This window comes from Myiozetetes cayanensis, unplaced genomic scaffold (genome assembly GCF_022539395.1).
Source record: "Myiozetetes cayanensis isolate MyiCay16 unplaced genomic scaffold, myiCay2020 scf6-25, whole genome shotgun sequence".
In the NCBI taxonomy this organism is placed as follows: Eukaryota; Metazoa; Chordata; class Aves; order Passeriformes; family Tyrannidae; genus Myiozetetes; species Myiozetetes cayanensis.
The window spans coordinates 8377352-8444469 of NW_026087853.1; the positions used below are offsets into that span (position 1 = coordinate 8377352).

The window sequence follows — 67118 nt, forward strand, 5'->3', positions numbered from 1 at the left end:
CAGCTTTCCAGGCCATCATTGCCTGAGCAGCATGTCCAGCAGCAGCCTCTTCCCAGCTGCTGGTGCACTGTGTGTCCACCTGTGAGCATTGCTGGATACAGCTCAGCTGGTGGCTGGTCCCCATGTGCTGCTAAGGCACCACGGGTCAGGGAGTGAGAAAACAAGGTGTGCAGGGAGGAAGCCCTCCCTGCCTGCAGGTGTGTCTGAAGACTTTGTTTTGTGTGTCCTTTATACTTCATGGAGCAACTTGGAGGTCCTATTGTGGTAGCTGAGCTCCTCAGTGCTCCTTTGGGCAAATCCACACCACTCCTACGCAGGCTGGGAGAAAGGAAGGAGCCCTTCAGAACATAATGGCAGAAATTAAGAAGCTACTCAAAGATACACTTGATTAGCGACCCCCTTCATGCCCTATCCTCTGCATTTGATGTGGGCAATCAGGAGGTGGTGTTGCCAAGGCTACAGGATCTTGTCAGTCTGCCTTCCAGGTCCTCTGTGGCTTCTCTCTTCCCCCTCTAATTGTGCCCAGACGTTCTGTTTAAATACCATCTGCTTCAGATGTAATTTGCACAAGTGCCCCAAGGGGCTTTGCTCTTGGTTCTCTGATAATCTGCCCTTTGTATGCCAACCCTCTACAAGATGGGCTTGTTAGAGGGAAAATACACTTGTCTTTGAAGAATGATAAAATAAGGATGTGAAGCAACAAAAGACAAGCAAGTCAAATCTGAGATCAATGTTGCCTGATCCAGATTCTGCTGCAGATAATTCCTGAAAACAACTTGTGATCAAGCAGTCAGGCAAGAATTTGTCACAAGCTCTGAAAGGGTGAATAGAAGATCCAGTCTGTATTGAAGTACCTATCTGCTGCCCACTCCTGCTCATATTCTGCAAGTGAAATCCCTACTGGTGTCAGCAGAATTGTCAGATGGGGAGTAAAAACTTTGCCACCGATGTGAATCAAATGAGGTTTGAAACTGGCTGAGTTTCAAAAGTTAGATCCTGATCTGTTTCTGCTTTCAGCCTCTCTTTGCACAAGTTTTATCTCTTTTACATAAAAACAAATTAGAGGTAGGCTAGTGGGGTTGGTGCTTGCACAGAACATCTCTTACACAACCAGTCTGATCCCAAAACCATTAGAAAATTACTTAAAAGTATTATTAGTCCCTTCCCAGCAAGTTCACAGTAAGATATTTTTCACTATGTCTAACAAGTACCTAAGCATTTCTTGGAGTATACAGGAAGAATATATAATATCCAAATCATTAGAATGTATTAATATTTTCAGGTTCCTCCTTTTTGCTCCTACAGCATGTTTAGGAATCCTTTTCAGACAGCATCTTCTTTGGAAAGGTCCATCCACATTCTGCTATGGGCTGTACTGCTAACACTACCTGTAATTCAAGCTGCTTGCCTGAAGCTTCCAATTATAATACCCATTTTTCCTCTTTGTTTAATTTGCAACCTTTTCCTGTTTGGGCTAAAACGTAACATTAAGAGAGACAGGTCATAATATATTTACTATATACCTAAAAATGTTAACCTAAAGTAGCAGTTTCTGAGAATAAAGCATAAGAAAGGGTAGTGTTTTGCCCATTTTATAAAAGAGTTGCAGGAGTGATTTGAAATTTGATGTGTGTGTTGTATCAAGACTGTCTTACTCTGTGAAAATTCCCCTCAATGGAGCTAAATATTCACAAATATTCACAGTTTGCACAGGAAAACCTTTCAGGAATTTCACAGGTGATTTCTTCAAGCCTCTCCTTTCCACAAGCTCTGTGCACTGCAGGGAAAGTCAAAGCAGCACTGCACTCTCAGCTCCCCACAGTCACTTCTGTAAATCACCAGAGCTCTGGGTCCAGACTGGAGCACCCCTCAAGATCCAGCATGAGCAGATGTTTTCTTCAAACATAACCTACAAAGACATTTTCTCTTGGTGCTCTGCCTTATATCACTTTATATCCTGCAAACCAAGTGTTGTGCCTTTTGGTAAGTCAAGGAAGGGTGGTTAGGGAAAAGTTGGAGCTGCTTCTCACAAAGCTTCCCCTCTGAATGTGACTCAGGCAGCCTGGCAGGGTCTTTCCTGCTCCTTGGACTTCACCACTGGTACCCCATGAGTCAAGGCAGGACCAGACCCCTGGACAAGAAGCACATCTACCTTTTTCTCTGGCCAATGCATGAACTTGCTCCTGATGTCTTCACATTCAGTTAGCTCTCTGCTTTATGAGGTGGCCTCATTCCTGTGTGCCCCGGGATTTTTCTCTTGGCTAAGCAGCTGGGAGAATGGTGAGCAGAAGTAATAATGGATAGAAGACCTGTGAGAAAGAGTAGAGTTGAGCAGGAGGCAACTCTCTCACAGCCATTTGCATGGCTGAGGAGAAGAGGACATGAGACCTGTAGAAATTTCTGAAGTCTTTGCCTTTTGGTGTGGGACTGTAGGTTCAGAGTGAGACAGGTGATAAAATGGTCCTTGATCAAGGGAGGTTCTTAAACCACAGGGGAAACAGAAGAGTAGAGGGTTGGTTATACAGGAATAAAATTGTTGCAGGGTTCGAGGCCTCATCAGGCCTTTGATGAACACCTTTGACAAACATAGTTTGTCTCTTCAGGGATGTTAGATGTTTATTGGTGTGTTGGCCAATAAAGTCCTGAGCAGGATGGAGAACTGCAAACCAGGGGGTGAAAGGGGGAGCACAGGGCAGAAAGCTGGACACCCTGCCTGAGCAGAACCAGAAATGGTCTCCTGACTTCCATCTGACATCCAGGTCCAGGTCCAGGTCCAGGTCCAGGTCTGTCTCTGTGCTTGGAGGATGAAACAGGTCAATAGACATTTAGAATTGTGACTGGCTCTGGGTCACCTAAAGCTGTCACAGAAGTGGGCAGGTGGTGGCATAATCTTACAAACATCTCCCTTCCTAGAGGACTGAACGGTCTTCCCAGATGGAGCTGACACCTCTCTCCCCTTCAGCACACGACACCAGGGGACTGGACCCGAGTGACCCAAGTTTAGTAGGAGTCAAACACTGAAGAAATGAGTGGGGGGTAGTTTGCTTGCACACCCAGAGCAAAGGGATTTCTGGCGCCGGTGGATTCTGCTGGGTGTGCTGAAAGGTCAGCAGTGGTTCAAGTCAACCAGCCAATAGCTATTTTTGGCTCCCATTTTGCAAACACCGCATCAGAAACAAAGAGTTATTTTGGTCTGTCAGGATTGCTCTGATAACTTTGCTCAGCACAATGTTAAATAACCAAACCCCACAGGAATAACAGCACTGTTTTATAATCCCATATTATCAGATACAAAGAGCCACACAGGGCTGGGTGGGTGGGTGGAGGGGAGAGTTTAACTCTTTTAATGAGTACAAAGGAATATTTATATTATTCATATCATCGTAGTCCACATATTGCAAAGATTTGGAGTATTGTGTAGGTGTGCACAGAAGTGTGGATTTTTAAACAAGGGGGTACTTGTCCCAACAGGAGAAAATAGCAATAGCTATTGTCATCCACCGCTTTTTAGCAATGCCAGTGCTCAATGAGGCTGGTATGACAAGGAGCAGCTGAGGCGCCTGAAGAGCCCCACTCCCACACACAGTGTCACCATGGCTTCCTCCACATCTGTGTGGTGGAAACACCTCCTTTACCCATGAAAAGCCCAGTGGCAGTGGAGCATATTGATTTGTGAGTTGCTACAGCAACAATCATGGAGAGAAAATCCCACCTTTTTCCTTTCTATGGTTTATGTCACACAAGACCCAAATAGAAGCAGTGTTGCCATTTGCTGAACACTGTATGGACTCAGGAAAGACAGCCCTTTCCCAAAGACCTTGAAAATGTCCCTGGAGAAGACAGATAAAGGGAAGATAAAGAGACTCTTACAATGTCCAGTTTGTGGCTGGAGAGGTTAAGCACAGAGACCTCACGGACCATCTGCTCCACACTATCAGATCCAGTGTGAGTTTTTTTAAGTTGCTATTTAGGTGACAAGGAAACACCTGTATTTTCAAGCATAATCTTTATGGCAGGTGATTACCACATGGAAAAAGTCTATTCTAAAGTGTCCAGAGCGTAGCAGTGAGAAACTGACCTCTTCTAGGAATGCAGAGCTGGACACTTTGGAGCCACATTCCTCTGATTACCTGACAACGGTGTCAGGCAGGCTGGTGTTGGACGAGTCACTAAGCCAAGATATTCTGAGCACCAGGTCTGGGACAATGGTTCATCTCATTGCTAAGCCCACCTTTCCAACCCTCAGAAGGCTAAAGGGAGATCTCCCTTCTGTCTTGTCGAATCAGCAGTGGATGGCTGTGAAGAAGAGGTAGACTCTTCTCTGGTGTATGCAGTGAAAGCACAGAAGGTAACAATCACATATTGTGGAAAGGGATGGGACATAAGGAAAAAACTTCTCCAAGAGGGTGGTCAAGCAGGAGAGCAGGAGCCCCATTCTCATGTGGCAATTCCATCCTTGAAAGTGTTCAAGATTCAGTGGGCCACAGCCATGATCATCATGCCATTCTTTGAGCAGGGTTAGACTAAATGAAGTCTACAAATCCCTCCCAATATAAATTATTCTGCAGTTCTTCTGAGTTGAAAAAGGTCACTGGCATGCTCCCCATCCTGCCTGCTGCCATCGCTTCCAGACCTGGGAGCTCAGCTGTCTGGTGCACACAGTGGGATGTGAGGAAGCCTCAGGAGATTTCATGTCTGCCTGAGGGCTTTGACCTTGTTTCCTGCCGCAGAGGTGATCGCTCTCTAAAGCACTAGGGAGTTGTGAGGCTGAAGTTTATTTTCAATACCTTAAAAATCAGAAAACCCAGTACACTTTTCATGCAACATCAAAGAGCTGTTTGTCTGTGAAGAGAAAAGAAAGACTCTGTATGCTGCTGCTCAGGACAGCCAGCTGGAAGGTAAATGTGAGTTAAAAAATATTTTGGAGTGAAAATTCATTAGAGCGAGGGTTGAAATCCTGGAGTCTCACTTTCCCTTGTCCCTGAATCTCCCCAGCTACCAGCCCCTGAGCTGTGTGCTTTCCACCTGACCTGGTGGAGTGGGGGTCGAGATTCCTTTCCCTGCCAACAGGGCTGACTCCTGTCATGTTGGGAGGAGGGGAAGGCTGGGGTAGACCCAAGAAGGCTCCTGTCTGTAAGCACTGAGCAGAGGCAAACACCCCTTGACTCCGGCATGTAAGTCACTGGGAGAGGTTGGACTAGAACCACCTCCTTCCTCAGGATTTCCTGTAGCATAACTTGAGCTTCCCGGTGTGTATCAGGCTGGCTCTAATGAGTCCTGCTTCCCAAGCACTTCATCTTCCCATGTACCTCCTAGGGAGCTGCCGTGACTCCTCTGTGAGTCTGCAGGTTGCTCAGGAGGCTGAGCTGATGTCCTTGCACAGGTTTAGCACGTGGGACTCCGTGATTGGCCCAGCATGACAGAGTCAGCTTGAAATGGTGGTAGAACATGGGTTTCCAAGGCAGTATCACTAACTAGTGTTTATTGCTCACTAGATCACATTCTCTCTCTGGAAATCTAGCACCTGGAGTCATGAGACTATCAGAGAATCTCAGTTTGGGGATTTTCTAAAGGTTGTTCTCAGGCATTTGTGCTGTAGAGTAATGACTGAAAACGCAGTACCTCTCCTCTCCCACTGCTCTAAAAAGCAGCTAGGGGAGCCCAGATCCACTTGTTTTAAATCTTGCACTTTTGAGCCAAAACTGTAGAATTTTTGAACACCTGGAGCTGACAATCCTACAGCTCAGAGGTCCTTGTGCCTAGACCACCCAGCCTTTGCATATATCTGCACAGATACATGTGTCTTCAATTTGTAATGTATTTTGCAAAAGCTATTCCAGTTTCTTGAAACAGGCACTTGATATCTTGAACATTCACATTCCTGAGTGCTGGCCTCTTTTGAAGTATTCATGTGCTTTTTGCCTGTGTGACGGAGAGGCTGCTGTCATTCAGTCAGAAGGAAGATAATATATGCAGTTGCATATTTGGGTTGCTCATTTTCAGGAGTGTTGGACAGGCTTCCTAAATGACGCCTCTATCCTTCGCTCAACTTTCAAAATGAATATCCCAGAGAGGTCTGCGTTTTCTGGCTCAGAAAGACTTTCAAGCACAATGAATCAAAAAGGGCATGATTTTCGAAGAAATTGCATGAGAAATTTATGCCTTTGCCTCTTCCAAGATGAAAATCGTGATGTAGCCTATAAATTTACTAAGATGTTTGCTTCAAAACTCAGCTTGCGACTTCTCGTGGGAAACAAGAGGACTGCCAGGTATAAATCAACCTGTGCTAAACGGAATGAGTAAGACTTCAGAAAGAAAAATCTGGTCCAAAGGACATGCTCTTTGTGGTGGAGTTAAGCTGAGCTTCAAACTAGTGCTACCACTTCACTCACCTGTGCACACAAGACCCTCTGGCCTGAGTTCAGTGGCACATTCAGCCAGGTGAGATGGTGTGAGTAGGAGCAGAGTCAGCTTGCAGATAAGATTCAGGCTTAAACAAACCCTTACTTGGAGCACTTCTATAATTTTCCAATTGTCCCAAGAAAGACAGAGAGGTTTTCCCAGCACTGTTCAAGGGAAGAAGCAGGATAAGTTGCTTTGGGGCAGCTCAAGAGGCTCATTACCCCATGACTTACACCCAGCCTTGGCTACCCCACGGTCAGTGATGGTCATCCAATGTAGCTGATGTAAAAGCAAATCCTGAACAGCTCTGCTGGGACAGAGAGAGGAGAAAAAAGTTAAATTGCTATGCAGAAACAGTCCCGTGTATATTCCTGATTAGTTTACATTGAAATATGGCTGCTGACAGGCTATTTTGGTGGAAAAGGCAAGAGCTCGTTGTGTCCCTCATTCTGCTGCCTACTCCACATGGGTGGAGTTTCACTGAAATCAGCTGGAGCCCTTCCACACATAGCAAACGGCAGGATTAGCAGTGATGTTTTGCAAATATCCCTCTTACTCAAATAACTTGTGAACTAAAATGCTCCATTGAGCTGCAATCACCAGTAGGATTGTTTTAGTTTATAGTTTCTATGGTGAGCAGTGTGTTTCTGGAAGATGGGCTGGGTACATTTTTTTTTTCCTCCACTTAGAAACATTGTGTTGAAGAAAGTGGAGATTGTTAGACATTTTGAAATGTGTTTTTCTGCAAAAATTTTCCTTTTGAGCAATTGATAATAAAAATTAATTTGCATGATGTTACAGGCTGTGGTCTAAATTGCATGGCTGAATGATTACTTAGGAAGACACAGAGTTACTAAAACTAGATGCAAGTTCAGAAAACAACCTGCCAATGCCTGATTTTGCAGATCAGTAAGTCATCACAGAACAAAGAAATTGAAGAGCTTGTGGCACCACACAGGCTGCTGGGCAGTGGTGGGACTGAATGCCATATGATGCAAATCTCAGTATTTAGTCACAGAATTATTGAATAACCAGAGTTAGAAGGGACTCATAAGGATCACTGACTCCAACTTCTGGTTCTGCACAGAGCAGCCCCAGGAATTGCACCATGTGCCTGAGAGTTGTCCAAAAGCTTCTTAAACTCTGGCAGGCTTGGTGCCACTTCCCTGGGGACCCTGTTCCATATTCAACCTAAACCTCCCCTGACATAACTACAGGCCATTCTCTTGGGTCCTGTCCCTGGTCACCACAGAGATCTGTGTCTGCCCCTCTGCTTTCCCTCATGAGGAAGCTGTAGACTGTAATGAGATCTACCCTCAGCCTCCTCTTCTCCACAAAGTGACCTCACATCCACTCCTCATATGGCTTTCCTCCTAGACCCTTTGCCAGGTCCCTTCACAGGACATAGAGAGACAGGTCCCACTGATAGCTCTGACAAAAGTTTTGCCTTGTCCCTCTGATCTTACTCTGGTGCAATGGCTTAAGCCGACCCCAGAGGGACCCAGAGGTGTTGCAACATCTGCCAGTGACTGTGGTAGCGAGTGACTGTCATCGTGTCAGCCCCTTCCGCAGATGGGGATGAAGAGAAGGCAGAGCACAAAGGTGTTAGGTACATGTGGGCTGCGAGAGGCCAACAGTTCAGTTTGTAGGTGTAGGTTTGGTGGCACCTGGGGAGGGCTGAGCCATGGCATCTGCTCAGGACAGGCATCAAGGTTACTGCCACCCACAGGGCTTGGCCGACCGTCACTCCAGCCACAGGTTTGGCTCCTCAGCTCTCTCAGCTGTTCGTGTCCAACAGAGGCAGCTGTGTCCTGGGGAGGAGAGATGGGTGTGTAGCAACATCAGGCAACTGCTGATAGGAACGTAGAATATTCGAGCTATTTCATTTTCTGTGTATAAACCTCAGTGTCAGCACCAGAAATGCAACACAAAAGCAAATGTCAAAAAGGAGAAGAGTCAAGAACTGAAGAGTACCAGCTTCTGGTAACTACATGCATGTTTCCACCCATTAGTTTGAAGATGTAATCCCTAAATCATGCCAGCCTCGATGGTATGTTTTATGCAAACCATTACTGTCTTCAGGAGCTGAAAGTAAAAATACTGTTGTTAAACTCATACTCTTACATCGTGTATGATTTTTCTCCAATTTGCTAAGCAGCAGTGTACAGTGTCACATTGTGTGGGCATTATTTGGAAGTCTTTTGTAATTTTAAACATTTCTGAAATGCTAGGCATATAAATTACTGCTTTTAAGTTTGGGGTGAAAAGAGAAAAAAAAGAGGAGTGCCACTGCCAACGTATCATCACAATGCCATGCTCTTAGCAGGGGACACTTAAAAACTGCTCAGAAACCTTCTTCCTGCCCTGAGAAGAGGCAGTCAAAATCTGCCTGTGAGGACACTGTCTCCTGGAACAGACCCCACCGGTGAGAAACTTTATCAGTCCCACCAGTGTACACAACTATGGATGTCAGATGTAGAAAGGCAGAACACTTTACCGAGGAAAATTAGGTACTCTCAGGACAGTAAAGATGGAGGGGTTCAAAATTTGGGGACTGAGCAAATAAATCTTCTTGTGTAACTTCAGCTCAGACAGATAAAGTGGCTATGTCTATGTTTGTGGTGGAACGAGAACCAGTACAGAGGTCTAGGGTCTCCTACAACCCAGCAAGAGGCACTTCTCCCCCTTGGTCAATCCATCTTCTTCTGAATCATTTATGGATGTTGTGAGGCTGCTTATGAAGTTCAGAGGCATTAGGCTGAAGAAGAAAGTGCAGAGAGGCGTTGCATGTGCTGTCAGCCCCCGGCGGTGTGTCCATCTGCTCTCGTGCACTAACGAAGACCTGCTGCGTGATGCCTTTCAGGAAGCTCCAATCTGCAGGATCTTTTGCATTAATCTTTAATATGCACTCCGTGTGCTAGTCATGTAGGAATTCAGACAGAAACTAAGTTGCTTAGCAAAGATGGAGCACAATAGCTGACTTCTTCTCCAGACTGTGGGCTGAATCCAGCAGCCTCTGGTGCAGAAGAGACCGGCTTGGGCTAACACCCCTTTTGTAAAATTTTCCAAACATGTCAGTACTGTAAGGGATTCCATCCTGTGTTTTTTAATCCTGCCTTTTGTTGAGCTACCTGTTCTTTCCAAGAAGACACGGGAGGAAAGTTCTCAATGGAGATCCAGCAAAGCTGTCAAGAAGTGCACACCAAATGAATGGGGTCACAAGCACTTCAAAAAAGTAAGTTCCAGTAACAGTACAAGTGTCCAGATTCAGTGTATTACCCGTGAAGAATCAGATCTACAAAGTCAAAGGAATTACCTGTGTACATAACCTGATCTCAGAGGAAGATGAGGTTGGAGATTCATGAGCACAACTTCTCCAGACCTGGTCAAGCAGCATAGATGCAGCTGGGGTTGCTTTATGCCTTTGTGATAGAAGTTGACTTTGTGTTAGTTTTCACATTAGATGCTAGAGATTCCTGCTCTTTCACATATATTGCTTGCAGAGCATTTTGATTTGAATTGGTAGCAAACCATTACTCAGAGGGTAATGGTATCCTTCTAAATAAAAAAATAAATCCACAAAGAGAAGATACAGCTTAACTATAGGATAATTGAGTGTACAAACTGTTACATGTTCTTGACAGCTTGTAGGAAGACTGGTAGATCAAAGAAGACTGAAATATCAACATGAGTATCTTGAGTGCAGTGATAATCACCGTAAATTTGAAGGGGAAAGGAGTTCTTCAAGTTTCTTCTGAAATGTTCCTCTGGAGCAGAGCTGGTGGTCACTCTAGAAATGTTTAGTATTTGATGTTTGGCATCATATGCTCTGTGCCATTATGTCTCATTTATTTTGTGTGTGTTTAACTCATGTAAATTCACTACTCTGCAGTGGTACAGTATTTACAAACCTACCTACTGCAATGCAACGCCTATAGCATATGTTGCTACAGAAGCTCTGTTGTTTATGAGCACTCCAGGCACGATCACATTATAGTAAGAGTTGTGTTCTGCTCTGGTGTAAAGCATGGACCTTATCCTGCCATCTGCTAAGAGCTCACATTGTCTTGTGTTAAAGACACAAAATAGTTGCCTGTAGATTTTTCTTTCTGAGTAAGAATAGTTCCACAAACAGGAAGATTTTGCTAAAATGTAGCAGCATCTGGTTCTCATTTTGGGAATCAGCCGTTTATCCAATTTTCTAAGAGTGAGACTCAGAAGGTCAAATGACTTCAGTTCACGCATGGAGTTGGTGGATCAGGTTGATTTACATCTCAAGATGCTCTTTGTTCTCTCCTTTGGCCATCAGATGTTACAGAACATTACAAGAGAGAGTTTCCAACATTAATGCAGCATTGACTGTCTCTTCTCATGTAACCTGTACCCACCTACATATTAAGACTCTCTAAGATCCCATCATGGTGTTTTCCCAAGCCTGTAGATGTTCTCTGATTAGATATGTGTGCTGGATTTAGCTAAATCCCCACTTAAGTGTAGTATTCTATGTATCTAGGTCATTTTCACAAACATTTTTATTGTAAATCTGGAATAATAAGCACAGCTCTTGGCAGAGTTCTGCATGGCAGAAACACTTAATGTCTTCGAATAAATGCATGCAAGCTTTTCTGGAGGGGAAAAAAAAAACCCACCAGAAAACAAATTAGTTAATTTGTCCCTAGTTTTTCTGGCAACTCGAGAGTAACCAGAAAAGATACCTGCAGGGACTCAGAGCTGTTGCTTTTACTCTACTTTTATGCAAACATGTGGGGCAGTTCTTGGACGATTTCGCCTGATTCCTTTCATCTCAGTGCACTCTTGGTTTGGTCCTGCAGTGGTGAATGCAGCTTAACCCTGCTGGTTTTGTCCTTGCCAGAGCCAGCTCACCCACAGAGCTGGGATCCCTGCATGGGCCGTAGGGGGAAGCAGGGCTGGTGGCAGAGGGGAGAGGGGCAATATACAAAAAGGCACCCCAAAGTGGGGCAGGCACATCTTGATCCTCAGACAGGATATGGACCAGGCACATCTGTGTGGGTAAAATGCTGCAGGCATCTCCTGTTGATTTCCTCCCAAACCTCGTGCTTGCTTCTAAGGTATTTCCAGTACAAAGCAACCAAAAGGCAGTTGCTACCCTAAAGAGTTTAAAATTGAATCACTTGGAAGGAAAGCTTTGGCTGGCTTACGTTAGTGGTTATCATGACCCGAGCCAGATGCTGGGTTGTGACAAAATCACCCATTGCGAAAACAAGGCAATTACACGTCTGGGTTATTTGTGAGTTGGATCAGTTCTTTCCTATTTGCTGGAATGAGATGCAAGCACCTAAGCAATGTTATTCACACAGTGAGGCCCGGCCAGCAGCACTCCTGCCCAAACACGCTGAGGCTCTGCACGTGAGAAGGGCACACATCACTGTTAGAGACCAGAAAAACTTCGGAGGATGCAATGAAAAGTGGACTGACTCAGTGAGCTGGCCTTGACTGGGACAGCAGCTTAGCGTGATAAGCAACATCTCTTGTTCTGCTTATTCCAATAAATTACTGAGCATTTCTATAAACCCAGGGCTTAAAATACCATCATTTTATTCCTTCTTTCTTCCCCTTGGTACCCAAACTCATCCATCAGCTGCAGTGGACCCTAAGCAATGCCAGGAAATTGAGAGAGGATTACTATCAGTGGATCTGTAAGCAGGGTTTGTACCCACACACCAAAACTTTAAATTTTTTAATAGCTTGTTTTTCACAGAATGCATATGAAAACCATACAGATGATTTCTAGCAGGACAGTGGTTCACGCTGAGCCAGCAAATAATTCTCTAGTCTTATTTTGAATCGCTCTTGGAACAAGTCTGAGCTCTGCATGTACAAACTGGGCCAAAAAAATATGGGTGGGGAAAAAGACACAACGCCCTTTGTCCTCTCTGGAATTTGTTTAAAACCTCAGGGATGAATAAGGCACTTTATTTAACCCATCTGGCTATAAATAGGAAGCAGCACCTTAGCCTCTGTGTGAACTAGGGAATTCAGATGTGCCTGCTCGGTTACAGTCCCACTTGAGAGCACAGCTTCAATCTGAGATGTATCCCTGGGCTAAAGGGTCATTAAATGGAACTGAGGGCACCAGGTTTGGTCCAAAGAGAGACCTTCAGCTAGAAAGTGCTGAGGCCAGCAGGAGTCAAAAGGCTGCTTTGTTTTTGCTCATGTTTTGTGGTTGCTTGGTACTTTAAGCACCAAGTCCTCCTGGCATTTAACATCCCAAACATCATTGTTTTTCTTATTCCTACTGGAGCAAAATCAGTTTCACCGCTCTGGGACTGACTGTTCATCCCTGTGGTACCTTGAGCGCTTCATGATGGGAAAGGCACCAGGAGCTTCTCTTTCCCCTCTGCGGAAACCCTTCCTAGGGTGGGGTTAGCTCCTTCCCTGCCAAGGGATGCTGTCCAAGCACCTCCACACCACACCTCTGGGCCACATTAACCAAAACCAGGATGGACAGAAACACCTGAGATTTAGAGAAACCTCTTCTACAGTAGATCCCAGCCCTTGGGTTCATGAGGAGGGGGAGGAGGAGCTGCCCCAGCCACATGCAAGTCCTGCAGGGGAACAGGAGTGCTAGTGGCTGGTCATGGCCATTTAGAATAAAAAAAACAACTACGCTGCTTCAAGAGCCAGTGCACTCCACAGCTACATAGAGACCATTTTTGTGTCCAGTTCACTTTGTCCTTTCTCCCTCGTAAATTCTGGGGAAAAAAGGTAGGTGCTTCCCCACACACACGCAATGGAGGAGTTAAAAGACCAGTACCAGTGAAAGAGCAACTGAGTTGCTGGTTTTCCGGTCATGTTCAGTTTATTTTGTTCTGCCCATGTTGCAGTTCTGTACTCGCCAGAACTGAAGGTGGATGTACGAGGCTGTCAAGGGAAGGCTGAGTTGATGTGCTTTTACTTCTTGTTCAAATCATCCTCAGTGAATAATTGACAGCAACAATAGGTTTTTCTGAGGTTTCTGGTGCTGGAAAACTGGAGCTTTGCCCAGATCTGGGGTCTGGCTGTATGTCCCAACAGCATTCCAGTCCCAAGGGTTTTCTTGGCTTCATCACCTACTGAATAGTAATGCGTGGGAGCACGGTTGTCAGGGGTATGGAGGACACGTGGGTATGTGACAATATCCAACCTATGTTTCACAAATTAAATGACTAATTCATAAAAAGAATTTGTCACTCCAGGAGCCATGCTGAAGCTGAATGCTGGCTTGATTGCAAACATCCATTTAATGGCTGGACTCACTGCAATCATGGGCATTTTAAACAGATTTTCTTTGGTGTGTGGGCGTAAATTGTCAGGCAGGATGAAAAGATCCTTGTCCTTTCTGGTGTGAGGTGTGGGGTTTGAAAGCTGAGCATGAGACTAGCCCCTAACCCATGGCCCTACTTCCATGGAGAGCCCCCCCTGCTGCTCTGCCTCTGACCACCCCCTCACTGGGCTCAGGGAGGGTCTCCAGAAGGGAGGTCTGCTAAGGTTAGATGGGAAGTTTTTGGGCTCTTCATGGCAGAAGTGTTGGAGAAAATGAAGGAAAGTATCTTATGAGTGTTCTTAAGAGGAAAACTGCAACTTTTTAATGTTTAAAATTTACTTTTCAATTTTTATTTTTTTTTTAAGAGAGAAAAAACACCCCCCCAAAAAAAAGTTAAAATCCTAATTTTCCCAATCTGTATAAATTTAAACTATGGAGAGTTACTGTCTCTGAAACAAAAGCTATAATATGTGTTTAAAGACAGAGTAGAGAAAGGTGCCTTGCATTAATTTGTGGTGGACACAGTGCATATGACCTGAGCTTTTATAACATAAATGTGAGGGATGTGCTATTTGTTACAGGATTCATGGCTCCCTGTGGCTGTCAGGGATCACCTTTCTCTCAAAAGAATTCACAAAAATACTCGATTTGGAAAAAAAAAACCAAAAAGACGGTAAAACACAGATTAGGATTGATTTAATTTAGACGTGACATATTTCAGTTTAACATCATAAAAAAGTCAGTTTCATCTCTTACTGTGGTTTAAATAAAAGCTAATTCCACTGAAAATGTTACTCGCTTCTTTAGACAGGAGCATCAAGCAGAATACATCTACAAGAAAAATTACTAAGCAGATGTCTGATTAAAAATAAATGAAAATGTCTCATGTCAATGGAATAACCTGAGGATCCAGTGAATATAAGTTTAAAATACAAATGTTAGGAGTAAGACAACAGTGTTCCCACACTCATCCTATTTAATTAATTACAGATAAACTCCCTATGCTCATCCTATTTAATTAATTACAGATAAACTCCCCCTGCCTTCTGACTCAAGGAAAGAGAACAGCCAGGACTCAGCACAGATCTCACAGCAATAAAAAATAGGCACCAGTTGAAATTGCATCCTCTGGAGCCATCAGGTAGCACCTGTTGCACCCTTATGTGGCTGAATACCAAAGACCACACAGAAAAACCACAGGGGGAAGGGACAGTTCCTACAGAGATGAGGAGCAGGCAGTGTCAGTCCCTTTGTCATCCCACCCTCAGAGTAACATATGCCTGGACAGGACATTTTCCATGCATGGTGCATGGAAACTCCAGTACTGAGTGACATTAAGCATCAGGTTTGCAAGTGCCACGGTGCCAAAGCTGGGCTCACTGCCTCCAGCCTGGGATACAGCCAGTTTCCCTTGCCATGCCACCACTGCCCATCAGGCACAGCCCCACAGTGGCAGGGAACTGGCTTTGACCCCAAGCAATGCCTTTTGCCATGCTGACTTACCCATCTCACCGAGCAGCAGCTGCTTTTGAACTGGGTAAGTAAGATGCAGCCTCACCCTCCAGTTATCTGATCTTTTGCTTTTTGGTAACTTGACATTTGGGGAAAAAAATCAGTTGTTCAGCAGCAGGCTATCTCTGCCTCTCATCTTCTCTGCCACATGACCCTGCTCCCTTTGCACAGGGTATAGGTTTCCAGTAATGTGAGTTCCTGCTGGGCTCCATAATAGCCTTTCCAGAAAATGTTAAAAATGTGCATTGCATTAAAAGGTGAATGAAGATGAGCCAGCTGGCTTGCTGCTAGCACAGCAAGGCAGAGTACCACCAGGGTGAGCAGGGCAGAGAGGAAATCCCGAAACGAAAGCAAGGGGTGTTGAGCTGCCTGGTCTTGGAAGGGCACAAAGGAAAAAGACGGTGATGGCAACTGCCATTGGTGAAATCTGAATTTATCTGTGTAGGAGCATGAGGTTGGAGGGCCTGGGTGAGTATTTTTTACATGCCACAGGACAAAGGCAAGCTTAGAGTGGGCTTCATTCTCCATAGTGGTGGTAGGACACACCCCACCACAAATAACCCTTTGCATTTTTAAACCAAGACACTGTGGATACAATCGGTTCTTCCAATCGGTCCAGTATAGGCATTTAATAGGTTAAATGGTGTAATACATCTACAGGACATACATTAGTCGAGTATTATGTACAGGTGGCATTTTACAAAATTAGAAAGAACTGAAATAGAGCAAAATCCAACAATGTCTTACTCCATAAAACTTCCTTTCTGCACTACATGAAATATTCTACAAGCTAGACTAGAAAAATATGACTGAATGTCTTTTTTTTTTCTTTTTAGTTTCTACAAAGCTTTTAATCCAGAAAAAAATACAAAACAACTATTGAGTTTATTAGAGAGACAACACTTGCACACAGACAAAGTAAGTGGACATTCATAGACCTGCAAGTTCAATAAATAGGGCTTGTTTGTATAAAACAATTTTCTCTCTACCTTGCTCTCCTGTTTTAGGGCCTCTGGCCCATGTTCAGAAAAATAAAAATGGGAGGAGGAGTTTGGCTTTGCATGGGTGTTAAACTGAGGCCACACAGCTTTAGGACAAAGCTTTAGTTTGAAGCAACCACTTGTTTCAGGTAAAATAATTCAGGGGGGAGCACTGCAAAAGAGGGAAAAGGAAAGAGAGGAGTAATCAGGCTAGAAAAAGGAAATCTGGGATTTCTATATGGGCTGTTGCTTTACATACAAGGATTAAAAAAAGTAGTGCTGCTTGCATGGCGTTTTTTCAGGGTGTATGTAGAATTTTGTTGTTTCTTTGGAAAACTTATTTAGGGAAGTGCCATTGACCTCAGGTGGAAATAGGATAAGGGCCATCCAGAGCAGGAAGGGAGGGAGCGTCTGAAAGCAGATAGAGAGCACATAAAATTGGGGGAAGTGTTTCAAACAACTGTTTTTCCTTTTATAAAGCAAAAAGCAAATTAAGTGATACGTCTAACGTCATTCCTCACGGAGCTGGGCAAATGCAGATTGGAAGGAAATCACAGAGCTAAAAATATGTCGTCACTGCTGTTGTTTTCTCCCCAGAGCTTTGTAAAACTTCTTGACAGTCGACGCAAAAGTAGCATTTAAAGAACACCTCCCATCAGCCTGGCCACCTTGCCAGCATGGCTCTTCTCCTGCCCATGTTGGGTCTGAGCTGGGGACCTCCCCTCACTGCTCCACTGATACCCCAACAGGGAGCTTGAGCTTGTTCTTGCTTCGGTGGCTTTGTCAGAAAACTGTCACCAGTGAAGGGGGTGACAGCAGCCAGATTTAGGAGGTGCTCTTGAAACCTTCAGTTACTCTGGTGAAATTCAGTGCTCTGACCAGAATCCCACTCACCTGACAAAATAATTCTGTGACAGTGTGGGCAAGAAAGTCTACATCGAGAAGGCAAAACAGATTGTTATATAGGTTGAGAGAGCAAAGTTTAACTTAAGTATCACATTATACTGTACTACACTGCTTATAAAAAGGGTCCTAGATCCCAAACACCCCAAAGAATGAGCTATAGATTTGTACATAAATTAATGTTGCTTTGAAGTAAAATAGTCTCTTCCTTCTGTATTAAACATTCATTGCACAGAATTCTTTGTGAGTAAATATATTAAATTTGGTTGCTAAGAAGGTATGAACTTATTAATACATCTGGCCAGTAAATTTTATTGACCATCACACAATTAAAAGTTGCCGTTAGAGGAAATTATTACTACTGGAGAAAAGAAAGCACTTGGAAGTCAACTTAGGAGTTAATGCTGGAAGGAATCCTGTTATTTCCTTCCATCTACAGCAAGCAGCTTCTTCTGGATGCAACATTAATTGGAAGTACAGACTCCATCCAGCCCTGCAGAGATGGAGAAAGCCAACTTCACAGCTTACGGGACACTCGTCACTGACACAGTTAAATCCCTCTGAGTACACACATTCTCTACCCCCACCAGCACTATCCAAAGGGTTTTGAGCTGAGATAGATGCTTCTCCTGGGACAGTGGGAAGGAGTCTCTTGGACATCCCCGTGCAGCAAGGGGTTCACCCCTGTCAAAATGACCCCCAAATTCCCTAGGAAAATCCACTGGGGGCCAGAGGTATCCAGAGACAGCTTGTCCCACCGTGAGCTCTGGGCTCCAGGAGGTGACTACGCATCCCAAGCCAAGGGGGCCTGTGAGGGCACCCCTTGGCACATGCGCTCCCACCAGCAGTGCCACTCGGGCAGGAGGGAGGCAGGTGTTTGTCCCACCACCACAGCTCTCCTCCACTCCCTCCTACTGCAGGTGGCACAGGGGGAAACCTGAAGCCAGACAAAATGAAGGACAGGTTTGGGATGTGCTGTGGAGTTCCTGCCACCTACCCCCTACCACTGCCCAGCTCGGGCCAAGGGAGGAACAGCTGCATCTCTGCACTCGGGTTATACACCAAACATACCAAAGAAGAAATGTCACAACGATTTCTATTAACAAGGTGGGACAAAGCCAGCCCTGAGGGGAGCAGGAACCATCTCATTGGCTTTAAGGGAGGGAAGTGCACCTCACCTGGCCTGAAGCGTGCACGAACAGCACGATCCACCCAACCAAGCCCACCCCAGACAGCCCCACTCCACGAACACCAGCGACTAGCTCATCGTTTCATCAATGTATAGCGAGAAAGCGCTTCCAAAAGGCATCAGCCTTACTGAAAAGGCGGCTAAGGAAAGGCTGGTTCATCCAAATTTGCACAGGTTAGCCAAAAGGAGAGAACTGCTCTGGGCTGCCCTGGGGCAGCAGCCAGGAGGCAAACCTTGCCCTTGCGTCTCTATACAAAAGTTACAAAATCAACTGGTGACATTATATTACATCTATTGTCCATAATATCACAGTGCTAGTTTTAAATGGCTAAAAAAAAAAAAAAAAAAAAGGTTTTAGATTTAAGACATCCTTCCTGTAGAAACGCAACACCTTTGTCCTGTTGTTGATACCTGAAAGCAGCCTTTCTTGAAAAAGGTAAAACCAATGAAATGCACTAATTGAAATGAGGAGCATCTTTTCCTTGACAGTCTCATATTTCCTAACACATCCCACTGCTTCCCAAGGGAAAATTAAACAAATAATATGAATCCCAGCCTGAAAATCAAAATGTTAAAAGAACAGTTCTAAAGCCCAGACGCTTCTTACCAGGTACTAACTAAATAAAACCCTTGCAGATTTAAATACAGATTACTTTGACATGTCTTCAGAGTGTGTTAGCTTTCCAACAACATTCACAATGAAGTTTCACTTCTGAGGCCATGGAGTTCCTATTCATGCTCTTCAGTTCTGCTTTCCAGGGTATCTGTAGTGTCTTCCGCTTCTTGAGCTGCATGTGCTAAAGTATCTGCAAAGAAACGGCTCGTCAGTATTTATTTCCTCAGATGTGTCCAACGTTTGCTAGATTCCCTGCTCCACCCAGCAGTTGATCCATTAGGATGATGAGACGTGATACAAGCATTTTTCTCTGCTTACAAACCAAGAATTAAACCTGGAGTAGGGAACTCTTGAGTGCATCACAGTCTGACTTTACAGAAAACTTGAGACCTCAGGTCAGATATTGGTGAGGTGAAGTGATCCCTATGGGCAGCCACTGCCACAGGAAGGCTACCTGCTGTCTGAAATCTGCTCAAACTGTCATTAGAGTCTAACATCAAGGCATAAAAACAACACAGAGGCCACGATGTGCAACCTGGAGGTCAGAAACAGATTTGGCTCATATTTCTACGTGAGTGATCAAACCCTGTGGTTGTCACCACCCAGAACTGCCAACTGGAATCGCAGGTGATTTTACACTTCAAGACCATTTGTCATCACCCCTTTGAAGGGAAGTGAAGGTGCATCTTGCACCCCATCTCCTGGCTGCTGGGTCTGGGCGTTTGAGTAGCAAATGCTGGTACACTGAAATGGAAACCGGGTCACTTTTTAAGAGAAAAGGATAGTGGCTGAGATGAAAAGAAAAAAGGGAAACAAATAGATCGGTTCCACCCTGGAGCACTCCCTGTGCAAGGTACAGTCCAACAAACTCTTATCTTTAGCCATATTTACCCCACAGTGACACTGCTAGTCATAGCTACATGTTCATGAGCTCCTGCTGCACTAACACACTCCTGAGACATCACAATGCTTTGAAAATGTGCAACTGTAAACACTTTGCTTCTAGGATAGGAGACAGGGAGGTAGATACGAGCTATTGGCCAGGATTTCTGTTTCTGATCGTGAACTGCTAACATGCAGTGAACTGTCTGTTGACCACGAGAGTGGCTGAGGTGGATGAAAACACCATGTGTTTAAAAGCTACAAGGAAATTTTCACTCCACAGGACTCCTTCTCCAGTGCAGGTATTTCTGGGCATCTTCAAATACCTACAATTCTTTGGTTCACTGTTAACTTCAGAGCACAGCATGGTCTGAAACAGTTATTTTCCTATGGGGAACAAGGATGAAAATTACTCATTCAGACCTTCCAGATCCATCTGCTGCTGCTGCTGCTGGACACAGACTCTTTGGTCACCATGCAGACCCTTGTCCTCTGCTGATTTCAGGTCCTCAGGAGGCCAGCGCAGCTCCCCGCTCTCCACCTCCCCGGACTCAGTCGGCTCCACCACGATCGAAGGCAGTCTTTTGGACAGCTTGGGGTACTTCTCACGTGAGTCTGGGAAGGCCTGGGGAGACATTTGGGGACATATACATCAAAGCCTTGCTCAGGGATGCATATTCAGAGCAAGCAGAGTACATCCTTGCTATATTTGACATGCACTCACATGTCCCTTAAAAAATCCTCTTCAAACTGGTGCAGGGAAACAGTTCTGCACAAGGAGCATTTCAAAAGCAGCTGAACCCAGGTCCTTGCTGGACAAGCATGGATGCAGAGGGGCTATAGATCTCAGCACACTCTCCCCTGTACATTCTGTCCCTTCCTAACCAAAGAAAACATTTTGCTTGTCAGTGTGTCGAGCAGACAATTGCCTTGTGTGATCCAGTGTGAGTAGTAAAAATGGAGACTTAGGAGACAAAATTTGTTATGCTGCCAAACACTCATGTTTCAGTCCTGACGGGTTTTTAGGACACAGAAGTCATTTCTATAATGCTAATCTAAATGGCTGCTGCAGCCCTTCTGGCTGCTGTCCTTTCACTTTGATATGATATTCATGTTTTCTTGCAATGACAGTTTATCAAGAAGCCACCATTCTGTAGAGCTATTTTCTGTAATGTGAAACACTGTATTTTATGATGCGTTCATGCAAAACAGGGAGCCCCAGAGATGATTTTTACCCAGAGGATGGTGCCAGCTATTTATTTTCATTTGTCATATTGAAGCTGCAGGTCAAACACTACACCGTGGTTAGAGCTTGAGGCTGAACTAGGTCTTTTTAGTGAAGGATATTGTAAAACGTAAAAGTGCTTTCCTGTTTTCAACATCACTGGATCACTTAAATCTCTCAGGGTACTTTGTTTTGAATTGCGTTTCTTCTGGGGTTTTTTGAGGAAAAATCATTCCAGCCCCTCCAGGACATTACCATAAGAAACTCTGTTGTTCCTACACTGAAACCTTATCTCCTGGATTCTCAAACATCTGTGTACCTTAGCTAACAAGCTGCACATCTCTCAGTGCTAGCTGAGTTTTACTCTAATTTTATTTATTTTATTTGCAACAGTAAAATCAAGATGCACGCTAGGGGATCGAACTAGCAGTTGAGAGCAAGAACAATCCCAGTTTAACTTCAGACGCCGCCACCGGTTTGTGTGCTGGTGGGAGCCTCCCCACACACCTGCAACACGTTCACCACTGCATCTGGGTCTCTGGTTAGACCAAACACTGCTGGTTATGTGAGCCAGTCTCAGCACAGCTCCTGCTGTGAGCACAGGCAGAAACATGCAGATATTCCCTAACCACCACAGGAGTGGGCACATCCCCCAGGACACTGACAGGGATCTGGGGATGCCATAACCCACTGGAGGTGTTTGCTCCACGGTTTTTGAAACCTTCCTTCATCTCAGCAGCTGCACTCTCTAAGAGCCTGGGGTTTAGCTGTCCCACTTAGCACCAGAGCTGGCATGGGGAGGCAAGCCCTTGGGAAGGGCTGTACTTCTAGGAAGAAACAAGCACTGTTTTAATATTGCTGGGATGTCTGCCTTGACTTCTGGAGATGGGGAAGGATAATAACCCTTACCCTCATGCCCTCACTCCCCATGGTAGCGTTATGAGGATTCGTGACGTTTTGCAAATCTATACAAGGGTGAGAAATGTTGTGTATTACTGTTAGTGTTGCAAAGTGAGATACAATTAGGGAGAAATTTCTTTTGTGAGAAAGACCCTTCAGTACAACTAGACAAAGCGAATCACTGAAGGTAAACCTTTCTGATGCCTCTCTGAGCTGCACTCACAGGGTGTAACTCATCCTGACCAAGCAATGCCACTCATGCTGCCTATCAAAAAAGTTCCTCCCAGCTTCCCATTACACACCCTACTCCTGACCTGTTTGTAATTTGGAAAGACATTTCCATGGCAGCTGTCTCGACTGGGAGGAATTTTTAATGAGTGTCTAATAGAATCCTGCTATTTCCAATATGAGACAAGGTAAGATCTCCTCAGCCAGGACAGGACCAGAGATGCCCCTTGGGAGCAGTACACTCCTCTGCAGAACCACAGAGCCCAGGTTCCTGAGCCTCACAGCTCAGCTGGCAGAAAATAACCATAAAATTACGGGCAAATTGCTGAATTTCCTCCCATGGCTTCACACGCAGATGACAGTGACCTCTTCCCCTGGCAGAGGGCTGCACGACAGCCACCCCACCCCCAAGCCTGATGGTAACCCATGGATGGGAGATCCAATACAACAAAAATTCTGCTTTTTCATCTGCTTTCTGAAGCCCAAGGAAATGAAACAGAAAGGTCTAAAAATGTGCTGAGACCAAATTACTATGGCTGCAACAAAATTTAGGAAAGGCACCTGTGTGGCCTCAGTCTGACTATTTTTGTTTGTGTCATCCTCATATGGTCTTTCCTCACACCAATCACATAATGTTTTTTTCCAGCAGAGCCCAGTATTTACCATGTCCCTCCAGGAATGAGTCAGGACTGGCAGGAAGCAGAGCTGCCTGTCGGGCCTCGCTGTGTTTTTCTGCGGAAGCTGGAGTGCATGACGAGTGGGCAGGAGACTGCAGGAAAAGAAGGACTGGTCTCCTGGACAAAGTGCTTGGAAGTTGCTGGAAGAAACCTGCTTTTCTTACTGAGTCACTGACTTTGCATTACATCTCATTTCTATTTGATTTTTTTTTGTCTTGGGTGGCCATCACTAAAGTGTGGAGGGTAACACCTTCTTCCAGAGGTGAAAAAAAAAGGAGGTGGGGGAAAAACTCTGGGTATACTAACACAACACTGAAAACCTGGAACTCGGTGAAAAAGAGGAAAGACAATATTGAAAATGTGCTCCTTAAGGGAGCAGCATTTTTCCTGTGTGGTTGCTGAGGTATGGGAAAGCCTATGGTACGCTCTTTAATTGCACAAAGGCTTTCATTGCATGCACAAGTGATCCAAGAGGAATTTGCAAAATTTCGGCTGTGACTTCCTTGGCTTCCAAATGCATGATTTTCACCTGCAATAGGCTGCTCCAAGAGTAGCTTTCTGAGTCTGCTTTCAATGTTACACCTTGTGTTGAGGAGCAACTCATGTCCAACCAGGACACATTTAGGTGGTTTGTCCCTGGCAGTGACACAGAATCATGAGCACAACCACGGAGCACAAACTGGGATGTGGGGGCTGTCACAGGAGGGGCTTGGGACATCATGATCCATCCTGCTGGAATGAGCACCACAGGCAGGTACACGAGTGAGTGTTGGAGACTGCCTGGAGACACAAAATGCTCTTGCACCTGCCAGCAAATGGCCCTGACCAGTGCTGCTGCTATGATGCCACAGCCATTTATGTGAATTACACAGTCATTTCAAATGGTCTCTGTCCTAAATAGGGATGTCCCTCTGAGCCTGAGGAAACTCAGCTGATTACAAGGATGCTATATAAAAGCTGTGGCACAGTACCGACTGGATGTCTTTGTTGCACAACAGTTGCTCAGATTCGAACTCTTGGTGACAAACAGCCTCTTTGCCTGCATCCAGGCATTGCTGTCACTGTGCCCTGCAGACCTGATAAAACACTCTTGCCAAACTCCTACCTTTTAATAATAAAACCTAAGTAAGATCAAACATGTATTTCAAGGCTTGTTTTTCTGGTAGCTGTGCTCTACAATTCAAGATCTACCTGTATGACAGTTACTGGTTGCATTAAATTGCTTTTGATAAGCAGCTCGGGTACTTTCCAGTTCTGCTAAAGTTACCTGGCTTGAAGGGCCTCCTTCTTCTTCAGGAGTCTGGCTGAGCGCAAATTCCTCCATTACCGGTTCTCGTGTGTTCATCACCTCTGTCATGCTGTGAATATTAAAACAGAATGGGAATACCCAGCTCATGTGCCATGGAACAGCAGAGAAGACCCCAACAGACTCCCAGAGTCAACAGCTGGAAAGTGGGAGTCCTCCAATGTTATTAGTACCCAGTTTATTATTGATAGATGAGCTCAGAAATTGCATCTGCTGGCCAAAAACTTACTGGTGGAAATATCAGCCTTGAATTACATTCTGATTCTGATTCTTCATAATGTCTTCAATATTTGCTCTTCCCAGATGACTATTCCATTTAGTCATGAGCCAGCACTTCTTTTTAAACTGTTAATTCCAGACACACCAGCTGTATTGGTGTCTAAGGACCAGATTTTCAATAGCCTTTACTCGCCTGAGTGTTCAGAGAGGTGTTGAGTGGGATTTTCAAATGCATCAGGGAATATTTGGCACCTAAATCTGATTTAAATCAGGGACTTAGGCACCCAAGCTGCTTATGTGCCCATTAGGGATCCCCCTGTGCCATTTGGCACCTGAGGCACCACAGTGCTGGCCCTTAAGCTTGCCTTGTTCTGCTGGGCATTGCAGCACTCCAGAGTAGATTGACAAGAGCTGGCTGCAGCCTTCGCTGCAGGGAGCTCAGCCCAGCCCACGGATGGGTAGCTGCACATCTCCATGGCATTAGGATTTTCCTCACATTGCAGTTTATAGCCACAGCATTCTACTGGAAAATTTGAGGATGCCTGAGAACTCCAGAATGCATATTAAGTGAGTAGGAGCAAAGAGAGCCTGACCCACTTTGACCTAGAGACTGAAAGGTCCACGTTCATTTTAAATGTGAATATATCAGCCCTGGATAGACTTGGCACTGAGCTTTCACTCTCTTTAGCTGGCATTCATCAGGTAGAGCAGTTAGTGGCTGCTGGAGCCTCCTGCAGCACGCAGAATGTAGGCATCATCAATTACACCGCCCTGCCACCTGCCACAGCAAACACCCCTTTAGGCACGACTAAATGCTGCCATTAATTCTGGTCCCGCTTCACACACAAAAGCCTTCTTTGTAAAGGCTGCTCATACTGAGAAATGCCAACTAAAACATCTTAAGGATAACTTGTTTCAGGCTTACATTACCAATTATTCCACAAAACTAAATTTTACAATATCTGCAATTACTACAAAACCCTTCACAATGACTTTAATTAGCTGTAGCACGGAGCAGCATGATAGCACAAAGACTTTCACTCCCACTGCATCGTATTTAAAAAAGAGCATGGCAGACCCAGAAGACTCTTGAGTTTAGCTGTGGACCAGGACCCAATCCCTTAGGCACCCATCAGCTTAGGGAAAAGCCCTGAAGTGACAGCCTTGAACCCAACCAACACTGAATTAATCCACGTGCTTCCTGGTACACAGACATGCACACAACAGGAGAGCAGAACCAGGCTCTGAAACTTTGCAAGAGGCTGAACCAAACCCCTGATCTGGGCACCCCCCAGCTTACACAGCCTGAATCCTCCCACAACCTCGGCACAGTAGAAGAGGGACAGATTCTGCCTGCTAGGAAGAGAGTTTTGACTTCCTGCCCTTGCTTGGACCTGTACCAGTCCCCAAGGACACCACAAACCACCTAATCAGTAAAATTCATAGATTTTTCTGGACACATGCTTTTATTCTTAAAGCATCCAGCAGGCCATACCACTGGGCACCTGAGAACAATAGCACTGAGGGAGTGGTGATCTGGAAATGGGAGACCCATTCCCAGGGTGGTGACTGTGGGGCCAGCTGTGCCAGCTATTCCTGCCACGTGGGACAGCTCTTAGAAGAATAGAGATGTGCCCTTGAACCAAAAAGAAAGCAGTACTCCCTCCAATACCTATTCCCTCTGATCACCCCTGGTGCTCATGCCATTCTTGCCTTTTTTTCCCCATTCTGGTCCTGGTCTCTTCCTTGGTCCAAGAGGGATCCCTTTGCATCCCTCCTGATGCACCTTCAGTGCTGTCTCTGTGAATGACCTCACTGGGCAATAGCAGGACTGTGATCTCCCAGCCCAACTCTTTGGGAAGAGTTGGTTTGGGGGGCTTTCACATCATGTGTTGGCCAGACCCATCCGTGAGCCGGGAGGAGCATTGGGACCATCCCTCTGACCATGTCCAAGATGCACATCTTTCTTTTGGCATCCTTTTTGGGGTTTGGTGCCCCATTACCAGCTGTCCTGGATTGCAGGGAAAGGGAAATGTGAAAGTGTGTGTCTAGATGGAATTAATACTGGAGCCTTTGTGTGGGGTCAGTATATATGAAGTGTGGGTCTTGGCAACCACAGATAAGACATGTCCCACTGCTGTGTGTCCTGGGGGTTGGTCCCTGCTAGCCAGCAGCAGGCTCAAGCAGTCAGTTGTAGCTGGCTGGTTTATTTTATCAGCCTTTCAATGCATAGCAAGGGTTTACAATATCTCTCTGTCCTTGTTCCATGAGACATTAGAGATATACATCCACACATGCACTGTCAAATGTGCCATAAGAGCTCAAAGATGTTGTTAAGACCTCACGAAATTCTATTATTGAGCAATAACAGGCTCCGTGCTTCCCTAAGACCACATGATACCCTGCAGATTATTTCTAAATGACAAAGACAAATGATTCGGGCTAGAAAAATGGTGACAGTCCTGCCAGTGTTATAGCAGATGCCTCAGTGAATCAGCTCCCAAGCTGTTGAAGCCCAGGCCATTTCACAAAATCTGTGCAACTTAAGGCTTTGATTGAATAGGATGGCAGAAGTGATTGTACTTGATGTGTTTCAGAAAAGAACATGGGGCCATGCAATTGGCAAAATAATTAGGCTTTAACTGGAATAGATTAATTGTTCCCAGTCTCCACTTAGAAACAGTAAAGGAAAGCAGAAGAATCTATATGGGTTGTGAAAACATTAAAAATAATTAATGCAAAATAATTGTGAAAGTCACTTCAAATTTTTCACCTGAAACTTCAAAATAATTTGTAGAACATCACTGAACTGTTTATAAAGCCACATAATCTGAAAAAGGGGCTTGGTGGTGCCGCTTAGGGCTTTTTAAATTGCCATAAGGTTCACGTGCAGAATTTTTTACTTTTCAGCCAGTGTTGATGGGAAAATATTAAGCCACTTTTAGTGCTGCTTTTATGTGAGATGCACTAACATACAACAGAAAAGTGGCTGATACAAACAATTATAATAACTACAGCTCTTAAATTCGGTCTTGCATTCATTTTATGTATGATAGATGCTGGCATCACCAAAGACATACAGTAGCCATAGTGATGCAAAACAAGGCAATAAATAGCATTTACAAACAAAGAATAAATTCTGTTCTGGCAGATGAGTCATCTACTCTGAACCTTAAAATTCTTGTGGCAGTGAATTAAGAGATACATTACTTCCCCTAGGTTAAATTAAGCACAAATACACCAATTAGGAGGGGGAAAAAGCAAAATCTGTTCTTGCATTTCTGTGAGAAAACTACTTTTAGAGAAGACTATCTTAAATGCAAGTGCTACAGTTGCAGACCCACATTATGCTGATCTTTTTCCAGAGGCGTGGAGGAAATGCAGAGCTCACTTTCTGCTGCTCATGATGGGACTAACAAGGTCAGTAACATACACAGCAATATAGAGGCTGACAAGTGCCAAACCACCTCCCATGAGAAAGTGCTCATTTTTATTTTAGGTTTTGAACAGAGGGCAAAACTGACCTGTGAAACTCCTGGGGGCAAAGCAGTATTTGAACGAAAACCAGCTTCAGGATGCAAAAAAGTGCAGCACTTAACATGGCTATGGAAAACAGGCAGGTTGTGTGACGCAAACAAAGATTTCCTTAAGGAGATGGGCACAGACACATTTTATGGGACAAGCTAAGCCATGATTTGGAAGAGCTGTTACCTGAAGCAAGAGTTTAGTCAGGAGGATTCTCAGACAAGCACCAAACTGAGGCCTGATCCTGACCAGAGCACGAGGCTCTGTAGAGGATAAATAGCACATAGAAAGCAGTGACAGAAGAGAGCAGGTTACCTTCAATCACATCAACGGATGTCGCCTCCAAAAACTGTCCTTGCTGCAGGCGCTTGTGTCGCTGATGAAGTGCCCTGCAAACTGTCAGATCCTAAAAGTACCTGAAAGAGACAAACACAACAGAGTCAGAGCTTGTGACCAAAGGCACAACGCTGGCAGGGACTGGTGTGAAAGAGTACTACCGAGAGCTTGCCGCAGAAACTCCTGGTCTGTATCATTTTCTATGCAAGATGGGATTTGATCTCACTAAGGAGGAAGCTCAGAGAGCACCTTGTGAATTACCGAGTCAATTAATGTTCCAAACCCACCCCAAGCTCATAGCTGAAATACCTCAAGACCTGACTCTTTGTGATGTTAAGCCTTATTCCTTAGAGTGAGTTACACAAAAACTGCTGAAACTGGGAGACTGAAATTCTCCCATACAGAAATTTTAATGACAGCTGGAAAATTGGAAAATAAAAATGTATTCCCATATCTGGCAGGATCAGTTTGTTTAGTGAGACACGGTTCAAAACATCAAAGAATGAGATTCCTGCTCAAGAAGCTACTGGTCAAGACACAAAGAAGAGAACATATGCTGAAAGAAGGATATGTTAAGATTGCATTGCTGGATGGTTCTTTCAAAAGTCACAGGAGAATTGATTTTTTCAAAGGTCTACTCCAATTTGAAGGTAAAACTTTGACTGGTATCAGGACAGGGAGCCTGCTGAGCAGAGATGAGGATCCCACCATTTCAAACTGTGAATCACTGATTTCTGATGACTTCTCTGTCAGAAAGCCTTAGCTGAAAATCTTGAGGAGTTACAGTGCTGAAATATAGTCAGTATCTTGGCCAGAGATGATTTTCTGAGAAATTTGTTTAGCCCTACAGCTTTCCAAATATATATTCATGCCAGCCACAGCTATTTCCTTGGATGGGAAAAAGGTGTTTTCAGTGAAGTGAATGGCACTAGTGTATATATTTTATATCCTCCAGTGGTTTGGATTTCAGCCCAAATGATTAAACAAATCTACCTGCTCTGGAAGCCTACCAAGATTTATAACACTGGATTAACTGCACACTGACTTTATTCAAAAATAGTGAGAGACGAAAAATTGTGCATAGCATTCTGGAGTTTCTTCTCATGCCATAGGCCATGGTTATTGCAAATTAGGGAAGCAGGAAATCACTTCTCCATCCCCAGGATTAAATTCAGAAGGTTTAATTCTTGTCTGGCAATTTTCCTTCCTAGCCAATGATCAAACCAACTTCAGAGAGGCTAATGTTTTGTCCCTTAAAAATTCATGACTACACTCAATGCTTGTCTCTTATTAAAACGAGAGACATTCCGATACCATGTTATCCGACATTCTGGGAAGAAGATTTTTATCCCACCACCCGCTACAAAATCTCTGTTTTTAAACCTACGAAAATTCTACATGAACTCGTCTACCTTCAATGTCTCCTTCAGAAAAGATGATATAATGACACATAAAGACAATATAATGTAATAAGAACAATTATAACACCTGTAAATAAGAGACAAAAGGGTGTAAGAGATAATAAACCGGGCACCACATGGCCACTGGTTGGAATCCAGGCCAGGCCACTTGCTATTTAGAGATACCTTCAGATGCCTGGTTAGTAGCATATAAGGACCCATGCAGTACTAAATTAAGTAACCCACATCTGTTTCTTCCCAGTCTCAGTAAAGGACTTCTGGATTGAATTGACCAAAGCCCAGTCCCCTCTCCAATGTTTTGGGAAACTCTGTCCTATGGTGCATGCCATGGTGGAGAGGGGACATCAGCCCCTGGTGCCCAGCTACTTGAAAGCTTTCATAAAAAGAGAATCAATTCAGGATTGCAGCATGAAAGAAGTCCCTTAATCCAGCCCCACAGCCATATTTAAAAATAGAAAAACTTCTTCCCAGTCAAGATTGTTGTAGAGTTCATTGTTTCCAGTGTATAGAACTACCAGAATGCACTTAATCTCTGAAGAGAAAATACTCACTTTACCTACCTAATAGATGTGATTACCTTTTTGGCTGACACGAGAGGAAACATAAACTAATACCCTTCCTCCTGTGATACTGCTTAATCTTTTAAAAACAAGGCACAGCTACTGAGACCATGCAACAAATTTTACTGTAATGGAAACAGTCTGGAAATTACTCAAGTAAAGCCTTTCTCTGCTTATCTCTTCTTGTCCCTTCTCACTTTTACACACCTTTGCTGCCTTCCAGCCTGGAGCCCATTTGCTCGATGCGCCCTCTCCTAACCTACCTATCTTCTGTCACCAAAATAACTTGCCCTCCTTTGGCTCAGCTTGATAACCACCTTCTTCTCTGGCTCCAGGAGTACCAATACAGCTGTGCTGCCATTAACAGTGACCGAGTCAAGTCTCAGAGACCAGCGAGTGCCTGGCCACCCCTCCTCTGGTCTTGCAGAGCCCGGCTACACCTCCCAGCAAAGAACAGTTGATTTAGGGACTACTCCAATGAGTTGGTCGTGTCTTGCCTCTTTGGGAGCCATAGCAACGAGCAAGGTAATCACAAGAGAACTGTTTTCACCAGTGAGACCAAGCAACACTTCAGTGGTGGCTCCTGTGCCCAGACCAAGGGCCCTCAGCCCACACAAAGGGATGGATTTCCACGTGTACTGCTCGGCATGGGTCACAAACCCAGGCCCAGAAAGGTGCTCTCTGGGCTTCTCTCCCACTTTGGAAAGCATCTGGAACACATTGCATGTTTGGAGCTTTTACACACCAAGGACACAGTCTGTCCCAGCAGGGTGGTTTCACCACACACAGGACAGCTGGCACTGAGGAGCAGAAGCAGGATATTGGGCAGCAGTTCTGGCCAGCTGGGGTGTGTGGAAAGCCCAGCCTGGCTGTCTCTCCTCAGATATGCCTGGCCTTGCCATGTGGGGAGAGGACTCCACCATGCACAGCATCAGAGGTCTATTTTGGGGATAAATTCACTGTGAATTGCAAAGTAGATGTTTTCAAGGCAAGCATACTTCATCAGGCAAAACAGAAATAGGAACTTGCCACAGGTTGCAATCCTAGCAGCCCACAGACTGTCCACTTGATAAAGGAGCACATTTCAGAGGCTCTAAGCCCCAAACCCTTCCCCAGCTGGCAGCAGCACCTCCCAAATCAGGGCACTTCTATTTAGAGATTCCTCCTACTCTGAAAGCATCACACTTTCTCCCCGAGGTGCCCCACTACTGGAGACAGCTGGGTGGCAGAGGGAGACCTGATCTCAGGGTGCCAGGGCTGGGGCTAGATTAGCAGAGACTGCAGGACAGCCTCTTCCCCTCCTGGGCTTCCAAAATCAATCATTCTCCCACTAAGCAGTCATGGAAATATTATGATAACAGTGTAACAATACCACATTCAAGTTGCACCTCCTAAAAAGTAAGTGTAGATAGGAGGCAGAAATTGGCCTTGGACCACTGCTCCACTTGCTAATCTATCATTTTCCTGGCACATCGAAAACAGGAGCCCTCCCCTCCTTATTTCAATGGGACAATCCCAAGGGCTTTACCAGCCCTGTACTTAAACTGTGCTGGATAGACGCCCCCCACGTGGCTCTGCTGGCTCAGCCTCGTGCACAGGAGCAGCACAAAGACGGAGCTCCGGGTGCTCGCCCGCGCAATCACAGCACACACGTGGTTCCCACTGATCCCAGATAGCGCCTCAAACAAACAGGGAGTTCAGCCTTGGGCGTCCAGGCCCCCCCCCCTTGCCTCACCCCGCCACAGCCTCTGGATAAATGCAAACTTTCTTTCATTCAAGGAGTCGAGTCTTTGTATGTGCTACAAAAAGAAACCCCTGCTATTGATTACCAGGAAAATTGGGACAGGGCGTGCACAGGAACGGCGTTAGGCAGGAGGAGCAATGGTCTGCTGCTTGTGTTCGGCAGAGTGGAAAATTTCCATGGGTCACAGTAAACCCTGCTCAGCAAGTCCCAATAAACAAACAGGTCCAAGGAGGTTTTTCCACCCAGAAGAAGAAAGGCTTCCTTATCTGGGCCACTCTTCTGCAGGCGACCAGGCTGTCAGTTCAGCCAGGGTGGATGAGTGGGAGATCTAGGGCAGAGCTACAGTTGTTGGGGTGGATGAAGCAACAAAGGGTGCATGTCCATGCAAGGAAATGTCAGCTGGCATTTTCTAAGGCCAGGTGCTTCTGTGGATCCAACTCTTCTACATCTCAGTCTTTTGTTAGTGTCCTAGGAAGACAGAACTCTGGCTTAGACCCATACCGGCAGCCTGGATCATCCACAGGTAGGGCCATGCCCAGTACCTCTGGGTGGGACAACAGCTCCAGCATCTTGGCACAACCCAAAACAAGCACTTACCTCAGTGACACCGCACAGCCTCCAGTTTCTGTGACTGCTGCTCAGCTTTTGAACACTGAGGATGGGCACTTGGACAGGGTCTTTGTTTCTCCTGGTTGCGCATTTGTAATGGATGCACTTTATGAAGTGTTGTGGATTCCATGGGACCAGCAAAATGTAAATCACCGCATGGACCACAGAAGATAAATGTATGAACTCCTATTTAAACCTCCCACTTCTTTCTGGATGCAAATCTCTTTCCTAAGCAACTGAGAAAAGTGCGATATGTGTCAGAGTCTGGAGATTAGAGATCTGTTCTGTTCCCTCGTTTCAGAAGCTCTTGTCTTCGGCCACCCACGCAGTACTTGAGTTCTGCTCTCCGCAGGCCAAAGCTGCCTTCCTCTTCTCGGCAGCGTGTGCTCCGCAGAAGATGTCGATCTCTCTCAGGAAGCAGTGAGATGGAATGACTCTCAAAGTGGAGGAGCAGGCATTTCAGCATGAGACACAGCACGTAGTTTGGGAGAGTGAAAAGGGGTAGGAGGCTGCTATTTCCAGACCGTGCTGCCTCTCACTGCTAACTTCGTGGCAAGCTGCAGTTTTTACTGTTCCTGCTCCGAAGAAGTTACCGGGGTAAATATCACCCTGGGGAATTTCTCAAACGCTCGTCTGTGGACTACCAACACTAGAAAACAAAGGCTTTCAAAGGGCAGGTACTGGCAGATAACTCTAACTCAGTCTCCTCGACTCCTGGTGTTGCACAGTGAGGCATCGGGGAGCCGCTGTTCTTTGTATGTCCTCAGCTTTTGTAGCACCATGACTACACATCAACCTCAACTTCCAGTTTGCTGCAGTCGTCCAAGTTTCTACTGGCCCTCTTGGCAAAAAGAAGCTAAAAACTTGATTCATAAATGGTCAAAGAAGAAATAAAAGGAACTAAAATGTGTCTATGTTTAACTATCACAATTTTTAAAGCAATCTCATGATTTGGGGGATGATTCAACTCCAAGCTTTCTCAAATGATGTTTGCAACGCTGCTTGCCATGGATGCTGCCTTGGTGGATTCTTCTTTTTTCCTTTTCTTTTTTCTTGCCTCCTTTAAAGAAGCTCATTTATTTCCAGCTCTTTGATCTCAGCACTAAACTACCTGGGCTTCCTCGTGGAAGATGCCACAAGGGATAGGTACGGCAGGGGAGAAGAGGGGGGCAGCCAGCCAGGATGCTCGGAGGTAGGGAAGGGGAGCAGACAGCCAGGAAGAATGTGTAGAGCAGCGGAGGGAGGAAGAAGCAGAGCAGATGGGAAGAATGACTAAGCCAGCTCCTCTGAATGCTGGTAGACCTCGATATCGTGGAAATCTCCACAGAGCCTTCATGGAACCATGTGCCAAGAGAAAGTTTGGATTTATTTTTCTAACATCAGATTCAGCAGCTAATTGATGTGAGAGGACCTCATTAAGAAAACAGCCCCATCAAAATTAGAGATAAGCCTCAACAAGCTGTTAAATGTTTTTAGAGGTATCTCTTCTGGTACTTGCTGTGCAAATACTCTCTAATTTGAGAACTTGCTTTTGGGACTGGAAATGCCTGTGCTGAGTAGAGTGACTCTGAGCTCTGCTCACATAGTGAACCTTGTGTTGGCTTTAATTTCTCAAAACAATCTTACAAAGCCAGCACATTACAAATTACTGTATCATCCCTTCTAACTCAGAGCAATCGTTACTAAAGGGTCTCAGAAAGAAACGGTTTTGTTTCTGGGATCTTCTCTGAAAGATGTTGATTCTCTCGTCCCTCATATTTCACATCACAATTGTCCCTCACCTTGCAGCAGCCGTTGGAATTGGTGACAGATGAAAACTGGCTTACTGTGCTTCTTTCCACTATTCCCTACGTGTTCCTGGATAGTCCTGAATTCACGCCACAGTCCCACGAGCAGATGAGAGGGGAAAAAACATCTCAGAGCATCAACACAGGGTACTTACTTGAGTCCTAGATTGAAATGTCATGGGAAATGGATTGTGAAATGTCTGATGTCTTTCTGGCACTGTGAAAAAATACTCTACATAGTCTATCACTGGGCTCATTTCTAGGTAATGGAGTAGGATAAGAGGTTAGGTGCAGTCAGATAGAATAGTATTTACTTAAAAGATAAATTAATTCTTTCCTTACAACTCCATGGAAATTAGAATATGGTGCTATCACTGCTGTAACATGATACAATATCAAGCATTTCTAGAGAAGTTAGAAAAGCAAATGAAGCAAAAGTGTTAAGATTTAAAAAAGAAAAAAACAGCAAACACGAACCTACCAGACACTCCTAAGAGAACAAAGACAATGAAGCAACTATTAATATTCCCTCTTGGCAATTAACAGCACAACCGCAGGTGTCACAATATCACAACCTAACACCAAATATGCAGCTGTTTTTCCTTCAGGAATTAAAACTCTGTCACCTAAATTGAATTTCCAAGCATGGGAAGTTGCTCCAGCCCAAGGTGGAGGATATGAGAACACCATGTTCTACCACAGAAGGAATGGGCAAGATGGAGGATGAGGACAACACACAGCTAAAAATAAAGAAATCATTTAAAAAATAAAAATTCAGATTTTTTTTTTTTAATGAGTCATTAGCACTGAAAGCAGATAAGCATTAACAAGGCTATGAGTCTTCCTGCCTGCCAACCAATTAACATTCACCTTCAGGATCTAGAGGTTTGTTAAATATTTGCACAGAAGCAGTTTATGCATGTGCATGTCAGAGACAGAACTCGGTTGAAAACTCAGTTTACATCTTACACAAGTTGCAGTGGTCTCAACAGAGAAGCTGGACTTGGACTATTTTCTCCTAGTCCCATGGGGACACGGACACTATGAGGAGAAACGCTGTGGGATCCATCAATGTACCCTGATGAGAAAAGGGACTGTCCTGCTGGACCACAGCTTCTTCCAGCACTGGCATCTGCATTGCAGAGGACATGGTCTCTCCAAACCACGAAGGAGAGGTGGTCCCGGCCCCTGTGGACTTGCAATCAAAGAGGGAGAAAGACTGAGATGAGATCTTAAGGACCTGTTGGTATCAATCAGTCTACTTCATTGTACTTGAACATTATTGGCAGGCAGCTCTCCTGGGATTTGCCACAAAGCCTTTCCTTGAAGACTGAAAATGCAGGAAATTGATTATTTTTCAGAATTTTCCAGAAAATGCACAAATTTGAGGAGCAAAGGGGAGGGCTGTTGCTGAGGCAGATGCTGGTTTCCTTGAAGGCAGAGAGCTCTTCCTGCCTTGCATGATATAGGATCTGTCCCAGATCAAGACTTCTCTGACAGATCCCTCCAACTCAGAAGTGGTTAAATGGGCTCAAACACAGAGACATAATTTCAGAAATGAGAAAGAAAGAACAATTTCAGCGTGTGACACTGCAGGGTTGGTACCTGATCTACGGAAAAGCCTGTTGCTTAATACAAAGAGGTCATTGTGAGAAGGGAGGGAAAGTAGTGACTAAATTTGCACATTCATTTCTTCTGCTAAAGTAAAGTACCAAAGACGTTGGAGGAAATTCCACCTGATTGACAAATTGTCAGGCTAGATCAGGAAAGCGAGGAAACTGGGTCAAGTCATTCCCTGTTTGCTTGTTTTCTCTCTGTAATCATAATGTTTACTCTGAAAACATGGTTTTTTTAAATGGAATATTAATTACCGAAATCCTGAGCTGTGAGCTGGATTCTTTTCTGGGCACAAAATTTGTTGCTCATTAAAACTAAGAGATGGAAAACACTGGCTTGTGCCTGGTTGTGTGCAGGCAGATTTCCCTGCTTCACCTTCCTTTACAGGCAACTCATAAGGAGGCATTGTGCAGCAAGCTAGGCTACAGGGCAGGTGTGAACACCAGCTCTGGATCCTTCAGTAAGATGTGAACCTATAGCCAGGAGGGCTTCCACTGCCATACTGACTGTACAACTGCAGTAATGATCTCAGTTAGGAAAAGATTAATGGAAACAAATTTCTCTCTGTGTATTGCTTATTGTGGCTGGAGGGGTTAATGCTACATCCAGGCTAACCCAACTCCCCTCCACGACTGTAGCCATATTCAGAGATCTACAAACACGTCTCTGTCTCAGATGAAAAGAAAATTTTTGTGGTATGTTCATTTGGCATCTGGAAAATACTCACACCCCTTTCTCAGAGTGAAACATAGTCCTCATTTACAGAGCAAAGTAGGTTCTTTCATTCTCTAAAAGTAGTCCTATGTGTGGTATTTGCTACCTGATGGGAAATGCAAGATTTCAGTTTTCAGTTCAGTTCGGCTGCAAGCAAAAGCATCATTGTCTTAAACTTGCGCTTTGTTAGCTGCTACCTCGCCTCAAAAGTTGCCTTGGAAAAAAAAACCCGGCATAAACGAATAGATGAGGCGATCGCAGCCCACAAACCAACAACTCCCTCAGCGCTGCGCTCATTCATCAGGATTCCTTCACATAGTTCCCTTCGGCTGCCGAACGAGTTGAGTGGTGTTTTTTTAAAAGAGAACCCTTTTTTTTTTTTTTTTCAGTGAATTCTCTTTAACACCCTTTGCTCGAAAAAAGACCCAAGCATCCGGAGAAACAAGCCGCGGCAGAGGCGCGGGTTCTCCCTTTCCTTCCCCCGTAACTCCCCGCAGCCGGGCGTGTGACTGACACCCCCTCTCCCCGTTCCGAGCTCCCGCTCCGGCTGCCGACCCGACACGACCCGCAGCGGGACGGCGCTCGAGGAGCTCCCGTGCCCCGCCACCGCCCCGCCCCGCACGGACCGGACCCGCACCGACCGCAACCCGCACTGACCGCGACCCACCGCCCCAGCGCCCGGCTCCGCCACGGGCGGCCCGGCCCCGCACGGTGCTGCGAGCGCGGCACTCACAGGTGGCAGCTCTCCCCCTGTCCGCACCACCCCCCGATCCCGGCTCACCGGCGGGGCAGGCGAGGCGAGGCGGCAGCCGCCCGCCGCCCATGCACGGCGGCAGAGGGGAGCCGGCAGCTCCGTCAGCGCGTCCGCATCCTCCCGGGCCGGGCGCTGGCACCGCCGCCGCGGCACCTCCCCGCCCGCAGACCGGCCCCGCCGCCGCCAGCGCGGGGAAACCACTCCCCCGGCAGCGCCGGCGGGGCGGTGCAGCCACGGCCCCCGGCTCGGCTCGGCTCGGCTCGGCCGCCCCACGGGGAGGGGGCGCCGGCGGCCCCCGCGTCCCCGCACTTTCCGCGGACACGCGTGGAACCGCACGGCCCACACAGCCCCGACCCCCGCGCGGTGCCAGCTCCGCACAGGCACGCGGGACGGAGGTCCCGGAGGGGTCACCCCCTGGAGCAGTTCCCCCCCGCCGCCCTTGCTTTGCTCACGGGTGTGGATCCCCACGCGGGGCTCCTGAGCCGTCCCTGCAGCAGCCCCTGCTGAGAAAATGTCGAATTCAGGAGGCGCAAACTTTTTTGTGGTTCTTTTTGGAGGGGCTCATTTTTGTCGGGGGGCCGGGTTCTCCACCCCGGGGTGAGTTACCCAGCTGCAGCCCCTGCCCGTAGCAGGGACAGGCTCTGCTGTGCACAGCATCCCACCACCTCACCCCCATGGGCTGCAGAGCTGGGGCTGGCATGCAGCCTATGCCAGGGCTGTGATAAGGGGCTCCCTCCTGCCAGGGGCCTGGCAGGAGCCCACCTCAAAGCTGCTGGAGAGAGGCTGCTTGTATTGGTGATGCTGGGGACAGAGGCAGAAAACACCTGCAGTGGGGAAAGGCACTCTGGTGGCAGCAGCCTGCAGAGCAGTGATGGAGGGATGTGGATGTACAGAGGAGCATGGTCTCTCATGCATCCTCCCAGAAAGCAGCTCAAGTGCAGGTGCTGAGGGATGTGAGGGGGGCCCAGACTTGTCCTTCTGCCTCTGCAAATCCAGCAATGGCAGCTCTGAGTTCAGGCTGCAGAGCTGCAGCCCCTGGGGTCCCCTCTTTGCTTGGCCCTGGGGGACGTGGGGCTCCAAGGAGGGACATGCATCACAGCTCCCAGAACAGACCTTTTCTTTGATGCCTTTCCCCAGAGTGGCATTTCCAGCACAAGCACACAAGTTCAAGATGGAGCAGCACTGAAGGGGAGATGGATATTGACTAGGAGAGACCCTTCTAGCATTTGATTTGGGTGATGTTCTGCAAAATGAATGGCAGCATGCATGGATGGTACAGGGTGCATGGAGCATCCAGGGGAGACACAGCTTGGTGCTGGAGCAGGGGAAAAGGAGGTGATGTGTGACATCCTTTTCAAGCTCCTCTGCTCCATCTAACACTGAGTTGTTGGGAAATAAGGATCTTGACCTCCATTTCAGGGTGATTCATGCTTGGCTGGTGGGGGGAAAAATGTCAGCTGCTGCTGATTTAAGGGAAGATCCTGTCTGTTTCTGTGGGCAGTGATGGAAGGTAATTCAATTAGAGCAGTGGGACAGTGCTGGCACAGCTGCATTCAGCTCTTTGTGCACTCAGGATGGTGGATAGGAGGGATCTGTCCTTGTGCCCAGTGAACCCATGTGGGCCTGAAGGCAGCTTCCTTCCAAAGGATATATATAGATATATGTACACTCTCCATATATGGAGTGTATCTTCTGGATTATTTTCCAGTGCCAGGATTATGGGCATGAACCCCAACTCCCTTTTGAGTGGCTCAACAGCCACCCAAAAACGAGTTTTGTAGGCTCTCCTTTGGAACCTGCTCCTGAACTGTGAGCTTTTACACACTACATGCTTTTTACATGCTCCTTTTGGAAGTGTGTATTAAATGTAACTATCAGTCTAATCCTGTATGTTCAATGTATAGCTTCAGTGTGTAAAGGCCCAGTGTTCTGAGAATGAACACGTGGCAATGGGCTGACCAGTTGTTTCTGAGAGTTTTGTTCCCAGACTCATGAGTTATTCTTGTCTGAGGACAGAACAGCTGCAAGGGGAGATTTATAGTGTGGATGCTAAAACCGACTTCCCAATAACATCGGGAATTGCAGGACATCTTTAGAAGAAGGTGTCCCTGGGACCAGTTCCCCAGGGAGATATTAGAGTCCTTGGATACCCCATCAGCGTGGTATCCCTTGAGCAGTGCAGGTGCTGGCTGGGACAGGGCAGGATCCGGATATGGGGCTGGACAAACTGCTCCACTGTGTCAAACAGAGAAACAGCTGCTACTGCTTTTGCCACCTGTATCTAAGGGCACCAGAATCTTGCAGGGAGGTTGGTGGGGACAGTGCTATTCCTCCAAGGGACTTTCCCCTCTGCTTTCCCTTCTACTCCCCACAAGCAGGTTCCTGCCTGTGCTTTTCCCAAGCTGCTTCACAGGAGCTGCGAAAGGCAAGGTGGAGAGCAGAGACAGGCAGTGACTATCAGAAAAAAACAGTGTTTTAAAGCTATTCTACATTTCGTGGCAACAACTATTTATTTTGGTTTTGTGGCCCCAAGGAAGAAAAGAGCAAGCTTCTGTCTCCACCACAAGATCTGTTTGGTCCTGAGTGGCAGAATATGCCTCAGTGGCACCCAAGGCTGCTGCACTCAGCCCTTGCGTGCCACTGTGGGACATTCTGCCTTCTGTCAGCCCCCATGGTGACCAGAATGTGTTGGGGCTTTGCTCCTGCTCCTCACAGAGATTGTTGTGGGGAAGTGAGCAGTTGTGCCTCTTACTGAGAGCCTTTCAGGTAACAGGTACAGCTCAAGAGCCTCTTTGTCCTTCCTTCCCACCAGCACATTGAAGCTTTTGAGGGATGGGCACCAGTCAGAGGCTTTCTTCCCGTCTTTGGATGTCATTGGGCAGTGAGCAGCTGGTAGCTGAGACTGATGAAGAGCAGCCAGCTTGGACACTACCCAGGTAGAGCAGCAGTGATAATGAGAAAGCTACGGACAGCCAGAGGAAATGGTTGAGGTCTCTCTGGATCAAGAGAAATCCCCAGGTGTTTTTTGATGGTCCTCTTGTAGAAATACCTCCACTGTGTGTTTATCATGTATCTGGTGAGGAAACAGGATCCTTCTTTTCTCACAGAAACACTTGTGATATGGCCCATGCCTCTGTTGGCTCAAGATGTGTCCATGGCAGCTAGAGAAAACATTCAGAAGAAGCAACCAGCATCTGCCTGATGCTTTCCAGAAGAACTTTGGAGTGGTGTTTCCAACCCTTGAGGCCTTGAGTGGGGAATTCGCTTCCCTCCATGGGCAAGTTGATCAGACACCAGCTGGGAAAGTAGAGGATGTGGATGGGATATCCTCTGTGTGGGCTCCTGGAAGCCCCATACTGGTTGTTTCTGAAGCCCACTGCAGTTTCTAAAATAGGCTGTAATGGCAAAGGCTCTTCTGATGACGAACAAGGCAAGTGCCAATCAACCAGTGTTATTCCTGTGGAAATGATTTGAACACTGCACAGACTGAATTTAATTTCATGATTAATTATGGCAGGAGACCACAAGTATTGGATAGGTGCCTTTATTAAATGTATCTCATGGAAGTAGTTATTAGTTTCAAGAGAAGGAGTTTGCATTTTTAGATCCAGGGTAAGACTGGTGTGGGAAGGCCACTCAATTTGCACACCAAATCCAGATGAAAACCCAGAGTCAAGATGCTCAGTGAGATGTACCACAGCTGAGGCCCAGGGTGGCACTAGCTGCACATGCCACCTCCAGATTCTTGGGAGGGGACCATGTGCAAGCCCCCAGTGCCAGGGGAACATGTGTTGCATAAGAGAATCCCCTGCCTTGAGCCTCTGCCAAAATGTGACTTGTTATTATGTCCAAAGGCACCCAGGTTAGACATGCAGTTTCCACAGCTGGGTGTCTACAGTGGCACCTGCATGCACACGTGCCCATCTTCCATATCCACCTGTAGAGCTGAGTGCCAGAGATGCAGCTGTCACCTTGCTTCTTCATGGTGTGTGTCCTGCTGTTTCCACGTGCCTTGACAGGTCAGTGCCTCAGCTGAGCAGTGGCAACTGCCCATCCACACAGTATCTATATAATGGTGTGTCTTACCACAAACCTTTTTTGCTGTAGATTAAAAGGAATGAATTTCTTTTGCTTCATTTGTGGGGTAACATCAGAATCAGGGACAGCGGTGCTGGCTCAGCTGAAGTGAAGGAGTCAGATGAATATGCATGATGCTGAGGCATTATTATTTACCTTGTGAATTTAATGTAGTAAATTTGACCTTTCTTCTCCCATCTCTTTCCCCTTTGTGGATGGCTGTGCTTCCTGGGCACACCTCTCATTGTGAATCGTGAGATGTCATACCTTGTTGTTCACTGTGCATGTCACCTGTGAGTGCTCCGAGACAATTAATCACTCCAGTTCTGATTGAAAATTCTCAGTCCTTCAGTTTTCCAGTTGCATTCGACTGAGTAATGTCCTTGCAGAACAGTGGAGAGAAGAGTTTCCAATTAATTTGCAGATTCTTGATTATTTTAAAAGGTGTTTTTGTGAAGCGTCTCGTAATACATAAAGTCCCATGGCTACATATCCTGAAGGAAAACCCACACAGCACAGTTCCTCAGTCTAAGCAGACATGAGCAAGCTGGCCAGTGACAGGCTCAGCTGTCACACAAATCAGGCAGCAGCTAAAGGGATCGATTCCCACCTGATACAAGGGCTTTTGAGTCAGAAAATCTGGTCACACTGTGGTTCTGTTTGAACCAGGGAAGGTAAGGTGTATTAACATGCACTGAGCATGGGAATCACAGAGGCTTCAGGTGCCAGGGCTTCAGGCTGGGAAATAATGAAGAATCACACAAAGCATTCTGATACTAAACATCAAAAACCCACTAGGAGGAGAGTTCTTTTTATTAAAACATCTGCTGTTCCTTGGCTGCAGAGCTCCTATGCTTTCCCCATCCCTTCAAGCTTTACTCCCTGATACACTTTCCAGACCACACATCTTCCTCCCTTGCTGCTGCTCAGGGAATGTGGCTCTGCCTACCCCACACGTGAGTGTGCAACACTGCAGGGGTTGTTTGTGGGATAAGATCTGCAGGGTTTGCTGTAACAGGGGCCTCCCTTTGTAATACCCACTGTCCATTTAAATTATTATGCTTTATGTTGGCTATGATAATGAGTTACCATGTATTATAGTACTGGCATAATTTCCTTCTCCAAATTTGGTCCCTTCTGGTGTTGCAGCAAGGTTTTATCTATCTGAATCACTGCATAAGTCAGATGTGGTCTATAGGCACAGGACTGTCCTCCAATAGCCCATCTCCACTCCTGGAGGCTGTGGTTGGCAGTATGGTTGCCATGGTGGTAGCAAGACAATTAAAATGGCTTTATAATCAGCTGAAGGTACTGACTGTTTCCAGGATACCATATATCCTAATCAATCTCAGCTCTGACAGACCTTGGAGCCAAGCCAGATCCAATGACAGCAGTTGGTGGCGTTTAGTTTTTTTCTTCCTCCCCCAGCCCCCTAGGGTTAGCTTTCCTGCATGGATTTGAAGCTGCAGTTCAAGGTGAAAAAAACCTCCATCCTTTCTGGAGGTGGTGTATTTATTTCATTCCGCACCCTTTAATTTGGGCCATGCAGCACAAAAAACGTGTGAAGTTATCCCCATTCCTCTGACCTCCTGACCAGCCAGAAGCTGAACTGGCTTCCTTGCACTGCCTGATGTGGGTGCTGCCCTTTCGATGAGTGCAGGGAATAAGGGATCTCTTTGTTGAAGGCTCCTCCTAACAGGCTGTGCTGCTCCCCCTGCCAGGCCATTCCCTGTGGGTGGTGGGGGCTGGAAGCAATATGTTGGAAGTCACACTGTATCCCAACAGCTTGGGATTCGGAGCTGTCAAGCAGTGGCTCATTGTTAGTACAACTTCTTCCAGAACACCAGAAAAAGAAAAGGCGACTTAAAACTTTTTATGACCTGCTGACACATGAGTCTGGTAGGAAACCGACTGTGAATCTGGAGAAATAGCAGAGGGGTTTGGAGATTGCTGCTGCTGCTGCTGCTGCTGGTTACAGGGTTATTTTTTCCTACAGGTAGCAATGTGAGCCAGAGGGCTTCTCCAATTTACATCTGGTTGTTCCAGCTGGCTTACATGGATCCACTTTGTGGTGTAAGTGCTGCCCTGTGCTTGGTCAGCACTTCACAGGGATGTATAATATTTTTCTGAGGGCCTTTTGTATTTTTGCCATGGTTCAAGAACACCTGAATTCCCATTTTAGAGAGTTCCTGACCTACATGAGCCCTGAGGTGACTATGCAGTCCCAGGTAGGTGGCTGGGCCAGCTGTGTCCTGCAAGGCTGGGTGACTTTGCAGTGTGAGACTACAGGATGGCACAAAATGGAACTCCTGACTGCTACTTCTAAGAGAGTAGCAGCTCAGGGCTGCTCTGTGTGGCACTGGACACTTCCTCAGTGCAGGTGCTACTATGGGTTTCAATCTCAGGGCTCTCCTGTGTTTTGTGGTGACATTGTCTAGCTCAATGTTCTTAACTTTTCTCTTTCTTGAATCCCCACTTACAGGCAGAATACATGAAGCCACAACAATTATCAGCATTAAAATAAAATTAACTAACTTGAATCTAACTTAGGTTTATGGCCCTGCTTACACCTTCTAGGTTTGTGAAGCCTGTTTTGGAAGCTGCTAGTCTATGTCTTTGCAATCAATCAGTCAATAACATGCCATCAATCACTGCAAGCATTTGGTCTAGATTAACAGAACCTCCACAAATCTCCTGAATTTTTAGCATGCCCAGAGATTTGCTAGGTCTTCACTCTCTGTTGGGATTTACCTGATCCCTCCAGCTGGAAGAGTCTGCCAACAGCCTCCACTTCACAGAAGGGGCCCTCCACCCAGGCAAACACTCCTGGCATCTGCTGAAACAAAAGATTTGGAAGCATTATCCTGCTCCATTAGGCTCCAAGTTAAAGGGTCATTGAAAGTCTCCAAGGTATATCAAAAACCTTGTTTGGAGACTTTTTCTCCCTTAGGAACCTGATACCCACAACACTTACTCAGTGACCAAAGACAAAAACTTGAAAAAGTCCAAATTTTCCAAAGATAAGCAAATTAGCGATGTAAATGAAAAGCTACGGTTTTCTTTAGAGGCTCTGTTTGAACATATTTTTTCTATGACTCCCCCTTGACACCATTAGGTCTTTCTGGCAGCTCATTTTGGATGATTTTGTTTCAAAATATGTTTAGAAACTTAGGTTCTAATGAAGGATAATAATTACTCAACTAACAATGAACTTAACCAACCACCCGAGGAGTCAGAATGATTTACAGCTTTCAAAGGAGCTGATGCTAGCTTGCCTTTTGTCTTTCTACTTCATGCCTCTCTAATATTCTTCTCTGGACACAATGCCTTTATGAACTGTTTTTTCTCCTTCTTTTTTTTTTGTTCTTCAATAGAATGCCAAGTCCTTCCACCACCTAATTCTCTGCATACAAAAGAAGATTTAATATCCTCTAAATGACTATAAAGAACAAACCTACCAGATGGCAGACTTCATTGCTCAAGGGGGATGCAGGCTGCTTCTCTTGGAGAAGCATTTCAATGTGGTTTTGAAAGAGAGAGTCACTAGATGTATTCATCTTTCCCTTAGTGGGGTGCTGTGATATAACTCCAGAAAGGTGCAGGAAGAGGGAAATACATTTTGTGATCCAACAGAGAAAACAAACAGAGCCACATGACAAGCCTTTTTTGCTAATTTCTTGAATCTCTCTGAGAAACATGTTGATCATGACCTTGAGCATCTCAGCAGAAGTTCTGAGATGTACTGTCTGGATGCTATGCATAACTTTTCAGACTCGAAGCAAGATTTAAGAAAGTTACTAGCATTCAAAGACTACTCCAGATTTAAAACAAGGATGTTGCTGACATATAATCAATGCTCTTCAGGAAGAAACTGTTCTGCTTCATTCTCTTTCCATTTCTCCTATGCCAGAAACCGACAAGATTAGTTGATTAAAAAGACTTCTTTAAGAGCAAATGTTTTGCATCTCACTTATTTTCCAAGTATTTGGCTGAATAATTCATCTGACACATAGCTAAATCATTTATCTTCATAGATTATCTGAGAAGAGATCACAATATTTACATATGGACCTATTCCTCAGACTTATTTGCTAAATAATTTATTGGAATAATTTGTGCTCTGCGTCTCATTTGTGGCCAGTTCCTTGGGAGATGTTGATATTCTGATGATGTGATGTGTTTCTGTTCCCAAGTGGGTGAGTGTAACTTTCTGGAATTATTTTGTGATGTAAGTGGCTGTTATTATGAGTTTGAAATATGTTTTCATGCTAAATTCACACTTGGTGAGTATTCTTTCCAGAAAATGTGTTCCCTAGGATAACTGTGGAAAGCAAACACAAAAAAAGGAAGGAACACAGTCAAAGCAAATCCATAAAAAGATTCAGATGCACAGAAATGTGTTTGCAGGACACACTTATCTCTTTTGAGAAAAAAATGTGACAGAGGAGGAGACCTCAGATTTATGAGGCAAAGATCACTATGTGCCAGCCATATCCTGCATGGACAGCTTGGATGACAATCAGCTGCCAGACCTGCTACCAAACAAATATGACCCACAGCCACTTGTGTTCTCCTTGGGATGTAGGTTACACAGCAAAGTACCAAGCAAAGCAAAGTGTAGCATTACATATCAAATGAAGGAAAGGAAGAAAAGATAAAACGGGCATATTAATAGGATGGCAACAATCTTGGTATTAAGGATGAAGAAAATAGAGTATTTTGTGTGTCTCCAAACTGACACAATAGCCTGCAGTAATGATCACTACCTGATACCTTGAAAGCAAGAGAATAATTTCCATCATGACTTAGTGATCAGCTTTCACCCTGAATTTGGAGATCTGATCTCCTTATCTTTGCAAGTGCTACTGGGAGACCTGCTTGGTAACAAGAAGAGAATTCAACCTAACAACAGCTCTTTCATCCTGGTGCTGCATCAGGCAAAACCCAAGCATTTATCTAGAATATTATTTCTCTACAGACCTTTGCTTCCAATCGTGTTTGCTGCGGCCCATACATATTTTAATATAGCCAGAGAGAGGCTTTATCTCACAGAATGTCGATTGAACTGTGTTTTTCCCCACCAGAAAAGAGTAGATTCAAATGAAACACCCATCACAATATAGTCATAGAGCTCAAAGGGGAAAAACAACTATTCCGGATTTAATCCCAGCTACCAGTTGGGAGAACAGGTTGTGGTTTTGTCCCTCTCTAGTATTCACATATATCTCTAAATTTTGAATGATGTCCTTGGGCCATCTAGAAGTGACATTGACTTTTTTAAAACTTTGGCTATGTCTATAGAGGGATGGTATTTTTCAGTTTGTGTGTTTGTATCTATATAAATATATGTTTATATATATATGTATATATATGTGTGTGTATATATATACATATATATGTATATATATACATATATATATACACACATATATATATGTGTATATATATATATATACACACACACACATTTTACACACTACACTGAACTCCCTGGTCTGCCCTCCTTGTTACAACAGTCTAAGGTGCTTCTCTTGACAACCCTTGTTCATATATTATTTTTTCAGTACTTGAGAGATATCCCGAGGTCCAGTGATCCCTTGGTCTACAAATTTACTGACAGTACTTTCTGAAACTGCAGGAATACTGGTCTGGAGAGTTAAGTGTATTAAACCACCAAACTCCCATGATTCACATCCTTTCCTGCCATCCATTAATGTTCCTGGCACCATTTTCAAATTACTATTGGGCAGCAGATGGAGGACATGCTGCTAAGTGCTATGATTATGAGATTCATTAATATGGATGGGATTATGCCCATGCATTTGTAGTTGGGCAAGCAGAAGAATTTACATCTGGGGTTTCCAAAGACGCTGGATACTGAGGTGATACAGCTGTAGGAAATGATGGTGTAGGAAGATGAGTTCAAATTTTGTGGAGCACTTACCTGAAGCCTTTTTACTTGATGAAATTTTTGTTTCAGGGCTTATGTAAACAGCAACAACTGCTGGGATACAGGTAGTGGTGCAGAACTGGATGGTCACTGCCAGTGGCAAAGCTTTTGGAGGACAAAGGCCAGTTAGATATGTGAGCAGAACCCCGAGCTACAAGAGAAGAGCATAGCCATGAATGTCCATGCCACCATTGCCTCTGGCATCTTCCTGCTGATCAGGAGCTCACCAGCTGGGTTTGGGAGATCAGCTACAGCAAATTTTGTCACAGGGATTTGAAATGGAGAGGTTTCAGCTCCATCATGTCATAAGCTTGCAAATGTGCAAGAGTTGGAACTGGCTTTAAAGGGTTGTAAATGGCAGACAGTCATGCCTGGTCTTTGCCAGCAGAATCAGGTATTTTCCATGGGTTTACAGAGGCTGACTGGTCACTATAAAATATTCACTGGCAGTAATGGGAAGTGGAAAGTTCTGTCTGATGCTGTGTCATTGCAAAAAACAGGTCTGGGTGCCGGAATGGAGAGGGACTATTTGCTTCTAGAGATGGTACGAACTTTGTGGTTCCTCTTCTTGTTCTGGGCATCTGGATTCAGTGTATGCTCTGTTTCCCTGGCCAAGAAGGCTCTTTGTTGGTGGTTTGGGCATGAAGGAAGAATTATTTAGCTTTGTGCAGAGTGGCTGCAGATGATTACTGGCATGTACTTGAGGAAGATGGATAGGAGGGAGGTGGTACTTCATGGGAAGGGTGGGTGTTTCTCATCATGATGTGCCTCATGTGATAAGTGCCTGCAGTTTTTTTGCACCTCCATTAGAAGAGGGACATCCTGAAGGAAATACTGGAGCAGGAATGTGAGTGGGAGCAGGAGGAAGAAATTTAATGTCTTAGGCAAATGGGGAAAGGATCTCTGCAAAACAACCAAAATAGTCATGACCACAACATAACTGGATTTTGGGTGTGCTGAGGAAAGAGAGTGATTTTTGGCCTGTGAATGCATTGTAACCAAGGAAATGTCTTCCCATTTGAAGTATTGATGGTGTGTGAGCATGATCTGTCATTTAGGGGTTGAGCTGGATGTACGTGACCTTTTCCACTCAAATGCACCAAAATGAATTCGAGTGAGGAAAGTAATACATGATTTGTTGAATAAAAACCCAAAGACTGCAGCGAGGAAGCACAGAAACATAACAGCTGTGAATGAGATGCCTGGTTTGACTAAGGATACCAAAAGGTGCCCAAGTGGGACTGAGAGCCCCAGGATGGTATGTGTCCTGGGTTGCATGGGATTCTCTGTGCCAAATCCTGTTTCCAAAGATGTTTGAGTCGGCACTGCCCATATAATCCCTCTTTCCAGGGTGCCCCATGGGAGCACTTCAGGAAGTGCCATCTCCTGCTGTCTCTGTATCCCCTTTGCTGAGATGTGTTCAGTCAGCCCTGGCATAGATTCTCTCTCAATTTTTTCCCATTCAGGTATCTGTCAGCCTCCCTGTACAGGGTAATGCTTCTTTTCATAGAGGTTGTGTGCTACAAGTGCTCAGGGAAATAATAAAGTATCTAAGTGCTTATTGTCCATTCCCAGTTTCCATGGTAACCATGATAAAATGTTTCTTTTCCCACATTTCAGGAATGCCATTCACCTCCTTTCTTCCCACTCTTCAGTTCCCCTCAGGGGGAGGCGTGCACAACCCTCGGTTCCTCAGGGACAGATTCCTATGGCAAAGGCTCAGTGGTGCCCTCGCCTCCAAGGAGAGATGTTAGAGGACATGGGGCAGCACTGGGTAGCTGGTACATCATATTGATACAAACTCCCAGGAGCCAAATAGGTCTTGTCTGAAGAGGAAATGGTCATGCCAGGACCACACCAGGAGCCAGCGTCTGCCAGATGAGCTCTCCTCATGCCTGCAGGAGTGGAAGAGGAGAGCCCAGCTCTCTTTGCCTTGCAGAGGTGTGCTGTGCCATCTGGGCTTTGATTTCCCTTATACAGCACCTACAGAGCAGCACAAGTGCACTGCAAACTTACTGAGTTTTTCCTAAGTACTTTACAGCACCCCAAAATCTGCCTGCACCTTGATCAGCCTTGGGAGTTCAGTTGCAGAAGCTAAAGGCTGATAGCTCACCTTCATCAGCTGAGTGAAATAATGAGCTAGAGAACCTTTCCTAGAGAGTTTTTCTGCCCTGAATGCATTATTATTATATACATACAAGGTTCACAGTGCTCTTAATTATTTAGCCAATATGTTGCCGATCAATGAACCCTGCACTGTGTGAGCTGCTGGGAGTGTGCGCAGCTGAGCAAACTGCCAGGAACACAGGAATGGGATGCAAGGGCAGCGAGCCTGGCTAATGGCTGCAGGGTGGTGGTAGGAGGCAGAAAACCTCTAAGTTTTGGGTGACTTCATTTTGAGTTGTTCAATGCATTTTGGTATCTTCTCCCAGGTAACAAGTGACAGGACAGGAGGAAATGGCATTAAGTTGCACCAGGAGAGGTTTTGATTGGATATTAGGAAACATTTCTTCACTGAAAGAGTGGTCAAGCACTGGAATAGGCTGCCCAGCACTGTGGTGTAGTCACCGTCCCTTGGGCTGTTCAAAAAACATGGGATGTTGTACTTGGGGCATAGTTTAGTGGTGAAGACAGCAGAGTTGGGTTAGTGGTTGGACTCGTTGACCTTAGAGGTCTTTTCCAACCTTAACAATTTTAGGATTCTATGTATAGAAGGAAAGAGCTTTGAATGCCAAGCAAATAAAGAGTCAATACCTGGAGAACACAGGTTTCACGTCCTGTCTCAATATTTGAATATATATGATATAATTTGCACATATTTGTGCACATATACTACTGGAGGCTGTCTCTGCACCATGTTTGATGAAAGCTCTTCTCGAGGCATCTGAGTCCCTTGCTGAAATCTAGTAGGTCTTTGCCCATCACTGTCTGCCTCTGTTAATGTCCACCTTGGCAGACCCTGGAGCACTTCTGAGGTAACAAAAATAAGATGCTGGTGGTTGCTTTTGTCCTGTTCCTCACTGGCAACAGGATGGTTCTGAGAAAACAGTCTGTCCCACCACTGTCCTCTCTGGCAGTGTAATCTGTACAGCACACCTATGTCAGGGAAGCTACCTGCAGAAATATAGTCCAGCTCCTCGTAAGTCAAATAAAGAATGGATCATTGTCTGCCTGCCAGAGAGGTCTTGCTTTCCTTCAGCTCTGCACTGGATCCAGGAAAGCCACCCCTTTACTGTGGCTCTCCTCGCTCTGGTGATGCTTCTTCAGAGGGAGAGTAAACGTGCAGCTCTGGCCTTGCCTGGCCCCTGCAGGGTCCTCAGGGGAGATGTGCAGTGCTGCTAAATGAACACACTGCAAGCACTGGGAAATGACAGCACCAGAGAGCTGGCATCTAGTCAGGATGTTGCTGGAGTTGTGGTGTTCTCGCACGGATTCCAAGGAGGTCAATCCCAACAAGGAGCAGTATCACTTGCGTAATGTTTGGAAACCCAGCATAAGTGCCAGTGTTAGTACCAGAGCTGGATGAAGATCAGGAATTCTGGTTCACCAAAAAGAACGTTTTTCTTGCCTTCCCTTCCCTCTGAGTTTCAGGAAATTTGGGCCAAAGACCTGTAACCTTAAGGCTTCTTAGCCCACAAAATGACTTTCCAAATACGTCTTTCAGATTCCCCAGTTTGAAGTGCCCCCAGCCTGGGGATGTTAGGGATTGAGAGCACCCCAGAGCCTGGCCTCATGTTTGGTTGGCTGAACCTAACTCATTTTATAAGAGACATTTAAGTCCTGAAGAAAGCAGGAACTGTGGAGACCAAACAGCTTCACTGTGAAGTCAACAAGCAATTGTTCATATAGGTTTCTTGTGGGGCTCTTGGCATGAGCAAATGTTTAGGTTTAATCATTGTCTTCCTCCCTGGCCTGGTGCCAGCCAGTGCCCTGGCATGGCATGGCATGGAGGATATGCACTGAGCACTGTTCCCAAATAAGAGGCAGGGAAAGGCTGCACCAACTTCAGCAGCATCCTCCCCACACAGTGCCACACTTCTTCCATACACCGTTTTCATAGAAATAAAATATCACCCTGCTCAACTGCAATACTATTTCAGACAATTAGAACTGAGAAGAAAAAGAAATAAAAAGATAATTCTAGTAATACTCTATTAAGGCCATGGAGGCAGCAGAGGGGGACCAGATGAGACCCAGAATCAGTTGTGTTATGGACTGGAAATGGCTAATCTGTGCCACTTGGCTTCAGGGCCACAGAATAGTCCCTGTCCTGATTTTATTTTTTATTGCAGATCTAGACTAGCCAGCAAATTTGGTATGGAAGTGAGCAGCATGAGGATATCAGGCACTTTTTATGCAAACTAATTTAGTTCCTCTGGGGTAACATCTCCTAAATGAAGGCTTTGTGGAAGCAGCAAGAGGTACAGATGTACAGATAACAGGTTCATAAGGGTGCTCAGGGTTAAGTATGCTACACTACAGGTTCTTCAAATTGCCAAGGTGACGAAAATCTTCAGAGCTGCCCAGCTCTGCTGTATGTATGGATTGTCATTCCAGTGGTGGTGTTATAGGTTGTCCATAATTTGCCCAGTTCCTCACAGACTCATTGTGGGAGAGTTTCTACATGGATTTAACCCCAGTGTACAGAGTGGGGAATGGGCGTGATCCAAGATTGGAGGATATTAACTAACTTTAGTTTGGATTTTCACTCCTCTAGTTTATGAGTAGTTCTTTGGAAATCAGCCTGGGATCCCTAGGTATGTTGAAAAAAGGTATTTGAAGAAAGACTTCAAGAAAAGGGCTGAAGAAGAGATTGGTTACACAGCTAATTCCACATCATAGCCATGAGCACCTCATCTATCTCCCAGCCATCCCCATTATATCTAAATAGACCTGTTGAAATGAAGCATTGAGAGGTGAAAGATGGGGTTAATGTACTAGTCTGCTACTGCTGAAGATATAATTTACAATTTGATGGAGGTCATACGGGGAAATAAGCATGGTTGTCTTAGTTGATTCTTCAGGGCATGTCCAATGGCTAATTTTCCTGAATCTGCAGTTTTGCATTAGTTAAGAATCTGCCATAACTGACTTTGAGAGAGGAGATTGTATATGAGCCTGTTATGCAGTCAAAACAATTCATCTGTACCTCTTGCTTTTATTTAACATTGTACTCTTATTACCTGGGGTTTACTCTTCTGGTGTGATGTATTTTCCCCCCCTCACACAAAGCAAAGTAGTAGCTACCCAGGGGCCTGTGAAGTAAACAAATGGGGCTGAGTTGGAAAGGTCAGCCCTACAGATATGCTGGACCATGCCAAAGAGCAAGGAGAGCAGATTAAGCTATATAAATATTTAAAGAGCTGTAATTAGGACTAACATGGCCTCACTCCCAAGGTTCATTATTATACATTCACATGGCAGAAAAGCAACTAATCATGACCTTTCTCCACTTCCTTTTCTTTACATTTTTGACACAGTTTTTCACTCCCTCGGATGTTCCTGGCTGGCACTGCCCCCCTAGGAAGGGACAGGAGATTTGTCATGGCTTCCTTGAGACCAGGAAAATTCCCAGAAAGGTTTCAGAAGGAAGTAAGGAGGAGGTGTTTGCTTTCACACAGGCATCACCCTGTGCTGCTGGCATCTGGGGCAAGAAGGCAAAGGTTTCCCTGTGTGGTCGAAGCTCTTGTCCAAAACCCAGCAGGACTTGAGGAGCCCTTGCTGAGGACACCCAAGTGGCTCAGTGTCACCGACACATTAATACCCTTCTCCTGGTGGGACAACTCCAGCTCATCCTTGGCTCCAAGACTATAGATTTGCAGCTCTAAGACTCAGCTGTTACAACACTCCTTGAGGCATGTAAAATCTCACAAGCTAAAAACGCTCTAGTTGGTACAAAGCACAATATCCTCTCTGCTTAGCAACATGCGTTTCCATGAACACTTCACGCCACGAGGCTCACTGTTGCCTCAACACTCATCAGCTGAGCTCAATGTAAGGTCTGCATCCTGGGATGGAGGTAATGGGTGACACAGACACACCACCCCCTGCTGCCATGTCCTGCAGCAGCGGCCACCTTCCTTTCACACAAGAACCAGTGGGACAGCCCATGGGATGAGCCACTATGGCAGCAATCCTGGGTTCCTTGAAGTGCAGCAGCAGCTCACCACATTGGTGCCACCACCTCCAGGCAGGGAGAGCACAGTGAGCCAGTCACTGGAGGAGAGTTACCTTCTCCTTCAGAAGAGCACTGAGCTGTCTACCCCAGAAGAAGAGAGTGAATGAGGGTCAGAGGCTTTTTACAGATTGTCCATGGACAAACCCTGACGTTGGGTGGGGAACAGACCCATAAATTCTCTCTGCAGCAATCCCACAGGGGTTGCTATTAGTGGGGGCCAGCCCCTACAAGGATGCTGGTGTGGGTCGGGGCTCAAGTCATACACACCCCACACATTTTTAGAACTCCTGCTTTTCAAGACATAGAATTTTAATTCTGTGTCTGTGCCCCTTCCCACCATGCTCACAGCTCAGGAGGAAGAACCAGAATTACCAGCTAAACAAGTGCACCTGTTTTAAACCAAACGTGGCGGTGTTGGACAACACCAACTGCACCTAAGCCAAACTTCTGATGGCTGTGAACCAGTCTGGATGACATTTCCATTGAGAAAGATTTTCTGGTCATCTGACCAAAGAGAAAGACAGAAAGAATGATGCAGAGAGGGAGGGGACATGTCCCCAGATATCCTGGAAGCTGGCAAGCACACCTGTGCTCCCCCAGCCAGCAGCCTGCACCCGGACACACTTCTCCAGAAGTGGCCACAGAACAAGTAAATCCATGTACACGCATAGGGGGAAAAAAAAATAAAAAGGAAGAAAAGAAAAGAAAAGAAAAAAGGTGGTTTGCTGCCCCACTTCCCTGTGGCCATATTAATTGGGGCTTATTCCTGCCGTCTGTACGCCGGCAGTACTCCCACAGCACTGACTCTAATAGGAGGGCAGATTGCAGGATCAGGCCCACAGTGTCCTGGAAAAGATGAATAATAATCACTACGTGGAGAAACACTGCAGTTTGCAGCTCAAAGAACACTTTAAATCTGCTTAGCAATTTGTAACGCCCACAGTAGCACACTGTGTAAAGCTGCAGTTATGAGACAAATCACTTTTCCATTAACCACAGCTCCAGGATGTGCCTTATGGCAGCACACGGGGAGCAGCGAGGGATGGAGGGGAGGGGAACATTGCAAGTGAGGCGGTGCAAGAAGCCAAGAGGTTTGCTTTTTCCAGCAGCAGCTGTGCTATCCCTTTATGGTTATTTTCTGGGCTCGCAGCAATTAATCCCCATACAGCCTGACTCCAATGTCCGTCCATCTGCGGACTGTTGTGCCGCCTCTCAGATCTAACCATCTCTCAGTATTGATGACTTCCCTTCAACAGCGAGCCTGGGAAAAGCAAATTACATGAATTTTTCCAAATTACAGTGTTTTTTCCCAAGTAAAAATCTCAGTGTTGTTTGATGAAGTTTGACCTGGCCACCCAATGTTCTGCCAGTGGTTATCTGACCTCACCTCCACTTGAAACATTGCTCTGCCATGCCAAAACACAATAGTGGGGCTGTAAAAGCTCATTTGAAGAGCCTTCCTCTTTCTTATTTAAGACTTTGACATCCTGCTGATCTTCTGGAGGCAGAGAGCATCTCCAGATCAATATGCCCTTGGTTGGCTTGCGGCTGTTTTGCACTAGCAAGAGGCACTGAGCTGCTTGGATCAGGAGTAAGTGGCAGGTCCCAGTCTCAGCCACCACAAAGTGGTATAATCAAATAGTATTTGACCTGTACCTGCTGCCAGCCTCACCATGTTGAGAGCAGGCATCCTGGGCAAGCACTGGGAGTCTCTGGGGAGAGAAGTGCTGGGAACCCATGTCAGGGAGTAAGGGGTGTTGTTGTTGGAGGTAATCCTCCCTATTGGTGTGAGAGGGTTGGTTCTGGGGAGCCCTGTGACAGCTTTTGAGTGAGAGAAGCCTCAGCAAAGAGAGCCAAAAATTGAAGAGTTCACACTGAAATATGACAAGAAGCCAAAGAGAGACTAACTCTGATGTTCTGTCTGCAGAGCAGGTAAAGGCAGTTTGTCATGACAAAACAACCCGGATCCATGGGACTGAAGCCTTATCCTGTTCTCCCCAAATGGCCAGCTGGCATCTCAGGGGTTCTCTCAGATTTGGGCAGGGCAGGGTGGGAGGGCAGCAGTATGGGGAGATCTTCCCTTCTAGACTACAGGGAGGGAGCAAAGCTGCGAGTTCTGGAGCCAGCAGGCCCTGCAGCTGAACACCCCTCACTGCCACAGTCACGATGAAGGGTGGCTTTAACCCACCCTTGCCAGCTCTGACCCTCTTGTCCCCACACTCCTCCACATATCAGGCACAAATAGACGGGTACCTGATGATGACAAAAAGCATCAGCAGAGACACTTCCTGAACCACAGCCATCAGTGGCAAGAGGCCATTTACAACAAATTCTTCACCAAAGGCTTGGGCGTGGTGACGTGGCTTTGAAGTGCCATGAGAGCAGAGTGGGTTGCTGAGCACAGATCTCTACAAAAGAAATGGAAAGACCTTGCACACACTGGAAATAAAAAGGGTGGTTTGAGATGCAGGGAGAAGGAGGACAGTGAGTTATCTTGAAGCATCTACACAAAAGTACAATGACATTTAAGCCTGACAAGGCTGGTGACCAGATCCAGGCAGACTGGGGAATTAGACAAAATGGCCAGGGTCTCATTGCAAGCTTTTATCTCCTTCCTAGGGAAGGTGTTTGGAGACCTTGAATGAGAAGAAAGGGTAGCAAGATAAACAGAGCAGGCAGCTGAATCCCTCAAGGTTTTTAAACAATGATCAAAGGAAAATGCAAATGAGGAACCTGCCCTCAGAAAGTCAGAGCAAAAAGATTCATAGCTCAGCGGTGGGAATCAGGTATTAGAAGAGATATTTCAGCTCTTCCAGGGAATCCAGCCTGTCCTGCACTAGGAAAGCACATGTCTGTGTTGCAGGGAACACATGGGTAGGGCTTAACAGATAGGCCATTTCCTTCTGCCACAGGTCCTAAGTGTTAGATCTAGGATATCATGGAAGAATGTATGAAAAATAAGATACTATATGAAAAGGAAAAAAATTTAACAGCAAAGGTTGTTAAATGCTGAAATGGCTCACCTACAGTTCTGCAATCTCCAGCCTTAGTGATTTTCAGAGCTCAGAGGGAAAGGCCCTTGGGTAACCTGATTTAATCTTGAAGTTCATCTTGCTTTGAAAGGGAGTTGCACCAAATTATCTCTGGCAGTTCCTTCCAACATAAATTGCTCCATGATTCTGTAATCCAATGATCTGAAATTATCTCAGGGTAATGTTTTAAAGTTTTAAGGTGTTTGCTTGCTGTACTAGGAACCCAGGCGCTGCAATATTTGGACTGAGAGACATAGAAGGGACCTTACCAAAAAATACAGACCATCCACAGCTCAGCAAAACCTGAGCTGTTCCTAGAATGACTCTTAACAACCAAAGTCAAACTTCTCCAGTTTGCTCTCAGACTGGGGCCTGTGTTCCCACTGTGAATGTGAGAGATTTTACCAGCCCACATTTCCACTGGGCAATGCATCTCCATTTCCAGTGGAGCAAAAGAGCATTTCTGCTTCTTTCAAGCAGTCAGATATTTTTACGTTACATCTTATGTCAAGACAGGTTTTAGTGCTGTGTTTGGGCAGTGATGGGAGAGAAGCAGGAACATTTCATACACTCAAGGTTTCTTTGCAGACTTCATCCTGCCAGCCTCAGGAGGACAGTAACCATAATATGTTTCAAGAGTAAGCCCCAGGTCATGAACCCTGTAGCCCTGACTCAGAGTAGAAGCTAGGGAAATAAAAATTAAAATAAAACTGAGACATGAAAGTGGAAAAGAAAACTCACATGGCATAGGCCAGTCTTCAGTGACACCAGGGGCAACATTTGATTTCAAGCTGGTCATGCCTTGCTTACTGCAGCATGGCCAGGATGCCTTACATTGCAGCTGCCAGTCACTCAGGCCTGAATACCCCAAACAGGCCACATTTGATCATAATTACTTCAGTAGTACCTTGAGGTTTCCCTGTAGGACAAGCAGCCTAAATATTACGTGCACAAAATACACCCCCTCTCCTCCATCATCACAGTGAAATTTCCACTCTCTTTTCTCCCTTGACCCACATTTTTGTGGCAGGTGCTTTTAAATGAAGGAAAGAAAATGAGAAGCAGCTGTTTGATGGCTACTGAAGGCCTGGGATGGCAGCAGCAGCCAGGGCTGAGAGAAGAATTAATGGGCAGCATGCACATGAGGAGGTCAGAGGTGGCAAATAAATGCAGTTTGTCAGAGAGTTACAGAAATAAAGGAATGAATCACATTGATCGCATCACCACAGACGAGGTATAAATACAGTTAATCAGCACTGAATGAAAGCATATTAACTCAAGGAGAATTATTCATGCACTGCAGGTGTTTTCCCAATCTCTGTCCGTGGAAGTAATGAGTGAGAGCAGTAATTGGTGTCCAGCCCATCTCTAGCCAGCAGCTATTGCCCCTTCTGGACTGAATTAATCTTCCAAATTGCTATGCTGCTTTACAACACATATTTCAACATAATGATCTTTTACTTATTATTATTTTTGGTAGCTAGTGAGTTATAGAGATTGATAGCATCCTTTGCAAAAGAAATAATGAACCCAAGAGGAACTGATAATTCACTGAACTTTTGAACTGCCTCCGAGTCACCTCACTGGGACTTGAAAATTATGATGTATTATTTATTCAGCCCTGGCTGTGTCTCTCTCAGTGTGGTAGGAAGCTTCAGGAGAGTAATAACAACCCGGGCCCTGTACACTTTCCCTGAACACTCGCCAGAGAGAGCTTACTACTAATTTGCTTTTCAGTAGGGACTGTATTTTCCTTTTGTAGGCACTTTTTAAAACAGCAATTTCTATGTGTCAGTTTACCAATGCAGCCTCAAGAGTTTCCCTCACTCTGGTCAGCTGAGCTGCTGCTTCCCTGCTGCAGCACAGGAGGTGTTTCGGAGCTCTCCCACGGGGGTTCACAGGCACTCCTGACCCCCCTGCTCTCTGGGCCAACACCACAACTCCCACAGACTTCAGCAGTACAAGAACTGATCCCCAAATAAGTGGATGTAGCTCTTCTGGGTCCAAGTCTCCCACTGCAGGTGCTGAGCTCTATAACCAGACTCATAAAAGTGCTTAAACAGAGGCTTAACCACAAGCATGTGCCTGATGGGACCATCCCCAGCCCTCTGGCCCCTGCAGCGGGAGCGGGGCCATGGCGACGGGGATGAGATCACACCGCTTTGCGGCAACAAAGGCCCATTTCTTTGAACACCTGAAGCAGAGCCGCAGGAGGAAAGAGGGGCGAGCACAAGAAGCGTCCACCTGCGCTCCTTAACGCCAGGTTTGGTCTTTCACAGCAAAGCTTCCCTACAAAATCTATTCCGCGAGTACCCGCGTGTGTAAATACGTTGTTTTAACCCTTTGACGGCCAACCCCAGCTGCGCAGGTCGTGCCTGGGGCGCTGTGGTGGGGCCGCGGGGTGAGGGGGTGCGGGTACCCCTGCGGAGCCCCCGGCGCATCGGGCGGGACACGGGGCTCCGCGGCGGAGGCAGCCGCCGTTCCTTTGCTCCTGGCTCCCTCTCGTGGGCTCCCCAGAAAGCACAACCTGGGGCTGCCTCGCAGCTCCTGCCTCGGAGTCCCCCTGCCCCGGCACCAGCCCGCAGCCTCTTCGTCTCCTCCCGGGGGTCCTTCAGCTCCGGGAGTGAGTGTGATACAGAACCGGAGTTCGGGCTCCGATACCCGGCCAAAGAGGCATCGTTCTGGCTGCCAGGCAAAAGGCAATAGTTTGAGTTTTCCAGGGTGTGTTGTGCTTCAATGCTGTGTTCATTTCCCTAGCGAGGGGGTTTCTCATTTAATGCTCCTGCCTTTATGCCTTACAACTAGTTTTAGGGAGAAATGTGCTTTCTCCCAAGCAAAAACATCATCCACAGTTGTCACTCCTCTGCCCTTTTCTGCATTTTCTCAAGCTTAAGTCTACAGTAGCTGAATCCCTGGTAGTATTGCTGTATTTCCTTCTGCTGCTGCTATGCTGTGTCCTGTGGGATTGAGCCTGTCTGTCCCTGTAGCATCCTCCATTTAACCTGCAACTTCATTTAAATCTTCATCTAAGTCTTGAGCTTGCAGCACTTTCAGAGAGATGTTGCTTTCCTCCTTTTTCCCAGGCTGTTTGCAAGCTCCTCTGTTCCTTCTTGACCCACTGCACCCCAGCTTTCACCTCCCTTTTCACTAGCCATGACTCTGCTTGGCAGCCCTTTCACACCTCTTCCTTCTCTCTGGGCACCTTCTATGCTGGTCTCTTCCAGGGCACTGTCAGCACTGCTGTCTGTTTTTATCAGTTGACCCCCTCCTTTCATCCCTGTGATGCCAAGTCACCTGAAAACATGCTCCTCATCCTTCACTTCCTTTATTCTTTCCTGTCTCATGTTTTCATGTTTCACTCTCAGCTGTATCCCTTACTCCAGCCATAACTCATTCTGAGCTGCAAAGAGTGCCCAGCCATGTCACCCCAAGTTGCACTGGGGATGTGGAGCTGGTGTGAGGATCAGGACATGCCTGCAGCTGCAGGGCTGTGAATTAGGGTCTGATGCTCTGCTGCGTGAACTGGGAAGGTAAATGAACCTTCCTGTGCCTTTCTTTCCCCCTTTCATCTGTTCTCTGTATTTCAAACATAAGCTGCCCAGTGCAGGACAATTTCTTAACCTTTTGTGATAAGGTGATAGATTCAAAGAGCTCCTATTTTCTGTGTGAATCTAAGGCCTGATAACAACACAAATAATAACAGCAGCATGTAGCGCTTGTGAAATAAACCTTTGGCAAATGTGTATCTTCAAAGTGAAGTGATGCTTTCTAGTCTTTTACACATTAAACACCCTTGAGCCTGCAGCTGCCTCCAGGACAATTTATTTCAATTCCACCTCATTTTCCTGTGAGATACTCCATGAGATTTAGTGACAGTATGTGAAAAAGGAGCTGGAAAGCATTTTGTTGTAGAACAGTCACTGAGCCATCCAATATGCTTGATGTGCTTTATTCAGAGACATAAATCACTAAGTACTGAAAATTTATGGAGAATTATACCACTTGGTGATGCATCTGCCTTTCCCTTCTCACCGGTTAGGTTTCTTTGGGCTCACTGGAGCATTTAGCAAGGAGGAGCATGCCCTGCCGATCAATGCAAGAGCTCCTTTGCCTCATGGTAAAAAGGGTGTAAGTGAAGTGGAAAATACGTATTCTTTCTCTGTGAGAATCACTATTTACGTGTCACTTGCTTGGAAAATTTAGCAAGGATTGTGTGTGTTAGAAATGTCTGAAGTCTTTGGAAAACAAAGCAAGGCTATTTCTGAATGGTATCATTCAGACTGGAGGGTTTCCCCATCAAGATGAAACTTCTCTATTACATAGCAAGGTAGTTCACAGCTGTCAGAGAAAATAATTTTTGCTTTGATTAGTTTGGTGTCCCTTCAGTCTGGTCATCCAGGTCTCAGCAACATCAACTGCACATGAGCTGTCCTGGGATCATGGAATAGTTTGGATCGGGAGGGACAGGTAAAGGTCATCTAGTCCAAGCCCTTGCAATAAGCAGCGGCATCTTCTACTAATCAGTTGCTCAGAGCCCCGTCCAACCTGACCTTGAATGTTTCAAAGGATGGGGCATCTACCAGCTCTCTGGGCAATCTCTTCCAATGTTTCACCAACCTCATTGTAAAAAAGATGATGCAAGGTGCTGGGCTGAGGGCAGGATAACTATGCCTTTCCAACCACCTCAAAGAACAATCAAAGCCTGAGGAAGTTCAGGAGGTAAGAGAGGTGAACAGAAAGACTCAGGTTTCTTTTATTGTCTCTTGCTGATAGTTCTCCAGCAGATCCTTCCAAAGCACTACCAGGAGAGAACTGAGTTCAGGAAGTACAGCACCAGCCACTGCCCACTGCCCAACCACTGCTGTGAGAGTGAAAACTCTTTCTGCTTTACAGCACAGAGCTGGCCATGTTGGAGGGACCCAGGCTACTGCCTTAGAGCATTGGCTTGGCTCCCATTGATTCCAGCTCCCAGATTCTCATTGCAGTCTGTAGACAGTGGGTTTGACCCTTGCCAGAGCAAATACACTGAAGTATAGCCTTTTGCAAGGCCATCAGCCAACAAACCTCTTTCCCTGTTCTCATTCCTGGTGCTGACTATCCCCTATCACAGAGCCCCTATGCAGACATAGGGGAAGGTGTGTGACATTTATTTGTCGGTGTTTGTCAGAGAGAGTAGCCACTCGTGTCACTGCCATCTCCATCCTGGCAGCCTGCAACCACTTCCCAATGCATCCTTTTACCAGAGGGATAAATGCTGGCCAGTGGCTTGGCTGTTCAGTGCCTTTGAAGTTGGGGATGTGCTGCTAAATGAAGCAGCATGTACTCTCTATCTGGCTCTCCTCATGACCTTTCCCTTCATCAGGAATTATTTATTGCCCAGGAGCAGCAGTGAAGGGCTGGGTGTTGCTCTCCCAGTTGGAGAAAGGCCGTGGCCAGAGCTGGGCTCTGCCTTTTGATTCCTTTGCTGTTGGATCTATTTTTGTTTCAGATGAGCAGATACTCTCTTGATGTATAATAGAAATGAGTGAGGACAAAGTTCTTACCCCAGGATCAGCCTCTTTGAATTCAGATTTTTGATCAGCAGATAAAGGGGCAGAGGGCAGAGGAAGGAGGGGAGACCTCAGTACTGTAAGGGTCCTGAGGAGGAAGCCTTGACATCTCTGTGCTGCTTCCATCAGTGCAGGAAGGGGCAGAAATTTTGATTCTGCATATCAGAGTCAAAGGTGAAGGCAGGTAAATGGAGTTTATTCACCTCTCATTTGGGCAGTAAATTCAGTCATTTCTCACCAGGTGTCTACAGCCCCAAGCAGGGACAAGCACTTACTTTTATTCACCACTAATCACCACTTTTTATTCACCAGCACTGATACTGGTTCAAACAGCTTACTTCTACTTTTTAAAATTTATTTTCTTATTTTTTATGTATATATATATATATATATATCAACTTAATATCACATAAAGGTACAACATCCTCTCTAGTCTGTGCCCCGGAGTGGCAACCAGCTGGTACTTAGAGGAAACTTAAACACATGCTTTCCTTGCCCTGCAGCTTCAGGACTTTGTCGATGGCTGCACTGAGCCCCCCTTGGTGACACCTCTGAACGTGGTGGGTGTGCACCTTGGGGTCTCCGGACCTCCTTGGAGGATCATGCGGGGTGAGGTGCTGAGCAAACACCCCCAAAGGATGGTCCCCTCCTCCTAAAGGGTCTTCATGCAGAAGGATGAGACAGGGGACTGCAACATGGCCACAAAACAGAGGGCAGCAGCAAAACCACCCCCTTTGCTGCCCATGGTTAAATTCCTCTCCACTTGTCCTCATTCACCACAAAACCTCTGTTAGAAAATTTTGGAGATGACGTAAGAGAGACCCCTGCAGTCAGCAGGCAGATTTGGGGAGGGATTTCTAGCAGCTGCTGAGGGGGGAAACAGAAGCAGAACCACAAGCAGCAGCAGACCATAAGTCAGCCATCAATATTTCCTACATGGGGGAAGCAAAATGGCCAAGGAAGTAGATGACAGGGTGCATGACTTCAAGACAGAGCCTGTGGTCTGGCTGGAGGACAGCTTCTGAGCCAAGAGGGAAAGTGGCATGGCCTTGATGTTATGGAATCTTATGATACAAAAACAAAAGTTACCTTTCCTTCCTTTTTATACTTACCTTTTATTAATAATTTGCAAATTATTAATTTGGAAGGTGAGGAAAGTAAACTATTTCAGCCTGCGTCTTCGGTGGCAAGCTGCAGAGCTGGACTGTTTAATAAATGCAGGGCTCCTTGTGAGAGCCAGTGGCTGTGAGCTGGATGCCCTGCTCATCCCCACACGTCAGCTTGTACAAAACCAGCAGTGGCACTGTGACTTTGTCTGCAGCAAACCTGAGTGCTGGAAGCTGTAACTCCCCAGGGGCTCAGGGCCACTGACTTATAAGAGCGTTTGCAGTTAGTCAGACTGGAGAAGTCCAGTCACAGGCAGCAATGTGGCATCTTATTGCTCAGTTCATTCATCTCATTTGTTAACTGTTACAGAGGGAGAAACATCCTGGAAGGACATCACTTCTGACAGGGGAGAAGTAGCCAGAAGCTCTGCGGACACAGTTGCTGCTTCTGCTGCAGCTACAGCGTAGGGCTGCACTTGACATCCCCATCACAGTTAGAGGGCACGGTTATGGTCTTCTGCTGCAGCAAGCAGGATCTTCAGCATTGAATTTGGATTTAAAAGTGGGAAAATGGCACTTCAGAAACAGGGTTCTGGCTGGAAATGATGGAGAAATACTATTACAAGATCCTGTCCCCTCCCTGGGCTGCTGCTGGGGTGATTTATGAGCTGGTTTATGGACTGAGACACGCAGGAGTGATTGCCTGTTCCTCTGCAGTGCAATGCAGGCTGCAGCTAGCATCAGCTGCAGGGTATAAAATGCTGCTGTGCAGTCCCCATGGATGGGAAGAGACAGGCCCCCACTCTTGACCTCCAAGAGACCCAACCTGGGGTCATCCTCTGGGATAACAGCCAGCCCAGCAGTCACAGCAGTCATAGCCTGGCCTCTCACAGGTAGTCAGGGCTTGAAAACTCATACTCACAAGGCAGCTGCAATATTCAAGGGGTCAGAGCTGCAAGGATGCTCCTTTATAAATCAGGTGCACCTACTAGCTACATCTTCCCAATCAGAGTTCCCAGGGAAAAATAGGCTTTTGTCAGGAATTAATGTCTGGGTGTTTGCTTTATGGTTCCAGGTCAATATCTTTAAATGATTTGCAAAAGAGCAATAGAAAAGAAAAGCTTTGCAAACTGGCCATGCATATTAAAAGCCTCATCCTTCAGCAGACTAAAGCCAAGCAATAATCCACTCAACTCTCACTTATTTCAAGCTTCCTTTTAAAACAAAATCATCAGAATATTTGGAGTCATTAGACAACCCAGTTTCTCTGACTGAGTAGGTCACAGACTGCAAACTTTCCCAAGGACCAGTATGTGGCTGATGTGAATATCCCCATCCTTCTGCCGCCCTGCAGGGCTGTGTGTTGGGATTGCAGTCCACTTGGGCCAAGGACAGCTTATGAGATCAGCTCAGTGGCATTTCACTCTTGTCTTGCTTTGCCATAATAAACAAATAATTACAATCAGCATTATCAGCCTAGCTATTTATTATTGTTATTTGACTTAGGATGATAATTTGCATTGTTGCATGAGAGCTTCTCTCTATTCCGAGCAACCACACTGGATTGGGAAGATACATCAGCAATCAAGCTGCCCATTTTTACTGACTCCCTCTCCCCAGCAATGGCAGTGCCTGCCAGTCCAGCCAGCATGTGGAGCAAAGGCCTGCCTGCTGAGCATGCTGGCAATTTGCTCAGCTGTTTGTCTCCTCACTTGACTTATGCCAGTAAACAGATTTTCACCAGGAATCCAACGAACAGGTAGGCTCCTACCTGAGTCTGCTGCAGTTGCACTAATGTGAATGATACAATAAAACCATGATAAAAACTAGAGAGCTGCCTAGGATGGATATAGTCCCCATGCATGGGAAAGCTGGAGGAAGAGAGATTTCTTTGCCCTGGCTGTGTGCAGGGCTGAAGGGGGGGAGGAGAGAGATGCTTCCCTGAGAGAGCTCAGGGCAGTGGGCTTTGGCTCAGAGCCCTGGTGCTGTAGGGGCAAGGAGCAGGCTGAGGGAAGGTGCCACCGTCCTCCTCACTTACTTCATTTATTTGAAAGGGCAGCTGCTGACAGAACCATGAGGAACATTTGTCTGTGACTCTGTCACCAGTTTCCATGGAAAATATTGTGTCACAGGGGAGTATGAATTCAAGGCAGGAAAAAGCTGAAGAATTGGAGAAGCTGGGTAATAGGATTGGGAAAAGGCAGGTCAGGGACTGTGCCAGTACCTTACAAGTGGGCTTCCTACGTGGTCAGCATGCTCCTACACTCACACTCCAGGCTGCACGGCTGCCACAGGCAACCAGAGTTTCCCGCAGGCTACAATGACAAGGCCAAGGGTTATTTTAATAGAACCTCACCCTTGCAAAGGTCTCTCCCCCAAATCACGCCCAGAGGCCCCTCTGGGCTCCCACCACCACCCCTCAGCCGTGCCCCAAGTTCACCGATCCCCTCGGCACCCCGGCACGGCTCCGATCCTGTGTCACTAGAGGGCACTCGGGTTGTTTTTTCCGGCAAGCCTTGAGTATTAATATTCATAACATGCGCCGCACTCTTGGGGCGGGTTGGCAATATTCTCTTACGGCAGCAGAGAGGTTTTTTTCAGCTGTTTTGCAGGGAGCGGGAGCGAATGCAAAAGGCAGCTCCTGTTTTCGGCGGGGATGCCACAGGGGCTGACGGCAGTGCCGGGATTGCTGCGGGCACGGTGTGGGCTGCGTGGGATGCAGTGCCCGCCGTACGTGGGATCACATCCTGCTGCACTTCGAGGTGTGCTGGAGGAAGAGATGCGATGTTCAATAAAGTGTAAACTCCTAGCCTCTCATAGCTCCAAATAAAATAAGAGCACTGACACGTCCAAAGTTTGATGCCTGGGGAAGGATGAACTAGCAGTGTGGGCTTTTGTTTCCTGCCTCTGAAGCAGATTGCTAATGCAGTAGTGAAGCAATTCTTTAGGGGCCTAGAAAAGATTCTTTAGAAAGAGGAGATGTGAGTGGTGATCTGCCTGGACCGAGGGGTTGCACTGCATGCCTCACTTGGATGGGTTTTTTCCTCTATTTTGACCTGACCCTAAGCCTCCTGGTGTCCTGCTCTGGTGTCCCCAGCGGAGCAGAGGATCCAGCCACTGCCCACACACTGTCCTGAGCTGGAGCAGCACCAGCCTCCCCAGCTCAGCACCACGCTCTGCACTTCCCCAGCTGCAGGATGTCTCATGCCAGATCCTCCCAACCATGTCCTGCCCACAGGCACGTGCACACACACACACACAGATCAGCACACAGGGCACCATTGGCACATGCCCCAGCAGCTGGCATTCGGTACAGCTCCAGGGAGCAAGGCTGTGAGGGAGGGACACGGATGGTTACAGCTCCCAGGTTCCCCCAGCTGCTGGGTCCTCCCTGATCCAGGGGGTATATGACCTGTGGCAAATTCCCTGATTCCTCCTTCACTGATGGCTGGGAGCAAAGCCTTTGCCTTCCCACAGGATGCCAGAGCTGGCACACTGCAGTCACAGGGGGGTTGGTCTCACCATGACCCTCGGGTGCCGATCTCCTCTGATGCGGCACATTTCCCTCTCACAAACCACATCTCATCAACAGTAATGCTTCCTAAGCTGTAACTGGTATTCAAATCCAAGAGAAGTATTTTCCCTTATTTATTGCCACTTTATTTGTGTTGGAGTAGCAGCTAGAGGCTCTGATTGGGACCCCCTCGTGCAAGACATAATGAAAAGATGGTCCCTGCCCCAAAGGGCTTCCGGTTTAATTACAGAATGAGCGACAACAGATGGATGCCCCATACAGACAGGGAGGAGTCCAAGGTAACAGGGAGACAATTATGAT

General features: G+C 46.1%; 1 protein-coding gene across 1 annotated transcript; it reads right to left on the bottom strand.

Annotated features, from left to right (window-relative positions):
• Positions 1-15800: 15800 nt before the first annotated feature.
• LBHD2 (LBH domain containing 2) lies at positions 15801-37579 on the bottom strand. The gene is made up of 5 exons (XM_050335450.1): positions 37419-37579; positions 28165-28265; positions 24067-24157; positions 20193-20394; positions 15801-19077 (listed from the first exon to the last, which is right to left on the bottom strand). The coding sequence occupies exons 3-5, from the start codon at positions 24154-24156 to the stop codon at positions 19001-19003; spliced, it is 369 nt and encodes a 122-aa protein (XP_050191407.1). The 5' UTR covers position 24157; positions 28165-28265; positions 37419-37579; the 3' UTR covers positions 15801-19000.
• Between the last annotated feature and the right edge of the window lie 29539 nt (positions 37580-67118).

Coding starts and splice junctions, on each gene's coding strand:
- LBHD2 (XM_050335450.1), bottom strand. CDS start 24,156: ATGACAGAGGTGATGAACACACGAGAACCGGTAATGGAGGAATTTGCG. Junction 20,395..24,066: donor AAGGAGGCCCTTCAAGCCAG/GTAACTTTAGCA, acceptor ATGTCTCCCCAG/GCCTTCCCAGACTCACGTGA. Junction 19,078..20,192: donor GCAGCAGATGGATCTGGAAG/GTCTGAATGAGT, acceptor GTTTCTTTGCAG/ATACTTTAGCACATGCAGCT.